Genomic DNA, 72089 nt, shown 5'->3' with positions numbered 1-72089 from the left:
GTAACTCTGATCATGGATCATTAGTTAACTGATTCTTGAAAGGAGGTAGAAAGGTGAATCTTTGGGTCGGTATCTCTACATTTGGGATGGATTGATCTCATGTTTGGTTCACCGTTATATTTGCTAAATTGATGCTATATTGATTAGAACTTCTATCATGGGTCATTAGTTCTTTTTTGGACTGAACTGATTCTTGAAAAGAGATAGAAAGGTGAATCTTTGGGTCGATATCTCTACTTTTGGGATGGACTGATTACATGTTTGATTCACCGTATTTGCTTGCTATTCCGATTAGAGCTCCAATCATGGGTCATTAGTTCTTTTTTGGACTGGACTGATTCATGAAAGGAGGTAGAAAGGTGAATCTTTGGGTCGATATCTCTACTTTTGGAATGGACTGATCACATGCTTGATTCACCGCTGTATTTGCTTGCTATTCCGATTAGAGCTCCAATCATGGGTCATTAGTTCTTTTTTGGACTGGACTGATTCATGAAAGGAGGTAGGAAGGTGAATCTTTGGGTCGATATCTCTACTTTTGGGATGGACTGATCACATGTTTGATTCACCGTTGTATTTGCTTGCTATTTCGATTAGAGCTCCAATCATGGGTCATTAGTTCTTTTTTGGACTGGACTGATTCATGAAAGGAGGTAGGAAGGTGAATCTTTGGGTCGATATCTCTACTTTTGGGATGGACTGATCACATATTTGATTCACCGTTGTATTTGCTTGATCATGTTTGAGTAGATTGAGGTTTATTCCCTTCAGGCTTCACTACTACGCTTGTGTGTGATATTGATTATAACACTAATGTTTGGTTTGAATAATACCTGAGAGAAGAGATAGCATACTGAGCTACAGCGGGCCCGGTGGGCAAATAGCTTTACCCGACGTGACCGTCGGGAAGACTCACTAGCCCGGCGGGCTACGAGCCGGTCTCCAGGTCTCCCTGGAGGTCAAAAAAGATGAATGTCAATTAACAAAATATTTGTTATTTTGGATTTCTATTGTTATTAACCTAAAATTATAGTGTGATCACGTCATTTTGAAATCCCTGAAAAGAAGAGGGGCCAATGGACATCCTTGTCTGATAGAACATATAAGATTAGTTGCCTCTGAAATCTTGCCATTAACACAAATCTAAGAGTTGGCATTTCTTAGCAAAGTTAGAATAGCCTTGATAAGGCCCTGCCCCAGGTCTATGTCTCATAAGAATTGAAGAATAATATCCCATTCTATCCAATCATAGGTCTTGTCAAAGTTTAATTTTCCAAAAATGAATTCTTAATTAGTATCTTTGGCATATTCTATGCCCTCCCAGAGATCACTGACGACATCCAAGATTAATCTACCTACAATGAAGCCTTTTTGAACTGGACTTATCCACTTCTGAAGATGATATTGAAGACTTAGAGCTATGACTTTAGCCAAGATATTGTAAGCACAAGAGAATAGAGTGATGGGTCTCCACTTGCTGATGACATCTCATTGGTTTTATTATGTTTGCATTGACTTAGCCTCGAAGTGCTTTTTTGTGAATAGGTTTTATTATGTCTGTGTTGTCTTAGCCTGGAAGTGCTTTATATTTAAGAGATTCCTCCCAATGGAGGAGGATCTTAGGTTCCAGGAGGTCGCTAAAAGTCTAGAAGAACTCGGCTAGGAGTTGATCATAACGAGGGTTATTGCTTTTTATTAGAGCCTTCATGGTTGTCTGCATCTTCGACCTAGAAATAGGAGAGTCTAACTATTGTGTTAGAGAAGTAGGGACAACCTTAGGTCTACACTTTGTGATTTCCTTCTGAGCTTCTGCCCTGACTTCAAAGTGTGAAACAAGGGCTGCAAAAATATTACTGAATTCCTGGTGAATAAAGGAAACATTCTCTTGAGCATATGTATAGGTTCCATTCTCTTTGAAAAGCAAGGGGATGATGTTTTTGGATTTCTTCCTTCTTCGGAGCTTAAATTTTTTTGGGGTAAGCCTATCAATCTTGGGTAGCGCCATCGAAGATGAATCTACTTTTGATGAAGCCAATATGAACCAGACTAATCCAATTCTAAAGGTTATATTGAAGACTCAGAGCTACAATTTCAGCCAAGATCTTGTAAGCATAAGAGAGTAGCGTGATGGGTTTCCAATTTCCAATGACATCTTGTTTCCCTTTTTTGTAAGCCTGGAAGTTCTTCATATCTAAGAGACTCCTCCCAAAGGAAGAGGATCTTAGGTGTCAGGAGGTTGCTAAAAGTTTGGAAGAAATCAAATGGGATGCCATCATAAAAGAGGGCTTTTGCCTTTTTTTAGAGCCTTGATGGTTGTCTGTATCTCCAACACAGAAATAGAAGAGTCCAACTATTGTAGTAGAGAACTAGGGACAACCTTCGATCTACACTTTGTGATTTCCTTCTTAGCTTTTGACCTCGCTCTGGAGCATGAAACGGGGTCTATAAAAATATTGCTAAAGTGCTGATGAATAAAGGAAACATTCTCTTGAGTAGATGTGCATGTTCCATTCTCTTTGAGAAGCAAGGGGATGATGTCTTTGGCCTTTTTCCTTTTTTGGAGCTTAGACATTTTTGGGGTAGGCCTATCAATCTTGGGTAGACACCATCTTTTAAAGAAGATTTATTTTTGGCTGAGTTTCACCTTCTTGTTGTATGTGGAAAAACATCATTGGGTATCCTTAGTTGCTTGTGTCCACACTTTTGTTGGAGAGTGGAATTTAACAAAGGCATCCTTCCAAATAGAATGGATTTAACAAAGGCATCTTCCCAAATAGAATGTATTTCTCCTTTAGTAAGAGGAATTTGGAGAAGAGACCTATTAGTGTGAAACCACCCTCAAGAAGTATTTGGAGAATCCCCTAGAGAAGGGATAATTATCAAAGACACAACTCGTTCTGGAGATGCGTGCTTTGGCTGAAGTAGAAAAGATATAGCATATTTCAAGCTTCGCTTTGTGACATAAGTGGCCTTTGCTATAGTTTTGCCACAAACAATTACCAATATCCCCGACGTCAATCAAATCAAATGAGTCTCAAATATTACTAAAAGCCTCAAGTTTTGATCCTTTGATCACCATACCTATAAAACCAAGGGTCAGCTTTGTATGAAACCAAGCTTGAGAGTTGTTGGAATTGGGGTTGCAGGAAAACACACACATCTTGGTGAAGATGAAGGAAGCTCAAGGCACACAAGAGAGAGTGTATTACTTAGTGTGCAATGGAAAGATAAGATAGCCCTAGGGTGATGGGCGTATATATAATGCTCGAGGGAAAAAACCTCCTAGCGAGGGAAAAATGCCCCGGCGGTCCTAAGTGTGTTTGCACACATCACTACCACATGTATATGGTAACAAATCCCCCTTGGGAGTAATGCAGTGAATGAGAGCTAGCACATAGAGTATAGGGAAGTGCCATGCCTTGAGGACATGATCAGTCCACACAGGGGAGTAAGCCCAAAGCTTTGCGCTTCAAACTTCTCACGAGACAATGCCTTTGTGAAAAGATCTGCAAGGTTGTCCTATGTTGGCACATAAGCCAAGTTGATCTCTTTTACTGAGAGCCTCTCCCTAACATAGTGGTAATGCACCTCAATGTTCTTTGTGCGAGCATGAAAAATTGGGTTCCTTGCAACTGCCAATGCGCTCTGACTGTCAATGTAGATAGTGTTGGCAGTGTCCTGTTATCCAAATCAGCCATAAGGCATCTGAGCCATACACACACAATCGTAGCAGGTGAAGAATGCCTTGTACTCAGCCTCACAACTGGAAGTGGATGCTTCTTGATCAACCATGATATGCATGAGCTGCCAAGCATGAAATAAAATAAACTTGTGGACACTCATGTGTCAAAACAACCAGTCCAATTTGAGTTCAAAAAGGATGTAAATCTGGCAGCAATGACCCCCCCTTGGGATAAAACAAGTCAAGATATAAAGTGCCACTCAAGTAGCAAAAAATCCTCTTGACAACCTGCCAATGCTTAGACCCTGGGCTACGCATGAATTTGCTAACCTGCGAGATTGCAAACTGAATATCCGGCCTTGTGTTGCATACATAAAGAGGCATCCAACAATAGTTTGGTAAATAGTGACATTAGTAGGATCATTAGCATCATGAAGAATCAATTTCAAACCTGTTTTCATGGGAGTGGCAATAGGTTTGCAATCCTCAAGTCCAAACTTACATAGCAATGTCTCTATGTAACTTTTTTGACACAAGGCAATACCACCATCACACTGCATAAACTGTATACCCAAGTAATGATGCAACAGTCCCAAATATTTCATCTTGAAAGTAGCATTCAAATCAGCCTTAAATTCAGCAATATGTCTCTCATTTGGTCCAATGATCAGCAATTCATCTACATAGAGAACCACAATGAGAAGTACATCACCCTCACACTTTACATACAATGTTCTTTCTGCTGGACTATTATGAAAGCCTCATTTTACCAAATGAGTGTCATTCTTCTCATACCAAGCACGAGGAGATTGCTTCAACCCATACAAAGATTTCTTACATTTGCACACTTTATCCTTTTGTCCTTTCTTGACAAAACTGCGAGGCTGCTTTACATAAACTTCCTCAAATATGTCACCATTCAAGAAAGCAGTAACAATGTTTGATTGATGTACATCCCGACCAAAATGAGTTGCCAATGCACATAGAAAGCACATAGTAGCCATACAACAAGTGGGAGCAAAATTCTCTTCATAATCTATGCCTTTCTGTTGTGTGTAACCTTTGGCAACAAAATGAGCCTTATAGCGATCAATCTCACCATCTGACTTGCGTTTCAACTTGTAAACCCACTTCGTACCAATGGCTTTTTTGCCAGTAGGAAATCACATAAAGTCCATGTGTCATTTTCTATAAGTGAATCATATTCTGATTGCATGGCAGCCACCCAATTTTCTGAATTTTGTGCTTCATCAAAAGACAAAGGTTAATCAAAATCATGTAAGCTAGACACAGCCAAAGCATAACAATATGATGCATAAGATGCATGGCGAGAACCTAAACGAGTACGACTAGACAAAGGTGCATACAATTTAATGTCACTCAAAGTATGCACCAACCATTTAGGCATACCTCTAGCCTACACATTCTCAGTCCTTTCCTCATCAAGTACATGATGATGTCCATCTACATCAGCAATAGGTTGATCTGTAACATTTTCAAAAACCCCCATAGGCTGTACATTTGCCTCATTGGAATTTACATTCAAACTTCCACTACTGAAAAAAGGCAACAAAGTGTCATAAATGTCATGTAGGCTTACATTATTGTCTCTTGTACATGACAACAAGGGCTGAACACAATCTTCCACAAACACAACATCCTGTGAGACCAAGATACGCTTTGTTTGTAGATGATACAAGTTGTAACCTTTGCTTTTAGCACTACCAACAAAAATACATTTGATAGCCTTATCATCCAACTTTCTGTGCGTCGTTTGTGGCACCAAAGCATATGCCAAACAACCAAAAACACGCATGTGCTCAATAGAAGGCTTTCTATCACTTCATATGGAGTCATAGACTGCAAAGCTTTTGTAGGACACCTATTTAGTACAAAAGTGGAACACATGATGGCCTCAAGCCAAAACAAATGTGGAAAAGCTTGACTCTTGAAATTGTTTGAAGCACATAAATACTTTGACCTTTGCTTTAAGCGGATATACCCATGCACGCTTGGAGTAATCATCAATGAAAGTCACAAAGTAAAGGTAATTGCCCACGGATAGAGTTTGCATGGGCCCACAAACATCACTATGCAAAAGCTGCAACCTACATGTGACCCTAACTGAACCATCCTTTGGAAACTTTGAACATTGCATCTTACCCAAAATACAACCTTCACAAACATCTTTGATAGGTGCTTCAAGAGGTGGAAAAGAAGCAACCATATCAGATTTTTGCAAACGTAGCAAATTGGCAAAATTCAGATGCCCAAAACATGCATGCCAAAGTTTTACATCTGAAATAACCTTAGAATCCACCACAACTACATTTGCAAAATTTTTCCCACACTTGTCATACAAAGTGAGCTTATACAGCCAACGACATAAAATGCCAGATGTAACAATTTTATCAAAGAAGCTGAGATCATGTATTGTACATCTTTCATCCACAAATTTTACTACAAGACCAAGTCTAAAAAGTGCAGATACAAACAAAATATTCTTCTTGATCCCAGGTACATACAATGCATCAACAAGTGTGAAAGAACTACCATTTGCAGCAGTAAGCACAATCTTTTCAACTCCCTTGATCGGATAAGAGGCATTGTTGGCACAGGTGACTGAATTCCCATGAGGGACATCCTCGAGAGAGGTAAACAAGTCATGATGAGAGGTAATGTGCTTTGTAGCACCACTATCAAAGTACCACACTTGAGCATTTGCAGCAACTAACAAACATACTCATGGACAGAAGGATCATAAGTGCTCTCTGCACTAAAAGCCCATTCTGCATCAAGATCAGCATCACAGTCTCCTTTCACAAAAGACTCAACAATAGCTGCATTTATAGTGGAACTAGCATTTGCAGTGGAACTAGCCTCTTTCTTGTTAGCCTCTTTGGCAACTTAGGACACTGCTTGATCAAGTGATCATTAGCATTACAATAATGGCAATGCATCTTCTTTTTACCCTTATCACCAAAATTCCCAAGCAAATTGCTGCCAGTAGAAGCATTAGAAACAAGTGATTTACCACTCGTAGAAGAACCATGAGAAGTGGCTACATTGTTATTGCCACCTTTTCTTTGAGCAACAATAAAGGCATGTTCCACTGCAGGCTATCTAGTCTTGTTTCTTTTGGAAAGTGACTCTTGCAATAGCAATGTGCATAATGCATCAAACTTGACAACTTCAGGATTTCCTTGGGTCATAAGTCTCCGAGTACTAGCAAAAGTCTGGTAAGAATCTAGCAAAGCATCAAAAATAGGTTGCACAAGGGAACTGTCATAAATAATTTCACCTACAAAAATAAGTTGCTCGTTGATATCCTTGACACCAGCAAGGAAAGTGTCCATGTCATCTTCCTCATGCATAATCTTCGACACACAGCAATGCAATTTTTGCCTCATTGCGACTTGCATAAAGACTAGCCTGAATATCCCAAGCCTGTTTTGCAGATTTTGTTGAACGAATATGGGGAGTAATAGTGTGCTTCACAATCAAAGAAATCAATGCATGACCTTGCGCATCTTTTACATCCCAACAAGCTTGCTCAGCCGTAGACAAAACAACTCTAACAGCAGCAATCCTTGCAGCAAGACCTGCAACGTCCTCAACATCTCCTATATCCTCAGAACTAGGACGTACATCAATGCCCTGCACAATATTCCAAACACCCTTTGACACAAGAACATGTTGTATATAAGCCCACATATGGTAATTGTCCCCATCCAATTTGTCCTCAGCAGCAGCAAACATCTTGAATTGTTGCACTTGATGTGAAAACTGTCCACAAAGAGGAGAAAGAAAGCAGGAACAACATATGCTATGTACCACAAACCGTAGAAGACTGTAAGGGGCCTATTATGCAAAAAACAACATTGACTGATTTTTTGCACAAAATGACAAAAATAGCCTGCGTAGTACTCCTTGTAGTGGAAACAGAGGCCAAAATGAGCCCGAATTAGAAATCTAAGCAAGCTGAGCTCTACGAGTTCACCTAGAATATTTGTTGACCTACGAACGCTTGCCAAAACTCACAAAAATCGGAGAAAGTGAGTAGGCGTGTGCTGGAGCTGTTGGCGACTAAGCCCAACAGGACGCAACCTGCTCTGATATCAATTGGTGGAATTAGGGTTGCAGAAAAACACACACAACTTGGAGAAGACGAAGGAAGCTCGGCACACAACAGAGAGTGTATTATTTAATGTGCAATGGAAAGATAAGATAGCCATAGAGTGATGGGCGTATATGCAATGCACGAGGGAAAAAACCTCCTAGCGAGGGAAAAAATGCCCCGGCGGTCCTAAGTGTGTTCATACACATCATTACCACATGTATATGGTAACAAGGGTTGCCTATAAAGTGGCATGATGCTGGGAGGAGAGTATGATTCCATGGCCGAAGGCCTCACAGTGATATCAAAGCTATTATTGGAAAAGCTGGGGCGTGATCCTTTTTCAACCTCCTATTGCCCCGCAGCCAGCTACTGTCACGCAGGGTGCTCGTGTAGCAATTGTCCAGGAAGATAGCATAGAATTGCTTGATATGCAATAATTGAGGGCCATGCAAACACGCATGTCTGTTTTAGAGTCAAAATTTGCATAATTGAATGCAAATGCGAGCAAATGTTTGATATACTTGTGTAATTCATAAAACTGTTGGCCAAGGGCCCAGTTAATGAGCAGACTAGGGTTTCTTCGGCCCTTATTTTTGGAATAAGCACCCCTGGTCTACAAGAGAAACGCTCCAATCTAGAGGGGTTGCCCCTTTTCTCTCAAAAAGAGGTAGATTGATGATGTAAAGGTCACATTAGCTATAGCTCCTATTTTAGCTATTGTAGACCCTATGAAACCGTTTGTGCTAGTAATTGTGCTATTGTAGCAGTCCTTTTATAGGAGGTGAGGCCAATTGCATTTGAAAGAAAGAAACTTGATTATGCACAATAGAATTACTCTGCTTATGAAAGAGAACTCTATGCAACAGTGTTTGCTTTGAAAACATGGAGATATTATTCGTATGGGGCTCAATTAGAGATTGTGTTTGACCATAAGAGTATAAAATGGTTTACACAACAAACCGATTGGACGGTTCGAAAGGTCAAATGGGTTGAGATCCTTCATGAGTATGGCGCAAAGCTCTGGTATCATAAAGGACGATACAATGTGGTAGTTGATGCTCTTAGCCATATGCCTGAGTTCGACTCTCTTCTTTTTTGGAATCTTTTAAGGGCAAATATAAACATACTCCAAAGTGTGAAGCCATGTGAAAATGAGGGATCCTTCTCACTCCAATGCTAGCAGTGTGTCTTTTTCCTCCACCCCCATTTCTCCTCTTTCGAGTGATGAGCTGCAGAGAGAGAAGACTTTTTCCATAGATGATGGGTACCTACTCCACAAAGGGAGAGTTTTTGACCGACCAACGAAGACATTCGACGCCAAATTCTTTATGGATGTCATGATAGTCCTAGTGCAAGGCACCTAGGCATAAAGAAAAATTATACACTCATACAATGACAGTTTTACTGACTAGATTTATATGGGTATATTCAAGACTATGTCTTGCATTGCCAAAAATGTCAAGTTAATAAAGCAGAGTGCTTGACCATAGGAGGACTCTTATATCCTTTAGAGATTCTTAATGGTAAATGGGAAAGTATCTCTATGGATTTTATTGTGAGTTTACCAACCAATGTATGAGGTCATGACTCGGTATGGGTGGTAGTAGATCGATTGACTATATTGTGCAAATTTATTCCAACCAATCTACGATTGAAACTCCAAAGTCAGAAAAGTTATTTTTTGACAATTTGTATAGACTATACCGATTGCCCAACAATATTGTATGTGATCATGATCCTAAGCTTAATAGCCATTTGTGGAGGGCTGTGTTTAAATGGTCGGGCACATAACTCAACATCAATACTACATATCATCTAGAAATAAATAATCAGATTGAACCCATTAATTAGGTGGTAAAGGATATGCTTAGAGCATACATTAGCAAAAAGCAATCGGATTGGAAAGATTATCTCCCTATTCTAAAGTTTTCTTATAATAGTGTAAGCATGTGACGATTGAATTTAGTCCATTCATGCTTATGTACGGTTTTCAACCTAGATCACCAGTTACGGTGGGGTTGGCAACTGAGAAACTTAAGTAGGTCAAGGATTTTCTCCAAGATCATATGGATATGTTGAAACTTTCTCACCAAATGTTTGACAAGCATATGCTAGATACAAAAAGTACGTAGTGATGAGAAACATCGACAAGTAACCTTCATGGAAGGGAAAGAGGTATTTTTACGTGTGCCAAAACACTTAGAAAGTGAGCCAACACCTAAATTATCTCTGAGATATTGTGGGCCTTTTAAGATGCTCAAGCGAGTTAGAGATATGGCTTACAAACTCCCTTTACCTGCACATTCTTGTATTCATACGGTTTTCATGTAAGTCGTTTACATAAATGCTTGCATAAGGACGATATTGTCATCAACCAATAAATTTTGGTTGATTTCATTGAACCTCTAACCCATCCGCATGAACCCGAGCACATTTTAGACTATCATGATTTACGTACTCGCCATCATGTGCGTCGTCAATCATTTCGTCAAGTGGAACGACCGACTTGAAGAAGGTGCCACTAAGGAAAACATTAGTGTTCTTGAGAAGAAATTTTCCACCTTTTTTTCGAGGACAAAAATACTTCTCCAAGGAGGGGACTAATGTAAGGATAAGGGTTAGCTGCATATGAAACCAAGCTTGAGGGTTGCTTGTAAAAGATGCATGAGGCTGGGGGGAGAGCACGATTTCGAAGCCCCAGGCCTCACAATACCTAAACCCTTGTATATGTCTTGTAATGGAAATTAGAGATAGCACTTTTGTAGTTTAACTTTGTGAGCATAGAGGGTGAACATAATTGATGGTAGCAACATAAACATAGCATTTAGTTAACTTGGCATGAACAATACTTTTGCAAGAGTGAGATTTTAGGGAACATGACAACAGTTGAGGATCAGATCCATGTGGAGCTGGTCCCCCCTTGAATATGCATTTGTATTATAGTATCTCCCATCAAGAGAGACTTGGTACAATACAATATTTGTATTCCTTGTGACCTAGGTGATGCAATGAAGATGGAAAGCTTCATGCATCACAAGCATAACATAAACTTTTTGGAAAGCACTAACTATCCCAAGCCTCAATCCCAAGGCCTCAAACACCTTCGAAGGTGGAGAGAGCTAGCGTGGAATGAGGGTAGGGAAGAGGAAGAAGAAACATTTCATAGGAGAAAGAATTAGTTCCTCACTTATTATCACTCTTCTTGATAGCATACATAATAGCATAGTAATGAAGATGGAGAAGATGGCAAGCTTAAGCATTGAAGCATGGCTCTTGGTTGGATTTGCATTCCATAGCCAAGAGTGTTGGTGTAGGCCCTCAACTTCTCTACTTGCTTAGAGAAGGAGATAGAGCTCTTGCATTTTGCACTTCACACAATGAGAGTGTGCGTGAGTGTGTGGGAGAGTATACCCCCCAAGCAACCCCCTAGATTGCTTTGGTCGACCCCCCCTTGTAGCTCATGCTTGAAGCTCACTGGACCCTGTTGAAATTAGGGTTGCAGAGAAACGCACACAGCTTGGAGAAGAGAAAGGAAGCTCAAGGCACTAAGAGTATATTACTTAGTGTGCAATGGAAAGATAGATCTTCTATCCCTAGAGTGATAGAAGTATATTCAATGCACGGGGGAAAAAACCTCCTAAAGAGGGAAAAAATGCCCTGGCGGTCCTAGTGTGTTCACACACATCACTACCACATGTATATGGTAACAAATCCCCCCTGGAATGATGCAGTGAACAAGAGTTGGCACATGAGTAAAGGGAAGTGACATGCCCTAAGGACATGATCAGTCCACAAAGGGGAGCAAGCCAAAAGCTTTGTGAAAAGCTTCGAGCTTCTCACGAGACAATGCCTTTGTGAAAAGATTTGCAAGGTTGTCCTGTGTTGGCACATAAGCCAAGCTGATCTCTCTTGCTGAGAGCCTCTCCCTGACATAGTGTTAATGCACCTCAATGTGCTTTGTGCGAGCATGAAAAATTGGGTTCCTTGCAACCGCCTTATGCACTCTGACTGTCAGTGTAGATAGTGTTGGCAGTGTCATGTCCAACACCCAAATCAGCCATAAGGCGTCTGAGCCATAGACACTCAACCGTAGCTGTGAAGACTGCTCTGTACTCAGCCTCGCAACTAGAAGTGGCCATAGTAGGTTGCTTCTTGCTCAACCATGATATACATGAACTGCCAAGCATGAAATAAAAACCACTAGTGGACACTCTCGTGTCAAAACAACCAGCCCAATTTGAGTCCGAAAAAGCATGTAAGTCTGGCAGTAATGATCCCCCCTTGGGATAAAACAAGCCAAGATGTAAAGTGTTGGGGTATAGGCGTCTGTGCCTTGCCCGACCGCCCAGAGTCTGGGCACCCACTTACTTGTATACCTTATACATAGCATAAGTGTATAGGGGGCTGCTCACTCTTTGAGTCTCCCCACCCATATCTGTGTGTCGTGTGTCTCCTTCTCTCTCTCACTCTCCGTCTGTGGTGCTCCCCGATCCCCTTCAATTGGTATCAAAGCGACAGGTGTGAGAGCGTAGATGGACACCTTCGCGATGAACTCGTCGGCTATGGCGGAGAGGTCACAGATCTGAGCAAAGAAATAGAGGAGGCTTGTGGACAGCCATACAAAGGCTTGCAGGAGAGCTCTCGAGAGCTTCCTAGTGCTCACAGATCAGTCCATAGTTCCTCTACAGATTATCCCACTGTGTACATCATCTTCCCTCTTCTCGGCAAGCTTTGCAACGGCTACATCGACGACAGATTGGAGCTTGGAGCTTCCATAGACATGGAAGCATTGCAAGATTGATGCATTCAGCTCACGCATCGAGGTGGGAAGTGAGTTTGAGCCTTTCTATAAGCTCAAAGAAGCACAGAAGAAAGTCGTTCAGTTTTTGGCAGTTTGACAAGAGTCTACTGTTTTGCTCATAACTTGAGCTACAAAGCTTCGATTCCAAAACTTTTTGTTTCAAAACGGAGCTGGCTTTAAGCTCTACGACTTTGTAGAAGGAATTGTCTTCTGATTCGGAGTGCAGGTGGGTCTGAAATTAAAAACACAGAGACTGTTTTTTAGGACAGTTTTGGGCTCTGTTGTTTTCTTTGCTGTAGCCAGCTTACCCGTGCACACTGCAGGTAGCAGGCACATATGAGGTGTTACAAGATCGGGTTTGACTCCCAGGTATAGGTTAAGTCTAGTACTCCCACAACTGTTGCCAGTTGCAGTTGAGTGGTTCTTCTGTAGTGTTGTGGCTTGCATACATGGTCTTTGAGCGGGTAATGCTCTATGTATGCTTATGTGGTGAGCAGTAGATCTTGTGAGCAAGTACAGAGGTTGGTTGTGGATGACATGTATGGTCACCTGTGGTACTCTTTGTGAGCATTTGTTGGACACAGGTTTGTAGAGCTTATGCATGTATGTTGAGTGTAGTTTGATGCGCATTGATTGCTCGTTGTATTGAGCTTGCAGGACAATGATTATTTTGTGTTGATAGCCATTGTGCGTCGAAACTCTGGTGAAATTTTCCCAGGAGTTTTATGCGCATCATTTATGCGATCTAGGTAGAGATTGCGGGTTGCACTCAACATTTGCATGCAGTGTTCTCTGCAGGTGGGAGATTTGTGCGTGTGTATGCATCGATACCGCACAGTGTGGGCTTGGTGATTAGCTCACGGTTTGACAGGCGTACAATTATCTTGGCACACTCACATGAGTGAATATTGTGATGTATGCTTGTGTGGCTACGAGCTAGGTAGCCGGATTCGAGTCATATTGACTTGTGATTTTGTGCAAGGTTTTGCACGGTTATTGGTGCAATTTTGCATCAGGTTTTGAGCCATATTTGCAGACTTTTGCTGATGCGATTCAAGCCAGTTTAGAGCTGATTTGGTTGACATTTGCTACTCATTGTTGGTTTCTCTTTTGCGAGCATTATGACTGATTTTTCATTTGACTTCCAGCGTTATGGTCTGACACAATTTGATGGTGCAGATTTTGTTGCTTGGAAGGAGCATATGCTTGTTGCATTGGCGGATTTGGGGCAGGATAAACCCTTGCGTGGTTTATCGGCGAAGCCCAAGTCTATGTGTGATGATGATTGGCAGGATCTTGATGAGTTAGCCATGTCTACAATTCGTTTGCATCTGGTTGAGTCTGTTTACTGGCAAGTCTCGAGGGAGACTACAACTCATGATTTATGGCAAAGTTTACATGCTATGTACGCGACGTCCATGTCTACAGGGGAGTCTAGTCCCACTTCTATGTCCATGGGAGAGATTGGTCCCACACGCAAGTCTCAACGGCATAGGCATTGTGGACATAGAGGGCACATTAGGTGTCGATGTTTCAGGCGTTTGAGACAACGAAGGCGACAGATGCGTGATGCAGATTTGGGCATGACAGATGCTAGTGAGATCAGGACGGTGGTTAATGAGTATGTTTGTGACGGCGATGTCACATTTACTTCTAGCTTGTCTTCAGACGATCTTATGTCTATGGATTGCATATCGGATTGCACATTGTCTTCACATTGGTTACTAGATTCAGATGCTACTTTCCATGTCACGTCGCATCGTGAGTGGTTTAGCACGTTTTCTAGTGGGAGACTTGGTTGTGTGCACATGACTGATGGTGTTGTGTATGACATTGAGGGTGCAGGAGACGTATGTTTGTCCTTGCCCAGTGGTATGAGATTTACCCTGCGTCATGTGCGTTATGTGCCAGATTTGAGACGGGATTTGATCTCAGTCAGACGGTTATGGGATAGTGGATGTCGAGTATCTCTGCTTGAGCGATCTTTTGCATTGCATTTGGGTTCGTTGGTGATTGCGAGAGGTGCTAGAGTTGGCACATGGTACTCATTGCACGTAGTACTGGTGCGAGATGGTCGAGTCTCAATCTTGTTACAACCATGCACAGAGCGAGAGACTCGGACAGTCTCTTTTGCTCGTGGGTTGCAAGGTGCTTTGCATGGAGTGCAGAGTAGTGAGCTCGTTGTGCACACAGTTGGGGCACGACTTGAGCAGTCACACAGAGAGGTGACAGAGTCAGACATGCATGCTTTGCTAGTGACTGAGCAAAGCAGAGAGTCAGTTGTGTGAGATACTTCTATGCAGGATAGACAGTAGAGCGGTCTTACTCTAGTGAGTCACGACAGGAGGACGTTGTGCAAGAGTTTATGCATACGGAGTTAGAGCATGAGAGCTCTAGTGAGTCACAATAGATTGAGTGGTCATGTTTGCAGTGGATGATTGCAGAGGATACTGAGATGTCAGCGATTATGCAATCATTCCTTTCTATGCTCGACAGTGAGCGTGGGGATATAGTTGTGCAGGATATGTCTTCCAGCAGAGCAGCTGGTTTGCTGTGAGGTTGCACGACAGGTTGATGCGTCTTTTGCTGACAATCAGGAGATGCATGTGGCTGACACGCCTTGTCAGTCAGAGATGCCTATTTCCAGGGATATATATGTTGATGCATGCTCTGTAGAGCTAGCAGGGCCCGCTAGCATTGCATCGGCATTCGGTGGTCTCATGTATGAGATGCTGATCTTGAGATCGGATATCGCAGCTGCAGTGGGAGCATTTGCAGTTGGGGTTGTCAGTTGTTTGTTGACTGATGATGGCATAGTGCACGAGGGAGATATGCAGGTATTACGTACATACTTGCAGTACGTGTGCGGTACGTCTGGTGGTGTATGGACTTACACGGGAGCAGGACAGCCGGATGCACACGATCACAGCCAGCCAGTGGGCATCGGTTGAGAGCTGTTTTCTCTCTCCTTTTGTAGTCTTCAGACTAAGTTCTCTTGCTTAAAGGCACAGTCGCCTTTAAGTGGGAGGTTGTTGGGGTATAGGCGTCTGTGCCTTGCCCGGCCGCCCAGAGTCTGGGCACCCACTGACTTGTATACCTTATACATAGTATAAGTGTATAGAGGGCTGCTCACTCTTTGAGTCTCCCCACCCATATCTGTGTGTCGTGTGTCTCCTTCTCTCTCTCACTCTCCGTCTGTGGTGCTCCCCGATCCCCTTCATAAAGTGCCACTAAGGTAGCAAAAAATCCTCTTGACAGCTTGCCAACAATTAGACCTTGGGCTATGCATAAATCTGATGACCTATGAGACTGCAAACTAAATATCCAGCCTCGTGTTGCATACCTAAATGAGGCATACAACATTAGTTTGATAAAAAGTGACATCTGCAGGATCACCAGCATCATGAAGACTCAATTTCAATCCTGTTTCCATGGGAGTGGCAATAGGTTTGCAATCTTCAAGTCCAAACTTACATAGCAATGTCTCTATGTAACTTTTCTAACACAAGGCAATACCACCATCACACTGCTTAAACTGTATACCCAAGTAATGATGCAACAGCCCCAAATCTTTTATCTTGAAAGTAGCATTTAAATCAGCCTTAAATTCAGCAATATGTCTCTCATTTGGTCCAGTGATCAGCAAATCATCGACATAAAGAACCACAATGAGAAGTACATCACCTTCACGCTTTACATACAATGTGCTTTCTGTTGGACTGTTACGAAAGCCTTGTTTGACCAAATGAGTGTCAGCTTTCTCATACGAAGCACGAGGAGATTGCTTCAACCCATACAAAGCCTTCTTAGATCTGCACACTTTGTCCTCTTGTCCTTTCTTGACAAAACCGCGAGGCTGTGTTACATATACTTCCTCAAATATGTCACCATTCAAGAAAGCAGTAACAATGTCTGATATGTACATCCCAACCAAAATGAGATGCCAATGCACATAGAAAACGCACAGTAGTCATACGACAAGTGGGAGCAAAAGTCTCTTCATAATCTATGCCTTTTTGTTGTGCATAACCTTTTGCAACAAGTCAAGCTTTATGGCAACCGATCTCAACATCCGGCTTGCGTTTCAATTTGTAAACCCACTTCGTACCAATGGCCTTTTTGCCAGGAGGCAAATCACACATAAAGTCCATGTGTGATTTTCTATAAGTGCATCATATTCTGATTGCATGGCAGCCATCCAATGTTTTGAATTCTGTGCTTCATCAAAAGACAGAGGTTCCTCAACATCATGTAAGCTAGACACAACCAAAGCATAACAATTTGATGCATAAGATGCATGGCGAGAGCCTGAACGAGTACGACTCGACAAAGGTGCATCTAATGTACTGTCATGCAATGTATGCACCAGCCATTTTGGCATACCTCTAGCCTGCTCATACTGTACATTGGTGTTTTATCCCACAACTAGCCAGAAATGCATTAAATTCATGAGACATATACTCCCCCCCTCGATTGGAACGGAGGGTGGCCATAGTACATTTCGATCCATTTTCAACCATAGCCAGAAATTGTTTGAAGCACATAAAAACTTTGGACTTCGCTTTAATCGGAAATATCCATGCATGCCTGGAGTGAACATCAATGAAAGTCACAAAGTAAAGGTAATTGCCCAAGGACGGAGTTTGCATGGGCCCACAAACATCACTATGCACAAGCTGCAACCTGCATGTGGCCCTGACTGAACCATCCTTTGGAAACTTCGAACGGTGCATCTTACCCAAAATACAGCCTTCACAAACATGTTTGACAAGTGCTTCAAGAGGCGGAAAAGAAGCAACCATATCAGATTTCTGCAAACGCAACAAACTGGCAAAATTCAGATGACCAAAACGTGCATGCCAAAGTTTTGCATATGAAATAGCCCTTGATCTGCAACTGTATTTGTAAAATTTTGTCCACACTTGTCATACAAAGTGAGCTTATACAACCCACGGCACAAAAGCCCAGATGCAACAATTTCGTTACCGAAACTGAGATCATGAATTGTACATCTATCATCCACAAATTTGACTACAAGTCCAAGTCTAGCAAGTGCAGATACAGACAAAAGATTCTTCTTAATCCCAGGTACATAAAGTGCATCAACAAGTGTGAAAGAACTGCCATTTGCAGCAGTAAGCACGATCTTTCCAACTCCCTGAACCGGATAAGCGGCATTGCTGGCACAAGTGACTGAATTCCCATGAGGGATAGACTCGAGAGAGGTGAGCAATTCACGATGTGAGGTAATGTGCTTTGTAGCACCACTGTCGAAATACCACACATATGAATCTACAGCAACTGACATGCATGCATCATGGACAATAGGATTGTAAGTGCACTCTGCACTAAAAGCCCATTGTGCATCAACATCAGCATCATAGTCTCCTTTCACAGAAGACTCGACAATGGCTGCATTGGTAGTGGAACCACCCTCCTTCTTCTTAGCCTCTTTGGCCTTCAACTTAGGATACTGCTTGATCAAGTGATCATTAGCTTTACAATAATGGCAACGTATCTTATTTTTGCCCTTATCACCATAATTGCCAGAAGAAGCATTGGGAACAAAAGTTTTGCCACTTGCAGCAAAACCATAAGAAGTGGCTGCATTGCTATTACCACCCTTTCTTTGAGAAGCAATAAAAGCCTGTTCAACTGCACGTTGTCTAGTCTTGTTTATTCTGGAAAGTGACTCTTGCAACAGCAATGTGCATACTACATCAAACTTGACAACTTCAGGATTTCCTTGGGTCATAAGTCTCCAAGTACTAGTAAAAGTCTGGTAAGAATCTGGTAAGGCATCAAGAACAGTCTGCACAAGGGAACTGTCTGAAATGACTTCACCTGCAAAAATAAGTTGCTCATTGATATCCTTGACATCATCAAGGAAAATGTCCATATCCTCTTCCTCATGCATAATCTTCAATTCCAGCTCTTTACGCAGCAAAGCAATTTTAGCCTCATTGCGACTTGCATAAAGACGAGCCAAAATATCCCAAGCCTACTTTGCAGATTTTGCTGAACGAATGTGAGGAACAATGGTGTGCTTCACAGACAACGCAATCAATGCATGAGCCTGTGCATCCTTTACATCCCAACGAGATCGTTCTACCGTAGGCAAAACAACTCTAATGGCAGCAATTCTTGCAGCAAGACCTACAACATCCTCAACATTGCCTGCATCCTCAGAACCAGGACGTACATCAATGCCCTGCACAATATTCAAGACGACCTTTGACACAAGAACATGTTGCATCATGTAAGCCCACATAGGGTAATTGTCCCCATCCAATCTGTCCTCAGCAACAAACATCTTGAACACATCTGTGTTGTTGTCGGCCATGGTAAATGCTGCACCTGATGTGAAAATTGCCCGAAAAGAGGAGAAACAAAGCGGGAACAACACGTGCTATATAGAACAAACAGTAGAAGACTGTAAGGCACCTGCTATGCAGAAAACGGCACTGACAAAAATTTTGCACAAAATGACGAAATAGCCTGTGCAGTACTGCCTGTAGCAAAAATGGAGGCCAAAATGAGTTCGAATTAGAAATCGGAGAAAGTGAGCAGGCGTGTGCTGGAGCTGCTGGCGACTGAGCCCAAGAGGATGCAACTTGCTCTGATACCAATTGTTGAAATTAGGGTTGCAGAGAAACGCACAGAGCTTGGAGAAGACGAAGGAAGCTCAAGGCACACAACTGAGAGTATATTACTTAGTGTGCAATGGAAAGATAGATAGCCCTAGAGTGATGGGCGTATATTCAATGCACGAGGAAAAAAAACTCCTAAAGAGGGAAAAAATGCCCCGGCAGTCCTAGTGTGTTCACACACATCACTACCACATGTATATGGTAACATAGCCCTCCAGGCCTAGCCAATCACAAGCAAGAGGCATATCAAGCAAGCATGCTAGTCTTGGGACAAGTGTCCCCCTTTCCCCTTTGAGAGAAAGGACTTGATAAATGCAAAAATAATTAATTAAATTAACTAATTTATCATTGGACCCCTTGGGAGGCTAACCAATTGTTGGGTGCTTTTGCTATGGAGCCATGGTGGTGCAAGCGTGCTACACCAGAGAGCGAGAAAGAAAGAGAGAGATCAACTCTGCTTGCAAAAAGAGAACATGCTATTATTGATTATAGAAGCCTTTACAATATAAATAACTTTGGACCTTGCAAACTGCATGCAGACTTGACTTGCAACTGGACTAACCTGCATGCTATAAGGGTTTGTACCCACTAGCTTGTACCCACGAGCTAAGACATTATGGGCTTGAATACCCAACAACCCCCCCCCCCCCCCCCTCCTCAAGCCCAAACCACTGGCAATGGACTCGAGACAGACAGACCATGGCAGAGTTCATTCACCTGAAACCATGAGTAGAAGCCCCTTGACAATCTTGACAATAACATAGGTGTGTGTGTGTTCTTCTCTCAAACAACCATCAGTGTGAGACATACCAGAACTCGACCAAACAACAAAGGGTGGTCTTACCATTTTATTTTATGGCAGTGTCTATAACCCATACAATTATTGAAAAATAACTGACATAACAGAAACATAGATAGACTCAAAACAAACTACAGGACATCACTTTCTACGAAAAGCATTGGTGCTGCATCGTCTTCATCACCTTCAACCATATTGATCTTTCGCTTGTTCTTCTTAAAGCATTTGTCCGACAGATGATTAGTCTTTCCACAATGGGTGCAAGGATTTTTGTTGAAACAATCCTTGGTTTGATGATTGTTGCGTCCACATATAGCACAAGGTCTAGTGCTGGTAGTAGCCTTGGTGGAATTGGCAATTGAAGTGCAACCACGGGCTACATATGCAGTTGGTATGAAAGAGCTGATTTGTGGTACTCGCTTCTCTTCTTCCTGCAATGAGTTAACAATACCATCCAAAGAAGTCAGAGGATCCTTCTCCTTCAAAATAGTGACAATTTGACGAAATTCAGCAGGGAGACTATTCAAAAAAACGGCTATATGGTCTTCATCTGGCAAAGGGGCTTCAACATAAACTAGCTGTGTTTTGATGCTCTTCAGTCTAATAGCTAAAGCTGCAATATTTTCATCTTCATGCATGCGAATATAATATAATTCCATTTTTAAACTCATTTTGGAATACTTAGCTTTGGCACCGAAAAGCTTCTCTAATTCTATCCAGGCAGCACTTGAAGAATCAACATCGTCCAAATAATGAATAAAGTCGTCTTCTAAGGAAGTTAGAATGATACCAAAAGCTTGTTCGTCTTTCCTCTGTTTCTCAGCAGATAATGCCCTTGTAACTGCAGCGGATGTGCCAGATTCGTCGACTGCGAGAGGCTTGACCATGTTCCATAGGTTTTTCCGCATCAAATAGCCTTTAACTTTGATCTGCCAAGTGTGGAAACCGGTCCCGTTGTATTTGTCGACTTTCGACGCCATGTTGAGGTCTTTGAAGTAAAAGGTGAAGAGTTCGGTCAGATTTGACTTGTAGCAGAAAGACTTTGCGAGGGTGGGAATGCTCGTTTGCTTGAAAAATCAAAATAGGGTTAGGTTTTCCATCAACCGACGTCTTACTTGACTTGGCTAATTTTCCTTCAGCAATGGCACAATTTCCTTCAACAATAGCTTTGTGCCTCCTGCCCCCAAGATGGTCGTCCAATGCCTTAATGTTCCACAAAGTTGGCTTTGAAGGTGAGAAGCACCTCTTCCATAGTGGGTGGCCAAGAAATAATGGGCGGACAGGCTCAAAAAATAAGCCTTGTGTGTGAAATTTAATGCAAAGAAATACAAACAACGAGTTTCTTCTGTTGCAGACGATGCCGAGATGATGGATTTGCTTTGCAGCAGGCTAAGACCACCAAACCAGGGCTTGCTCATGTGTCGAAAATTCACCACAGGGCCATGGCAAAACTGTTGCCGCCTTTGTGTGTTTTGCAACAGGTCGACAATGCCTTTGTTCTCTGTGTAAGCGGTTCCTCCCGCCGTTTCTACTCAAGCCGAGGCCGGGTTGCCAAAGCTCTGATACCATGTGTTGGGTGCTTTTGCTATGGAGGCATGGTGGTGCAAGCGTGCTACAGCAGAGAGCGAGAAAGAAAGAGAGAGATCGACTCTGCTTGCAAAAGAGAACACGCTACTATTGATTATAGAAGCCTTTACAATATAAATAACTTTGGACCTTGCAAACTGCATGCAGACTTGACTTGCAGCTGGACTAACCTGCATGCTATAAGGGTTTGTACCCACTAGCTTGTACCCACGAGCTAAGACATTATGGGCTTGAATACCCAACACCAATAGGCTTTAGGCACACCATGAGGGCAACATGAAGAGGAGCTTGGAAAGTGTCCCTTTTGCTTTCTTTGTACTAAGCTTGCCTCGTGTGAGGGTGTGTGCGTTCTCCCTCATCCCCCTAGCTTTAGGGCTCGCCCCCTCTCTTGTAGGGATGGGATTTGAATTTTTGAACACCTTACCCCCAAGCACCTTAGTCAGGAAGCATGACAAAGCACCTCAAGCATGGGTAGTGTTCCCACAAGCACCTCAGGTTCCCTAGTCGGCAAGCACAACAAGCACCTCAAGCACCTTAGTCATCAAGCACGACAAGCACCTTAAGCTTGGGCCGGGTTCCCACCTCAAGCTCAGCCCTAGCTTACCTTAGGTCAAAGGACTTTTAAACACTAACCTTCGAAAGTCTTTAATGAAGCTAACCCTAGGGTCTTTAAGCTCCATTAGCATTGCTCTTTGATAGACCATCTCCCGTTTGGACCCATTACCTTTGGTCCCATGCTGAGACGCATCTAAAGCACATGTCTATATCCTAACCCTTGTTCCCGTTTATTCTCCCACATTAAATGATCAGTTTAATACGAGAAAATCATTTGGGTTGGTTAGATATTAGATTTTATGACATGTCTTGCTTGGTTTCCACCATGTTGAAGCCTCCCAAAAGAATGAGAGTCTTGTCTGGACTAGCAATCATTGAATTCTAGAGTGGGGGAGTCGAAGTCAAAACTACACCAACCAGCTTGAGGTAGGGATAAAGTTGGGATTGATGCCAAGCGTTGTACCACCCGAACCTCTAAAATGTGGGGTGAAGATCCAAATGAAGTTGGGAGCGCCACTTCTCCTCTGCGGTAGGTAGAGGGGGTTGCTAAGAGTTAGGTGAGCGAGAGAGGGATGATTATCAAGAGGAGGGGTTAACGTCTCAAGGTTTGGGTTGTTGAGGAAGATTCAAGAATGGTGCATGTGAAGCGAGACGATCGCTTGGCAGCTAGGGAGCAGCCACCATCACTCCATAGCTTGAAGCTTGCTCAAAGTGCTTCTTCAAGCTCCTTACCTACCTTTGTGTGAGGTTGTTCTAGATATTAAATACTGCTTAAAAGATTTCTAAGTCTGCCTCAAAGGCTTAAAGATTTCTTCCAAAAACTCTTGCATACGAAAGGTTTTTTTTTTTTTGGGTGTGGAAGTGAAGCCATGCATATGAAGGTTTTTTTTTGGCATGGAAGTGAAGCCAGGCCTTTGTGAGTCAGCAAAACCACTTGGGATTTCTGCACGGAGTGTGAATCGACTGTTGCAGGAACGCATGTCCTACAATTTCTTATTAGGGGAAATTATCAAAATACCCCTGTAATTTGTGTAGAAATTCCCAAGATACCCCTCAAATTAAAAAAATTCCCAAAATATCTATAGTTGTGAGATTAAATTCCTCCAAAGATAATTTTTTTTGTAGCTTTTCATAAGAAGACTGATTGTCTATCAACACAAGATGCTAAAACTAGAATTTGAGTTGGTTATGTAGGCTTTGGAGATGAATTGCTTCATTATTTTTAGACATAATTGCCTTTTTTTTCCTAGGTAATTTGTGACAAACTACATGCTAAGCACTCAAAAACGGATCTAAGGGTATTTTGGGAATTTTTAAAATATGAGGGGTATTTTGGGAATTTCCACAAATTAGAGGGGGTATTTTGGTAATTTTCCCTTCTTATTAACCCACTCTGCCCCTCCCTCCTCCTGGAGCTCGCGAAGCAGTTGCAGCCATGGGGCGCTCACGAAGGGTAAGTTCAACTCTGTTAGAAAGCTCGGATTTCGTTAGTGGGTACTTAAAGGGAGGGGTACATGCAGAAAAAGAAGCGCACGCAGAATCCGCTGCAGTCGGAAGGTGAGACGGAGAAGTTTCCTCGCAGCTTTGTCATTGCCAGAGGAAAGCTGCCTCCTCTTCTGCGAAAGTTACACCAAGACCTTCGCAAGCTCATGCTACCTCATACTGCTCTCCATCTAAAAGTAAGTTCTTTCCACAGTACTCTACAGCAAGAGCATGCACATGCTCTCTCTCTCTCTCTCTCTCTCTCTCTCTCTCTTCCCGTCCTCACAGTGCACCTCAGGATGTGACCAATATGAAGTATGAACCGAGAAGATTATCACCTTTAGGCAGCTAGACACCACTTATAGAATTATCGCTCTTGACAGTTGGCTGCCCAGTCGCTGCCATAATTTGTTTTGGTTACCATTCCTTCTTCGTAAATCTCTGGAATCGCAGCACGGTTATACATTATGTTTTAAACTTGGGTTGACCATCCTTATAATTTGTACAGGTGATATAAAAAGGTATGTCTTAAGATTTAGTTACAAAGAAGTTCAGTAGAGTGTCAGAGTTTGAGAGATGTGGAGAGGGCGGTATTGGGGATGGGCTTTGTCTCATGCCCCTAGTACGAACCTTCTCATACATGTAGAGACAATGTAGACAGCCATGTGTATAAGTCTAGCCCATGAATTCACCTAAGAGAAGCCACATATCAGCCTATGTATAACCTTGCGTGTCAAGAAGATGCCTCTTTCACAATGCTTATGTATGAGGTTCTATTGTACATATTGTTTTAAACTAAGTTTTAGAGTATTCAACACTCTTCTTGCTTTACCGTGGTCTAGGTCATACTTGTATGGCTACTGTGTATCTTGGATGGCCACCCATTGCATAGCATTTAGATTGCATCTTTGTCCGGCCGCCCAATTGTTCGTTGGCTGCCAATTTTATGTTCGGTGCCCATTGTGGCTCATTTATTTTCTAGGCGCCTTTATTTATTTTTGTACGGTGGCTGGGTGATTTGTCCTACCTCAAGGCTCCACATGGTATTAGAGCACTAGGCTTTTCGATGCGAGAAGGAGCTAGATTGGATTGTAGGACTTGAGCTTGCACTCAGCTGTGCATGGAATGTGGTGGGATTCATGATGCAAAACGTTTTGCGAGTCTTGAAGTGGAAGGGCTACACGGCTTACTGATGTGGTATGTACAAACGGGGCTGCCTTTCCAAGTCAGTTATTGAAAGCATTGACTTTTTGGACATTAACTTTTGGGCGTCAATTTTTCATAGTAGTTGCTTTTTGGTCGATGCAAGATGATGATCATAGATACAAGTTGCAATTGCTGAGTAGTCGCTCTCCAATCCGCAACTCTGCAATGACCTATAGAGAAGATCCCAAGGCCTCACTTGTAAATGAACACACGTGAAGTTTCGAAACAATTCGTATTGAACGAGTTTCAAAAGTTTCAAAACACCACTTCGGAAATTTTGTCAAACATTATGGGTGACAAGCCATTAGTGTAAGGTGCAGCGGAAGTGAATGTTGAACTTTGCTCAAGATGAGTGCTTCGAACTGTGCTCAAGGTTCCTTTTACTTAGGGAAGGGAGAGCCTTCTGTCCATTAATGAGAGAGTGCAAGAGATCACAAACAAAGTGGATTAACACTGTGAATGAAGGTGCTGAGACTGAGAGATAGAGAGAGAAGAATACGACACCAGGAAGTTGTCAAACCCTCCTCCAAGGGCCCCTCTCTCGATGGCGAGAGAGGTCTATGCTATTGATTGCACAATCTGATACAAGGGGCTGATGCAATGAGTCTAAGTGTTGCTATGCCGAGGTCGACGGTGCGGACGACGATGACGAAGCTAAGGCTGAAAACTGAATGCTGTGAGTTGGTTCTTGTCGCACCAAGTTGGGGCTGATCTGTGTGCTGAAAACGGTGCCTTAGGCTGAGGAAAAACGCGGAAGTAGGTTGCTGAATATGCTGCAAATCCGGCTGAAAAACGCTGGTCTAATGCTTGTCCAAAACGCTGGTCTGCTGGTCATGAAAAACGCTGATCTGTTGGGTCTTGGAATCGCTTGAAAGCTGCCTTGAAATGCTGATATGCTGGCTGCAAAAATGCTGCAATGCAGGGCTGGAAAACGCTAGTACAGGGGTTGAAATTGCTGTAACAGTAGGCCTAAAAATGCTAACTTGATGGGCTTCCAAACGCTAATATGAGTGCTAAAAAACGCTAGCTTTACCTTGAGGGGAAAACGCCAGGGTTCTTAGGGATCTTGCTTGAGAGAGAGAGAGAGAGAAGCCTGTTGCAATTGGTGCCTGTGTTCTCCTTGCTCTTCTGCTAGAAATGCTAGCGTTAGGGTTTCCTTATATATTGTCTTAGGCAATTTTCCCTACCCAGTTTCCCAACAAAAGTCACTTAATCCCGTCTTGTCGTCGTCGACATCGTCGGCAAGTCCAAGCATTGTAGAGATTTGTGCAATCAATAGCGAGAGCGGGGCCTTTGGAGGAGGGTTTGACAACGTTCTGGTGTCGTATTCTTCTCTCTCTATCTCTCAGTCTCAGTACCTTCATTCATAGTGTTCACCACTTTGTTTGTGTCCATTGCACTCTCTCACTAAAGGAACGGAAGGCTCTCCCTTCCGTAAGTAAAAGGAACCTTGAGCACAGTTCGGAGCACTCATCTTGAGCAAAGTTCAACATTCACTTTCGTTGTACCTTACAGACAATCCCTTATAATCCGTCTTCTAATGGTGTGGCTGAGAGATAATCGTACTTTATGTGAGAGTGCGTTGCATGTTGTCCACCGCTAATCTTTTGCAAGAGTTTTGGGGGGAGGCATTGAAAACTGCAGTTTATATTTGCAATCGCTCTCCTAATAATACGCTGAAAAATGATATTCCAGAGGAGGTTTGGTCTGGCAAACTTGCCTCTTATGATCATTTGAGAGTATTTGGTTGCGAAGCTTTTGTTTTTGTACGCAGTGACTAGAGAACAAAGCTTGATATGAAGTCCATTAAGGGAGTCTTCCTAGATTATGGGGAAGAAGGTTGCAAAGAATGGAGCACACGTTGATCGTGGGCACCCATAATCTTGGCGCCACGACTTATCACTGGATATACGCACGCCTTAGACACTTTGTTGATACCAAATGGAGATGGCCCATTTAGCTAGTAGCTGATGTCATGCGAATAGGCTCTTCCTACCTTTGTCCGCTTGTTCCTTAACGATAGATTCAATAGAAAAGGTCTGTCCTCCTAGTTAGAGGGTAGATCTGTAACAGACTTGGACTCTCCAAGTCAAGAATCTACCGCGACAACACCAACTAACCACTTCAAAACAATTCACAGTTCACAATTGATTTACACTGGCCCGACGGAGTTCCGTGCCTAGAGATATTGGCCCCAAAGATTGGCGTCCCATTCGGTATTTCTTTTTGTATTAATCTGAGTTCAAAGTACAAGAGTGCGGTTGGGTCTCACTCTCAGACTCTGCGTCCAGATGCTCTGAGAAGTGAGAGCCCAAACCACTTATTTATTGTTTACAAGGGATGCCAAAAGCAGAGCCCCAAAAGCTGAAAATCAAAAGCCTAAAAATAAAGCAAAGGCTCTTTCTCTCACAAGCTCTCTTGAGCCAATTAAAAATAAAGCAAAAGACTCTCTCTCTCTCTCCCTCATCGTTTGCGTAGGAAAAAGCATCGTTGCTGCCCTGTCGTAATCAGCGGGTTTCTGTACAGGTGGTAGATTTTTCGTGTTCTCCAAGGGCTGTCGTACAGCCATGCCACGTCAGCATTTTCAACTTGTAGATTTAGGGTTTTTGAAAATTAGGGTTAGGGTTTCAGTAGTCGCCACGTCATCACTTTGTGACATACCCCCCTCTTGAAAGCATTGTAATCGCCCTCGATTACGCCTACAAAACAGACAGAGGCCATAAACCGTCTTAGTAGACACTGACTGTTAGCACTTACGTACTAGGAACACACATCTAGCACACGTACCAATCGACAGTCACATCACATAACATCACAGGACATCACATGACATTCAACATTCATTTGGATCTTAGACCATGATTTATCGGCAATGTAGCTAGCAATCGCATCTAGATCCAATCGGGACCTCATCGATGTCCGATTGACTATCCCCTATGGCAACCATGTCTATTTGAGATCAAGTAGACCAAAATGCTGCAGTCATTTCGTCTATCAGTTCCTGTACGTAAAAACAAGTCAAGAACAAATCAGTTTCATATTCAGGAATTCCATTTCATAAAGTCATACGGCAGAATACTGTTAGCTCTCAGTATCCGTGAAGCTCAAAGAGATATCAGTGACTCTAGTATCAAAATCGAGGCATTTGTTGACAAAGGAGCGGAGTAACTCCCCTCTTGTGCATCCCATTGCATCAGATCTCCGGCCAAGTTGAATTCTGGGTTCCATTGGAGTAGACTATGCTAAACCAAAAGCTTCGAGGTAAAGTTTCACAATCTGAGAAGTATCTGCTAGGTCCTCCTCCTCCATCCACTTCGCATCCAATGCAGGATAGTTCTTCAACTTAACCAAGAACCGCCTTCGGACTTTACCTTTATTCTTCGTATCCTTACGTGCCAAAATCTGTTCAGGAACAAGGATCTCCTCGTTTTCTTCCACTTCGGGTTGCTCATCAAGCTCCCCATCATCAGACACATCTCCTTTAAAAGGTTTCAAGAGACTCACATGGAATGCATTGTGAATCCTCGAAGTGTCAGGCAGTTTCAGTCAGAAAGAGACATCATTAATCTTTGTAGAGATCTGGAAAGGTCTGTAGTAACGCATACTAAGCTTTGGAAAAAGTCTCTCCTTTCCCTTCTTGTTTCTCAGGGGTGCCTTCTCAAAACGTAAGAGCTCAAATTTTTGGGATTTTTTCAAAACCAAATAAAAAAGGAGGGAAGTTGGAGGTTCCATATGCCCCCCCCCCTTCTCACTAGGTAAGAGCCCATTTAAGAAGTGTAAGGCTACTTTGTCCCCCTACATTTTTGAGGGCATAGAGTGTGTCCACCACCCTCTTCTCATTGGCTGGCCTCTAATTATGTTAGGTGCAGCGGAATGAATGTTGTATTTTCTCAAGATTAGTGATCTTTATTGCTCAAGGTTCCTTTTAGTTCTTTGGGAAAGAGAGCTTTCCGTCTTGTAGAGTGTTGTGGTCACGAACAAAGTGAGTGGATATTGTGCGTGCAAATGAATGAGACTGAGAGAAGGAGAGAGAAGAGATACGACACCGAGGGGTTGTAAAACCCTCCTCCGAAGGCCCCACTCTCGTCGGCGAGAGTGGTCTATTCTTTGATTGCACAAAGGTGTACAATGCGTATGCAATGGACTGATGCAATGGGACTATGCCGATGACGACGGCGACTTGATGGCTGAAATCTGAGTTCTTCTATTCGCTGAATTTCGGGACTGTTTTGGTGGCTGAAAATGACTGTTTTGGCTGCGTTTTTATGGCTGAAAAATAAGGTTTCTTAGGGTTGGAAACTGATGGTCTTTACGGGCTGAATCTGCTATACTTTAGGTGAATGATGTCGGTCTTAATTGGCTGCTGAAATCCAAAAACGCCAGGGGCTGAAATTGGTCCTTCTGTCGTTGGGGTTCTGCAAATGCAAAAACGCTAGGCTGATCTGCTGTGTCGTGATGACGCCATGAAACCGGCCTGTTTGATCCAAAAAGGGCGGTAGACTTTACTTTAAACCTTGATTTAGCTTTCACCCATTATTAATCGTCTATTTTACCTGTACTTTCAAGACACCACAAAGGGGAGAGGGATACAGGCTGCTAGATTGCACCTGTATGAGTAGACAGACACCAGATTGGCCCCTAACTTAGGCGCCCCTTTCGGTATTTCTTTATTATTCAAAAGAGGGAATAAACGCTGTGGTTCCTACAAGCTGCCCCGCACAAACTCGGCTGAATTTCCACTGTTCCAGCCCGATTTCGGCAGCATAACTGTACTAGCACCCTTCACGGTCAGTATTCCCACGCATTGACTGACTTTCCCGACGCATACGGGCACTTTGCAAAACCTGGCGAGAATCTGCAGCACGCTGAATTCTCTGTTTTCAGCCCTGAAAATGCGCCAGATCGCCTGTACAGCGGTCCCCTTGCATCCCCGAACCTCCTGGGGGTATTAGGGTCCGTTTAGGGCCAAAACCCTAAACCTGCAAAAATACACAGCAGGCTGTAATTCACTGTTTCGGGCTCCGTTTCGCGTGCCGGTCGCATCCCTAGCAAGTCCTCGAGCTCCCGCACTTGTAGGGCTACTTGCCCTTTGAATCGGACGAGATTTCTGGCGTGAAACCTCTCCGAATTCACCTGTACCTGCGGGGAGATTAGCCGCTAGCTAATCCAGTACCTGTGCAAGAGGCTCTTGCCTCGGCAATCGCGCATGAACCCACACAACTGTACATTGGTCAAATGAAAAGCCCACTAGAGGGGCATAACATACTGCCAAAGGGGAGAGAGAGGGCAGTGCGTAGCGTGCAGGGCATCACTCCTGGCACCGCACTGTGCATAAGAGGGAAAGCAAGCACTCCATAGCTCTTAACCTGTGACAAAAGCTGCAAATGAGCCTCTCCCAGCTTAAAATTCAGCGCCAACTCTCTCTTGCGTCTGGTGCCACTTGGCACATTTACAAGCATTTTCCCGTTTCGGGGTTGCCGCCTAAAAATATCCCAACCGGTTGCCCAGTTGACTTCACGGCAGAGTAAGAAAATGTTCCCTTTGTCATTCCGGAGGTAATGACGTCAACACATTTTCAGGTCCCAAAATAGCAGTTCCCTAAATTTTAGGAGATGCTGCCATTGTATCTTTCTAGGTCATCCGACCCTCTTTGTACACTGCGGCCACATCCAGAACTGAAATGTAGCCTCTGTAGCAAAGGATTCCACTTTGGCTAGTCAATGACCCCACTTGGCTAACCATAGTCCTTGTCCAACCTTAGTGCTCTCTTGCCCTCAGGCCTGGACTCCCTCTGGACAGTTCCACACTAGCTATGCAATGCAGGGCAGTTAGATTTCCCGAGGGGTGTTTCCAAAAAGTGAAAGTAAATAGATAATAAGAAAGAAATCAACAAAAAGGATAGATAGTAGTCACACGCTGGTGACATACCCCCCTCTTGAAATCTCAAACGTCCTCGTTTGCATCTATGTCGTACATGCTTACTGTCAACACTGATGTATTCAACACCTGTCGACACATATACGACACATACATGCTCATTGTCAACCCTGGTGTATTCAACACCTCGTCGACTCATGTATTGCCTGCGTGTGAACCCTGTCCCAATGACATAGTGGTAGCTTCGCACTCTGCCATTGCTTTGAGTCACTAAGTTTCCAATGACAAAATGGTAGCTGCACATTTTGCCACTGTCTTATAGTACACGTTGGATCCCGTAACACTTTCAAGCATACCCAAACCGACAGTTTAAGAATGCAGTTACACATGTACTCTTGAATAGAAGCAATCATTGTATCCTTGACAAACTGACAAGAAATACTCACTTCTATAGCACTAACCAAACTTTTGGACATTCCATAAGAGCAATTGCCAAACTGACAATCTGTACAGCTCTAACATTCATGTAACAGGTATTTGATTTGAGCTCATTTTAAATACCATGTACATCATTTGTTTCAAAAGCCATTGTCACACTGACAATCCATGTAGCTTTGAAACTCAAGGGGTCAAGGTAGGTTGCAAATCGAAGGCTTCCAGGTAAAGTGATAACACAGTTGGTGACTCTGCAAGTTCACCTTCTTCCATCCACTTAGCATCCATTGGTGGATAGTTTCTGAACTTTACCAAGTAACGCCTAGCAACCTTGCCTTTCACTTTCCTTTCTTTGTGTGCCAAAATCTGTTCAGGGACCAAGATTTCGTCAAGTTCCTCGACTTCCGGCTGATCTTCAGCTGGCATATCTTCTGGCACATCACCCACATAGGGTCTGAGAAGACTCACATGAAACGCATTGTGAATCTTCCAACTGTCAGGCAATTTCAGCCTATATGCAACATCACTGATTATGTCGCATACTTGAAAAGGCCCATAGTAACGCATGCTGAGCTTTGGAAAGAGTCTTTCCTTGCCCTTCATCTTCTTTAACCTTGCCTTTTCAAACCGTAGAAGCACCCAATCACCAAGTGAATATACCACTTCACGACGGTGACGATCAGCTGCTTTCTTTTGCTTTGCCTGAGTCCTTTCTAAGGCCACTTTGACCTTCTTGTACATTTCATCCATGTCTTGAACATACTTATCTGCTTCAAATATCTTGTCCTTTGTATGCAGTATGGGAGGAACTTTCTTGCCACCTTCAACTATCTCAAAAGGTGCCTTGCCAGTTGATGAATGCACTGTATTATTGTATGCATACTCCACCAATGGCAAATACTGCTCCCACTTTCCTTTATGCTCTGACACATAGCACTTCAGCAGATCTAGGACAGTAGAATTTGCCTCTTCTGACTGCCCATCTGTTTGAGGATGAAATGACGAAGAGAATTTGAGCGTGGTGCCCATATTCTCAAACAAGCCTTTCCAGAACAAACTAGTCATGCGTGGATCACGATCGCTAATAATCGACTGTGGCATGCCATGATACTTGAAAATATTGCTCATAAACAAGCGTGCCATCTGATCTGGCTTTATCTTCTTCCTGACAGGAATAAAATGAGCCTGTTTGCTGAATCTGCAAATAATGGTCCAAATACCATCATTTCCTGTCTGCGTTCTCGGAAGATCAAAGATAAAATCCATAGCAATACTTTCCCATGGTTTATCTGGAATAGGTAGTGGTTGCAATAACCCTGGTGCCTTTTGCCTGTCAAACTTGACCTTTTGGCATATTAGGCATTCTCGCACAAAGGCATCCACATCCCTTCTCAATGTAGGCCAATAGAAGAATGTCTCTACCGCTTTAACTGTAGCATCGATACCACGATGCCCTGCATACGGTGGGACATGACTCTCTTCCATAACTTTGCGTCGCAATGGCTTTGTGACACACAATCTGCCATGCATCATCATGAACCCGTCTTTAAGAAGATAGTGTTCATGACGTTGTCCATCCATTAGTTGCTCGAAGACCCTTGCAAAATCTTCATCATTTGCATACTGTTCTCTCATATCATCAAGTTCATGATGATAAGGAATCGACACAGCTGAAATTTGTGGCTTCCTTGACAAGGCATCAGCCACAACGTTCTTCTTGCCTTCCACATGCACAATCTGAAAATGGAACATGGACAAGATATTTGCCCATCGCATATGCTTCTCAGATAACTTTGTCTGTGTCAAGAAGTATCGCAAGGTCTGATGATCCGTTTGGACAACGAAATCTGCACCTAGCAGGTAGTGTTTCCAACTTAAGAGCGCATGAATCACAGCCAGTAACTCTTTCTCATAGACCTGCATGGTCATCTCTGGCCCTTGCAAAATTCTGCTCTCATAGGCTACTACCCTGCCATCTTGCATTAGCACAGCACCAATGCTACTACCGCAGGCGTCACACTGGACCACAAATGACTTCCTAAGATCTGGCAACACAATGACTGGATCTGAAGTCATCTTTTCCTTTAAGAGATTAAAAGCTGAAATCTCTTTCTGTGTCCATCTAAAGGTGACTGCCTTCTTTTGAAGAGCATGTAAAGGTGAAGCAATCTCAGCGAAATTTCGGATAAACCTTCTGTAATAGGAGCATAGTCCCAAAAAGCTTCGGACATCATGCACCGTCTTCAAATTTGGCCATGACTTGATCGCTTCAACTTTTGCAGGATCCATTCTGACACCATCCTTTGAGACAATATGTCCCAGAAAGTGAATCTCTTCCAGAAAAAACTCACTTTTCTTTGCATTGATGAGCAACCTATGACTGCGTAGCTCTTTGAACACAATGGCCAAGTGATGCCTATGCTCCTCTTCATTCTTTGAATAGACTATCATGTCATCAAAGAACGTACCAACAAACTGCTGGTGTGGACGGAAAATTCTGTCCATCATCCTATTGAACGTAGCAGGAGCATTTGTGAGACCAAAGGGCATCACTAAAAATTCGTAAAGGCCAAACGTCGTTCTAAAAGCAGTCTTGTGCACATCCTCTGATCTAATGCGGATCTGATGGTACCCACTCTTTAGATCTATCCTGCTAAACATAGCTGCTCCTTCTAATTTGTCCATAATATCATCAATTCTAGGTATAGGGAACCTATTCTTGATGGTATTCTTGTTCAGTGCACGGTAGTCGATGCACATACGCCATGAGCCATCCTTTTTCTGCACCAACAACACTGGAGAACAGAATGGAGATGAACTGGGCTGAATCAGCCCTTTTTCTAACAACTCCTGTACTTGGCCCATTATCTCTTTCTGCTGAGCCGCACTAACCCTGTAGGGAGGCTTATTTGGTGGGCTACAGCCTGGCACCAAATCTATCGCATGGTCCTCGGGTCTCTCTGGCGGTAATTGAGACGGTAATGAATCGGAAAAACAGTCACTATGCTGTTGTAAAAACATTGACCTTTCTTTATCTAGTACAGATAAATTTGATTCATCACAATCTGACACTTCACGTGCAAAAACCAAGTACGCAGAAAGATGCTTTTTCATTACAGAAGTAATAGCAGAAGCTGATACAGTAGGAATAGACTCCCCTTTAAGCTTTACATCCAGAATGTGAGTCTTTCCCCTGCTCTGTACAGTGATCTTTTTGTTGTAGGCATCCATGATTCCCTGTACACGAAACAACCAAGGAATACCTAACAACACATCACATCCGTCCAGTGGCATGATGTAAAATTCTTCAGCATCTACATAGGACTGGATATGTAGACGCAACTTTCCAATGATGGGTGTCACAGCCTCTGTATGGCCAGGACATGCCAAACCTGCCTCTGCTGTATACCCCATCTCTTCAGGTCTGATTCCCAACTTTGAAGCCAATTCTGGGGAAATAAAGTTGGCTTTGGCACCTGGATCAAACAAGATAAGCACTGTTTGATCCCTAACCTTTCCCCATGCTCTGCAAAGCTCACTTGCATCTGAATTTGGCTTGTCGCCCACCATATCTGGCACTAGACCAGCCATGGGCTTCTTTCCCTTCCTGTCCTCCTTGTCTTCAGAATCAGCTGGCCTTTTCTTTGTAGGACAGTTGTAAGCAATGTGGCCAGGCTGCTCACATATAAAGCATTTGTTCTCTGTCCTCAGGACCTTCTTTTGCTCTTCTGACTTGCGAGGAAAACGTCTTTTCCATTTCTTTGCGGGTCCTTTTTCTGATTCAGCCGTAGCTTTGTCTTTCCCTGCGTTGGCCGACTCCTGAGTCCCTTTAGGAGCCTCATTGGGAACGTGCTTCTTGGCTGAATTTTTCTTGCCTGATCCTGCCTTGACGCCAGTGTTAAATTCACAATCTTCTCCCTTGAGCAAACCATTGCCAGTGTTTGCTACCTCGATGAGCTGCGTCAAAGTAGTGACTTTGGTCTTCGTGCAGTATTTTCTCAATCCTTTGGGTAGGCCACAACAGTATTTTTCAATCTGTTCTGTCAATGGCACAAACCTATAGGAAGTTACTGGAAGTAGAGCTTTCTAAAACTTCCGATTGTAATCATCCAGATTTCTGCAAGTGGCAGCATTAAGCTGGTGCCATTCTGTCATGACATCGGCTTCGAAATCATCAGATAACCATGCTGCTGCAAAAATCTGCTTGAAGTAAATCCATGTGGACGGAGCTTGCCCTTGAAGCAATAAAGTTGTCCACCATTGTCCCGCATTCCCTGTCAAGAAAGTGGCTGCCTTGCGGACCTTTGAAGCCTCTGTAAAGTTTCCCCCTGCATAGGCCTTATCAAACTGCTGGAGGAATGAAAGAGCCTTCTTCCTGTCATCAAACCCTGTAAAGGTCGTGAATGACACTCCTTTGCCACCTTCTTTGTACGGAGTTGGCCTCTCCAACGGCGTTAAATTGTCATATGGAAGTGACTGAAACATGGGAACACTATTAAGGTTCATCTGTGTTCCTTGGCCGCTATTAACTTGACCTGGAAATGCCATATTTGGCTGCTGATTTGTAATTCCAGCCATACCAAAACTTGCTTGTGGCATCCCAAATTGTCCCTGAGTGCTTTGAAACCCTGGTTGCATACCCATGACACTGTACATGGGGTTAGGCATCATCGTTTGAGCACCCCCGAACACTGTTCCTGGCGTATAAAACTGATTTCCAGGTGCATGACCAGCCATGCTCTGAAATACCGATCCACCTCCAAAATAGCCAGGGTGTACTGAAGGTGGTGGGAAGACCTGTTGCATAGCCTGTAGGTTGCTTCCCTGCCCATTAGAACCAGCTATAGGCTGCTGAAAGGTGGCGGGCTGAATTGGTACAGCTTGAAAAACTGGCATCTCAGCCACCTGTTCTTGCACCTTAGGCATACGTTGTGGAGACTGCATGTTCTCCGTCAAGTGTACAGGTGTTTCCATTGACTGTGCGGTATGAATCACCTGTGCTCGAGCCTTAACAGGCTTTTGAATATGATCCAGTGACCCAACTTGCTGAGACGGAACAGGAGGTTGCAGAAAGGCTAAAAACCTTGGGTTCTGCATTACTTGTGTGAACATAGCCACAGCAGTAGCCAACTGGGTCCTGAATATATCATCATCAGTCTGTGGTGGTCTTGAGGACTCACCCACTTCATGTGTCTGTTGACCCTGTGAAGAGGAAACCTCTTCAGTCACATCATCTGGTCTGTCAGCCATAATTACAATTCCCTGTGTCTGGTCTATGATCCCCTGTGTCTTCAAGCCGAAAAACTGACCAAGGCTCACTTCTATGGGAAAAAGTGATTTAATCCCGTCGATGGAACCATGAAACCGGCCTGTTTGATCCAAAAAGGGCGGTAGACTTTACTTTAAACCTTGATTTAGCTTTCACCCATTATTAATCGTCTATTTTACCTGTACTTTCAAGACACCACAAAGGGGAGAGGGATACAGGCTGCTAGATTGCACCTGTATGAGTAGACAGACACCAGATTGGCCCCTAACTTAGGCGCCCCTTTCGGTATTTCTTTATTATTCAAAAGAGGGAATAAACGCTGTGGTTCCTACAAGCTGCCCCGCACAAACTCGGCTGAATTTCCACTGTTCCAGCCCGATTTCGGCAGCATAACTGTACTAGCACCCTTCACGGTCAGTATTCCCACGCATTGACTGACTTTCCCGACGCATACGGGCACTTTGCAAAACCTGGCGAGAATCTGCAGCACGCTGAATTCTCTGTTTTCAGCCCTGAAAATGCGCCAGATCGCCTGTACAGCGGTCCCCTTGCATCCCCGAACCTCCTGGGGGTATTAGGGTCCGTTTAGGGCCAAAACCCTAAACCTGCAAAAATACACAGCAGGCTGTAATTCACTGTTTCGGGCTCCGTTTCGCGTGCCGGTCGCATCCCTAGCAAGTCCTCGAGCTCCCGCACCTGTAGGGCTACTTGCCCTTTGAATCGGACGAGATTTCTGGCGTGAAACCTCTCCGAATTCACCTGTACCTGCGGGGGGATTAGCCGCTAGCTAATCCAGTACCTGTGCAAGAGGCTCTTGCCTCGGCAATCGCGCATGAACCCACACAACTGTACATTGGTCAAATGAAAAGCCCACTAGAGGGGCATAACATACTGCCAAAGGGGAGAGAGAGGGCAGTGCGTAGCGTGCAGGGCATCACTCCTGGCACCGCACTGTGCATAAGAGGGAAAGCAAGCACTCCATAGCTCTTAACCTGTGACAAAAGCTGCAAATGAGCCTCTCCCAGCTTAAAATTCAGCGCCAACTCTCTCTTGCATTAGAAACTGCACCAGAATGTGCCACTTGGCACATTTACAAGCATTTTCCCGTTTCGGGGTTGCCGCCTAAAAATATCCCAACCGGTTGCCCAGTTGACTTCACGGCAGAGTAAGAAAATGTTCCCTTTGTCATTCCGGAGGTAATGACGTCAACACATTTTCAGGTCCCAAAATAGCAGTTCCCTAAATTTTAGGAGATGCTGCCATTGTATCTTTCTAGGTCATCCGACCCTCTTTGTACACTGCGGCCACATCCAGAACTGAAATGTAGCCTCTGTAGCAAAGGATTCCACTTTGGCTAGTCAATGACCCCACTTGGCTAACCATAGTCCTTGTCCAACCTTAGTGCTCTCTTGCCCTCAGGCCTGGACTCCCTCTGGACAGTTCCACACTAGCTATGCAATGCAGGGCAGTTAGATTTCCCGAGGGGTGTTTCCAAAAAGTGAAAGTAAATAGATAATAAGAAAGAAATCAACAAAAAGGATAGATAGTAGTCACACGCTGGTGACAGCTGGACAAGCCCTTCTTTCTTGGGATTCCTGTCACTCTTCAACAAAACACGATTAGGAATCGCCACGCCCAAGTAAACTTGGGTTCGTGTGACCTCAACAAGCAAAAAAATTCTTGTGGTTCTTTCCTTGAGTAATGTAGAACACTTCCAAAGCTCTGATACCAATGTTAGGTGCAGCGGAATGAATGTTGTATTTTCTCAAGATTAGTGATCTTTATTGCTCAAGGTTCTTTTTAGTTCTTTGGGAAAGAGAGCTTTCCGTCTTGTAGAGTGTTGTGGTCACGAACAAAGTGAGTGGATATTGTGCGTGCAAATGAATGAGACTGAGAGAAAGGGAGAGAAGAGATACGACACCGAGGGGTTGTAAAACCCTCCTCCGAAGGCCCCACTCTTGTCGGCGAGAGTGGTCTATTCTTTGATTGCACAAAGGTGTACAATGCGTATGCAATGGACTGATGCAATGGGACTATGCCGATGACGACGGCGACTTGATGGCTGAAATCTGAGTTCTTCTATTCGCTGAATTTCGGGACTGTTTTGGTGGCTGAAAATGACTGTTTTGGCTGCGTTTTTATGGTTGAAAAATGAGGTTTCTTAGGGCTGAAAACTGATGGTCTTTACGGGCTGAATCTGCTACACTTTAGGTGAATGATGTCGGTCTTAATTTGTTGCTGAAATCCAAAAACGCCAGGGGCTGAAATTGGTCCTTCTGTCGCCGGGGTTCTGCAAATGCAAAAACGCTAGGCTGATCTGCTGTGTCGTGATGATGCCGGGGCTGATCTGCTGTGCACAAATCGCAAAGGCTGATCTGATGCAAAAACGTGGAGAAAACGCCAGAGTAGTCGCGGGGGTTGGTCTTGCTGAGAAGTTGCCTGTTGAGCAAGATGCTCCTGTTGCCTCTTTTGCCAGAAAGTGCTAACTTGGGTTTGCTTATATATTAACTTAGCAAAATTGCCCTACCTACTTTTGTAGGAAAGTCACTTAAAAATAATAAGTGAAAATACCAATAAATAGGAAAATAGGCTAAATGCACTGGAAAATTCCCCTAACTGATGCTAATGGATTTTGATGGGAATTCCGATGACCATGCTGTGTGCAACCGAAGGATATGCATCTAAACTTGACTGAACTGACTGAACCCTGTTGTGGTGTAGCTTGTCCACGAACACATAGGGTTAGGATGTGTCACGTGACAAATTAACCTTGATCCCAGAGGGCCCCTAGAGGGTTCATATTTTTCCTAATGAAAACTTTTCCAATCCAATACCGTTTGTGAAAGTTATGGCCAAAATAGTGAAATGTGATTTTGTTGAGAGCTCTATAATCGATGCACATTCTCCAAGATCCGTCTTTCTTCAAAACCAACAACACTGGAGAGCAATACGGTGAAGTACTAGGCTGGACATGACTCTTTTCCAAGAGCTCTTTCACTTGGTTCATAATCTCTTCATTCTGTGCTCGGCTCACACGGTAACGTGGCCGGTTCGATGGGGTGCTTCCAGGTATCAGATCAATGGTATGATCTTCAAGACGAGCTGGTGGTAACTCGCCTGGTAGGCCCTCTGAGAAGCAATCGGCGTGACAGTGGAGAAAATCTTGGCGTTCTTTATCAAGTTTAGACATATTTGTCCTATCCTCATCACTCGATTCTTTCATAAAGATCAAGTAAACAAACATACTGGATTTCATTAATTTAGAAATGGCCGAAGCCGATACAATAGGGACAGAGTCGCCCTTCAGTTTAATGTCAAGTACAATGGTTCTGCCCTTCTCTGTAGTCAATGTCGCTTTCCTCGCCCGATAATCGACCACGGCGTTGTTCTTGTGGTACCAAGGAACTCCCAAGAGAACACCACAACCTTCCAAAGGCATTATGTAAAAGTTGTCATGCCCCAAATACCCCTGACAATGCAACCGAAGTTTGCCAATGACAGGTGTAATGGCTACGTCCCTACCGAGTGCCGCTAGAACTGCCTCCGCAAGTGGTCCCATCCGATCGGGAGTGATCTCGAGCCGCACTGTCAATTCCGGTGAAATGAAGTTGGCCTTGGCTCCTCCATCAAAGAAGATCAGGGCCTCTTGGTCTCTCACTTTGCCCCAAGCTCTGCAAAGTTCTGTACTCTCGTCCATGATGTTGGGATCGGTACCCACACAATCTGGAACCAGTCCTATTTTCATCTTGCCTTTTCTTCCACGTTCCTTATCTGCTCTCGAACTCTAGGGCCTTTCGTCGTCCTTGTCATTCTGTTCTTTCTGTGTCTTTTTAGGGCACTTCGCAGAGATATGTCCCTGCATCCAAAGCACTTCCCCTCCCTGATGAAGCGAGCTCTCTCCTGAGGAGCGAGCTTGGGTCGTGCATCTTTCTTCTTTTCTGGATTGCCCTTTCTCTTTCTACTTTCATTTCCTGAAGTCTGTTTGGCTCGTTGTGTCATTACCTCATCAGTGGGGTAGGTCAGACTGCCAGAGTGAATGGCAAAACCCCGTTTCGCATGACTCATCAACTCCTGAATAGAAGCTGACTTTTGTTCCAAGCAGTGATCTCGGATCTCTGTAGGTAGACCCAAGGTAAACCGTTCAATCTGTTCTCTGAACGAGATCTTCTTGAATGAAGAGGCGGGTAGAAAAGAGCTCCAGAATCTCTTGCAATAAGCGCCATTGTATCTTTCTTGGTCATCCGAAGATGGTTCCAAGCAGCTCGTATATCGCGTTCATACTCTTGAGTTAGCCAAGAAGAAATAAAAAGCTTCTTAAATTTCAGCCATTTAACTGGTGCAGTCTTGTTTAAAAGAAGCGTGGACCACCAAGTTCGAGCATTCCCCTTAGAGTAAGAGGCAGCTCTCCGAATCTTAGAGTGCTCTGAGTAGCGTCCTCCCGCGAAAGCGTTGTCAAACTGCTATAAAAGACAAAGCCTTCGAAGCATCTCTATATCCCGAAAATGTGTCAAATTTCATTGACTGTCCATCTTCCTTAAACACTCAAGCTTTCTTGCTTTTGTCTTCCAGAAAGTCATACTGGTTGGCTTTATAAAAATTCTTCTCTTTGCAAAGAAGTTGCCGTCGTCAGAGTCTGAACTATTTGTAGACGAGTCCTCTGTAGAACTGTCACTCATTGGGCGAGATTTAGACTTCTTTGCCTTTTTCTTGCCCTTTCCGAAGCGTTGTTTCTTGCTTCGCTTTTTGCCTTCGCGGTCTTCTTCGCTCGAGTCAGAAGAGCTAGAAGAACTGTCAGAAGAAGAAGAAGAAGAAGAACTGGGTACTTCTTCAAATCGAACACGCGTCTTTTGTTTCTTTGCCTTATCAAATGTCGACTGACGACCCAAATATCCCGGGAAGTCAGTGCCTTTCTTCTGCTTTTTGCCGTGCTTTTTAGCTTTGTTTTGCGCGTCAAAAAGCTGAGCAATCCGTGCATCAACCACCTCTTCTAATTCCTTCTCTGAATATTTCTTGTGAGCAGAAGGTTTCTTGAGAGCGGGTTTCGGGGGTGGTGTTGTGGTTTTCTGCCACTGCTCGTGCACTTCGTGAAAAGAAGTCTCCCTCATATATTTTGCAAATTTTGGGTCCTTCGCAAAATTGAGCATCATCTTTGTTGCATCGTTGATCAATTGACGACGCTCCATCTCTCGTCGCTTCGCCTGAGTAGGCCGAGGCAGGCCATACTCCTTGCTGGAATCTTCGTTGTGATCCCTTCCCGCATCTCCGGATGCAGAGGGAGTTGACTGATCCTTGCGTGAAGCCATAGGTGCCGCGGAATTTTTTTTTTGGGATCGGATTTCCCGTAGGAGAGAAATCGGCCGTGCTCTGATACCACTGTAACAGACTTGGACTCTCCAAGTCAAGAATCTACCGCGACAGCACCAAATAACCACTTCAAAACAGCTCACAATTCACAATTGATTAAAGATTTACACTGGCCCGGCGGAGTTCTGTGCCTAGAGATATTGGCCCCAAAGACTAGCGCCCCTTTTGGTATTTCTTTTTGTATTAATCTGAGTTCAAAGTACAAGAGTGCGGTTGGGTCTCACTCTCAGACTCTGCGTCTAGATGCTCTGAGAAGTGAGAGCCCAAACCACTTATTTTTTGTTTACAAGGGATGCCAAAAGCAGAGCCCCAAAAGCTGAAAATCAAAAGCCTAAAAATAAAGAATTTCTCTCACAAGCTCTCTTGAGCCAATTAAAAATAAAGCAAAAGCCTCTCTCTCTCTCTCTCTCTCTCTCTCTCTCTCTCTCTCTCTCTCTCTCTCCCATCCTTTGTGTAGGAAAAAGCATCGCTGCTGCCCTGCCGTAATCAGCACCGCAAAAAGCGGGTTTTTGTACAGTTGGCAGATTTTCCGCGTTTTCCGGGGGCTGCCGTACAGCCATGCCACGTCAGCATTTTCAGCCTGCAGGGTTAGGGTTTTTGAAAATTAGGGCTTGGGTTTCAGCAGTCACCACGTCATCACTTTGTGACAAGATCGCTTTTTCATGTGATAGCGAGCTACTCGGCGCTTTATGGTCCTAGGGGGCGATGGCTAAACCTCAATGATATCGACCCGTTGTTAAATCAAAATGAGACGGCTGTTATCCTGGGTAGAGAGGCTCGCGGGAAGCGGATACCCTCATGGGTACGCCGTGATCCACACTCGAGGAATGGAATTGCAAGGCCCATCCTTGTAGCGAAGTTCCTCAGTGAAGCGGCATCTCAATACTTGAGTGCTATGCATAGGCGGATTGAGGGATAATGCCCTCCTTCCTATGCTTAAACTTCGATCCTTCTCGAGGGAAATTGTGTTATTCTCCCAAAGCGACGACAGATGAGAGCTTAGAGTCATTCAAGTACCTTGCCCCCGTAGGGGGGTCAGTCTCGCCAAAACGGGATTGGGAGGTGGAAGGGAGGCACCACTGTTGGGGTTAAGCCCAACTTGACGAGTATGAGCGTGTGGGAAACCCCTCTAGTCATCTTGAATGGATGAAATGATTAGTTGGACCAATAGGAAAGTGGTGCAATGCTTCTAGCCAATGGCTGCAAGTTCCAAAGCCTACACATGAGGCTCACATGTATGGAATTTTGTATGAGATTGTTAATGGAGTTCAGTTCAATATATGTACATTTCCATTTCCTCACACCATAAAAATCCTACAACCACCAATCCCAAGAGACACTACCTGTGAGTGGACGCCCTTCCAAGCAGTGTCTCAGTACTTGAGTGCTCTGCATGGGCGGATGGAGGGATAATGTCCTCCTTCCTATGCGTAAACTTTGATTGAAGTTGTGTCCCGGTACTTGAGCGCTCTGCATAGGCGGATGCAAGATAATGCGCTCCTTCTTATGCTTAAATTTCGATCCCAGCTCGAGGGAAATGATGTTATTCTCCCAAAGTGACGACAGATGAGCACTCATAGTCATTCAAGTACCTTGCCCCTGCAAGGGGGTCAGCCTTGCCAAAACGGGATTGGGAGGTGGGAGGGAGGCACCACCAACCTCAGCAGACACCGCCTTTGCGTCGACGCCCTTCCAAGCGGGTATGGCATTTCCTTTGGGAAAACTGTCTGGAGCTACACCACTCTGTGTCGTGTGTGAAGTCTCTAACTGTCCGAAACTACACCACTCTGTGTCGTGTGTGAAGTCTCTTTCTTTTCGTTCAGTTGTTTGAAGTGCTAAACGTCTGTCTCAATCCGTTTTTTTCAGTTGGCACGTGGTGCCCGTCCCGTTACACAAATCCTGGTGCCCCTTTTGACATTTCTTTATATTGCTTCAACAAGGTACAAGCTCTGGGAGCTCTGCTCTCCTCTATGCAGTAGAATGCCAGAGAGAGAGAGCCCACATAGCATATTTTAAGGCCCTTGGCTTATCCAAAAGAATCTCACATGAAAAGCATTAGTTTTAAAAGTATCTGGTCCAAAAGAAAGCGTCTTGAAGGCTGGTCCGCGAATTGTGCTGCAATTTGTACAGATTTTCGTGAATTGCGGGCTGGCTGCCACGTCATCATCCTCTACACAATTTTGTGTGCATGTGTACGTGCGTGTGTGTCTGTGTTTAGGCTCCTCGGCCAATCTCCTCCAATTGTAGGATTAGGATTTCTAATACTAACTCCTTTGGCCTTTAATTGAGGTTTTAGGCCCCTTGGATCTCTTTTGGTAAATCACAGCAAAAACCACTCATCTGCTCCAGAAAAGGGATCTTTTGAAAAGAAGCAATTCGTGAAAAGGTATTCCAAAATGGTTGACAATACGTCTCAAGGTTGCATTCCTGTCACGTGACACATCCAACCCTATGTGTCCGTGGACAAGCTACAGCATGATCAGGGTTTAGTTCAAGTCAAGTCAAGTCTAGATTAGAAGTGATCTGGCACTTTTGTGAGTCTATTCGTAGACCGTGCATGCCCAGTCACTTAGTGTAGATGCATATCCTCTGGTTGCACACAGCATGATCATCAGTATTCCCTTCAGAATCCATCAGATTCAGTCAGGGGAATTTTCCAATGCATTTAGCCTATTTTCCCTATTTTTGGTATTTTCACTTATTATTTTTAAGCAACTTTCCAACAAAAGTAGGTAGGGCAATTTTGCTAAGTTAATATATAAGCAAACCCAAGTTAGCACTTTCTGGCAGAAGAGGCAGCAAGAGCTCCCTGCTCAACAGGCACCTTCTTAGCAGGAACCTTCAAGAACTCATCAAGCACCCCTCAGCACTCACCCTAGCCCTAGCGTTTTGGGTTTCCCCCAGATCCTTGGCGTTTTCATCCCTTGCATGATCGCCATCATCACCCAGTCCCCTAGCGTTTGCAGATCCAACCAATCGCCAGCAGAAGGACCAGTTTGGCCTAGCGTTTTACTAACGCTACAGATCATCATCAGCGTTTTTGGTATTCAGCCCTTGGCAGCAGAAGAGCATCAGCGTTTTTGCTTTGCAGCCAATCTGTATAGCAGACCAGCCCAGCGTTTTCATTTTCAGCCTGTTTTGCAGCAGAAGACTCAGTGTTTTCAGCATGCATAGGAGGTAGCAGATTCAACCCCATCGGTTGCAGAAGATCCCCCATTTTCAGCCCTCGAAAACGCAGCCGAAACAGTCATTTTCAGCCATCGAAACAGCCCCGAATTTCAGCAGTTAGAAGACCACAGATTTCAGCCCTAAAGTCGTCGTCGTCATCACCGTCATCATCACCAGCATAGTCCCAGATTGCATCAGTCCATTGCATACGCATTGTACCACTTTGTGCAATCAAAAAGTAGACCACTCTCGTCGACGAGAGTGGGGCCTTCGGAGGAGGGCTTTACAACGTCTCTGGTGTCGTATCTCTCTTCTCTCTCTCTATCTCTCAGTCTCATGCGCTCTCATTCACAGTGTCCATTCACTTTGTTTGTGTCCATTGCACTCTCTCACTAAAGGAATGGAAGGCTCTCCCTTCCGTAAGTAAAAGAAACCTTGAGCACAGTTCGGAGCACTCATCTTGAGCAAAGTTCAAACATTCATTCTGTTGCACCTTACAATTCCAAACTCGTATTTATCATTCTTCCCATACGGTACGATAAATACATGTACTGGTATTAGTACTTGACGCACTGGTTGTTACTTATACTATGATAAGACCGCCCTTTGCATTTTTCCTCAACATTTGCATAACAAGAGGTAATAAACCTAACGACGACTTTGTGCTCTGATATAAGGATTTTCCTTCGGGGGGAAATGATTGGTCTCTTGAGTCGTTTGAAGTTTATGTGTGGCTCAACCTTTGAACCTCGGTACACATGCCCATGCCCTTGAGCCAAGCTGGCTTTTGTTCAGCCTTTGAGCCATGCATGGTTAGTTAACTAAGCTTATGTTGATGCATCATCACCTCTAAACCTTTCTTGGAGTCCATGCTAGCTTCCTTTCCGTTTGAGTCCAAAATCCGTTTTGAGCATTGTGTCATCTCCTAGGTTAGCTCCACCTATGAGCTGAAGGGGGGAATATTAGGCGGGAACCATCCCTATGCTAGCTCCTTAGACCCGATCTAAGCTATGAGGTCAACACCTCCTACTTATGACACAGTCAGTGAGGTCATTTGCATTGCATGCAGGCTATAAAGCCTTCTCTTGTACATTCTCATGTGGTTGAGCTAGTAGAGATTGATTTCGTGTGTTCTTTCATCTTGTGTCAAGTCTCTCTCTCTCTCTCTCTCTCTCTCTCTCTCTCTCTCTCACACACACACACACACACACACACACACACACACACACACACACGTGCCCAAACATCCTTATCATAGATAGATCAAAGCTATTATTGAGCCCCATAAGAGGAAGATGCCAAGGCATCTTCAACACGTAGAGATACATCTTCTTAGGAGAGAGCTCATTGAGAAGCTTTACATTGACATCTTGTAAAATTACTCTCAGGCAGACAGTTTATGGCCTGTACTTACATGAGAGACGTATTTCATTGTCTGTACTGTTTTAGTCTCATAGGCTGCACTCCTTTCTTTCCTTCTTTCTATTTAGCATGTTGTGTGGAAAATGGTTTCAAATTTTACTCTTCAATGATTCAGTCATTCAACTTTGTATATCATGCTTGACAAAGAGCTGAACGGGGTCCCTTTTCTTTCATTTGCTCAACTAGATCTTAACCGACTCTTTGTGGTCGATGAACTCTGCAATCTGCACTTCTATTACGTAATGTGCGGGTTGTGCGTGCAAGTAATTGTTGCCATCTTATATCAGGAGAAAAAGAGTAACTCTATGAAAGACTTTGTACACGTTTCCGGTCCTCTTGGAGTGTCACACTTCCTGCTGTTATCACATACGGAGACAGCAGCTTATTTGAGGGTTGCGCGGTGTCCACGGGGGCCGACCTTAACCTTCAAAATCCATTCTTATGCTTTGGATTCAGACATTGCACGGACTCAGCTCCGTCCTCGAGCTCCTGCAGGGCTTTTCAAAAACTCTCCTCTGGTAAGGAATTTCAGGTTTTTCTGCAAGAAGGAAATCATGAACTGGTTTGCAGCTGACTTTCTCTCTTTTGCTGCCAGATAGTCCTTGCTGGATTTGGCAATGAAGGTGAGCATCTCAAAGTGACCACTACAATGTTTCAGAATATCTTTCCAGCAATCAACGTGAACACTGTAAGCAGCCATTTATAACTTTCTGAACTTTTTCTAGTTACACCACCTAAGAAGAGGAATGCTGTCAAGAATGGGTGACAAGATGATGGGGGGACTTTTCTGGGTTTTACTCTGCTTCAAGCAGTAGCTTTTCTCATCTTTAGCTTTTGCCTACCCTTGCAGGTCAACCTAGCAACTTGTCAGCGGGTTGTGCTATTGAGTTATGACAAAGAAACAAAGCTTATCGAGTTCCGCCACTACTCAATCACACTGCAGCCTGTAGGAGTTTCCCGTTCTTTGAGGAAACTGGTACACAATAGGAAAATTCCTGATTTGAGGGGACTTGGAGACGTTAGCGAGTTTGTTACAAAGTAAAGCTCTTATTTTTCCATCTTTGTGCATTTTTGTGTGTCTTTCAATCTGTTTCTGTAGCCATTTATTGGTGTCCTGCTTATTAGATAGCCACAAATCTTATGATATTGTGTGGCTGCTTTTATTGTTGTAAGGCATCGTACTTAACATTGGAATTAAGTCTAGTTGAAAAATGAATTTCCCTTTGAAACTACATTATTAGTAACAACTGGCTAAAGTCAACATTATAGATAATCTGAAAGCTTCTTCTCTTGAAGCAAGAACCTCTCTCGTAACTTCTGAAGGATTGCTTGCATTTACTGGCCCATCTGTATAGCTACTCAGGTCTCTGCATCAAACGGAGAAGGTGCAACGTTTCCCCTTGGGCTGAAAGCTTTTTCAGCTTGCTTATAACATTAAAAAAATGATCGTGTTTTGTTGGGGTGCTTCTCTTCACCTTGATGTTTTTGGCCCGTTTCATTTTTCTGTGAAGCCCTGCAGTTATTGTGAAGAGGTGTAATCTGGATGGCACCCAAATTGCTTGTGCAGGGCTGGGTACGGATCTGAAAGCGAGGCTGAAGATGATGCATCAACAGTTCAGCTTTCAAGTGACATTGGACATTTAAACTACAAGTCTCAAAAGAGTGCTGTAAAGCTGCAGGAAATTGGTCCTCGAATGACCCTGCAGCTTGTGAAAGTGGAGGAGGGCCTTTGCTCGGGTGCTGTCCTTTTCCATGAATATAGTAAGCTACTCGAACTGTTGGTATGGATCTTGGTGAACGGAATTACTGTCCAAGTGACATGGGTAATAGTTAAACATGCATGCATACATGCTACGTGAGGATTAGGGTCAGTTTAATGTACCGCTATACAGGCTGCCTTGTATTATTCTGTTTTGAAACAATAGCATTCTCCTGGACATTGAGAGCTCACACTACTGGGAGCTGCGTCAGTTCTTGCGACAAAAGAGCTAATAGCTTATCATCTTTGTTAGTTAAAAAGACCCCGGAAGAAATTATTGCGCTGAAAGACAGTAAGGAGCAAAGAGAGGCCTTGCGAAAGCAGCGACGAGCAGAGCAAGAAGCCAATGTCAAACGAAAAGAGTAGGGTTCATCTTCTCCCTTTGAGCAATCTTTTTGAGGTACCTTATAACTTTGTTATGATGTTGAGTGCAGGCTTGCAAAGCAATCATCCCAGCGGATGCGTTCAAAGGGTAATGGTGCGCAGGACAACAATGCCAAAGGTGGGGAGGATGTAACAGTGGATGATGCGGATGATATCGATGATGCAGATTGGTATAGACAGGAAGTGGGGCAGGAACCTGATGCAGGTTCTCTATTAGTGCTAACTCATGACAGAATATTGACTATCTTTTTGAAATGTTTTTGATTGCGGATGTTGGGTTGTTTTTTCTTTGGGGCAGAATTCATTGCTGGCACTAAAAGAAAAGGTCAAAAGAAGCACGCAGGCATTCGACTAAAGAAGCCACAGAAACAAGCAGATAAGAAGAGTTCGTCGAACATGGCTGATAGGAGCTTAGCAAAAAGAGACAAGGGTGTGATTGGGAAGGTGGGCTTCTTCAAGAAGGGAAAAGGGGTTGCACATGAAATTTTGTCACAAAGAAAGCGGAAGGAGGATAGTGCAAGGTTTTCACAGCCACGGAAAAAGAGGAGGACAGCATGAAGACGCTAATATCATACTCAACAGATGCAGAGGGTTTGCTTTTGCGGAGCTTCAATGGAGTGGTTTGAGAGCAGAGATATGCACTACTAGAGGAAATCTGCCGTTTGGGATAATTTCACGACTGTTTAAATTAAAGGGAACCACATGCTGTGTGCTTTTGCGGAGCTTCAATGGAGTGGTTTGAGAGCAGAGATATGCACTACTAGAGGAAATCTGCCGTCTGGGATAATTTCACAACCGTTTAAATTAAAGCGAACCACATGCTGTGTGCTTGCTTACATGTTCTCCTTTTCCCTTGGGTGGGGCGGCAAAAGATATTGGGTCTTGCCCCAATGCAGCACTCAAAGAATAGTTTAACAGGAAGAAGAGAGAGAGAAAGGAGGAGAACAGGGGGCTGATAACGATACATGGATGTAATTCGTCTCCAGAAAAAGAGCAAAGGAATGGACATAAGCTGTTGCTCTGCGCAGAAAGGCAGTTTCTATAAACATACGCAACCTCCTCTCGTCCTTGTGCTAGTTGGTTGGCTTATCATTTCTGAGCCTCTATGGTATTTGATCGCTTTAAGATGATTCTGTCTAGGTCATTTGAGTGGCCTCATTATCAATCACATGAGCTAGATTTGTTCGTCTTTCAGCCTGAACTTCCTGGCTACCTTTTATTGGCATTGTGCTTGCTCAACAGGCTATGTGTGTGTTTTATTTTTGGTTTTTTTGGGGGCTTGCCAATGGCAAAGGCCTGGTGTTTATTTAGCTTTGGAGATAAGGAAATGATGGGTTTTAAGTGACAATCCCCTTCATTGTTTGTTTCTTCAGTGCTAAATGTTGAGCTTGAAAAAATAAAAGCCATTCATTGCCTTGCTCATGAGCATCATCACTCACAGACAGTCATGGATTACCTTTCCGTTCCCTGGGTGACGAAAGAAGGGAGCTTACCTAGCTCGACTGGAGAGATTATTCTTGAGCCAAGACGAAGGGGAGGCTTGGAGATTGTTTCATGAGCACTCCCCAACACCAGCTATCACATCTATAGACATATGGGGTGAGTATGCTACTTTTCTCTACATGGCCATGGACCAGCAGTCATTGCCGGATTTGCCAGAGGCATGCCCACACACTCGCGCTTTTTTTTAATTGTGGAGATGGTACATAAGGCTATTGATAGAATGAAGAGGAGATGTTAAAGAAGGCTATTGATAGGGTGAAGATTGGGAGAGTAAATGATCATGATGGCCCGGTAGCTGAGCATTTGATACATGCGAAGGATCTTTCGACTGATCTTCTTGCATTAATGTTTAACAGAGCTGTGCGTGAGGGTTTCGTTGATTTCTGGAGCATGTCAACGACTGTACATAATTCAAATGTGGGGACCTTTGTTTGCTTGAGAATTATTGCTCTTTTATGATTGGACACACACTGACCATATTATATGCATCCATCATTGAGCATGAGTTGAGCACATGGGCAGAGAGAGAGAAGGCATCCATGCGCCAGGCCAAGTTGGTTCCAAAAGGGGTTTCTCTACCCTAGATCACAGTCTCACACTACGAGCTATCATTGAGGGTAGATTTCATGGGAGCAGGACTTATTATAGCTTTGTGGATTTTTGTGATGCTTTTGATATATTTAGCGCAGTGGGTCAGGCGATCAGTACCTAGTTTAACTTATAGCCAAGAACGAGTGGGGCCTACAGATAACTTACCTTGGAGTTGTGATTTACTTGATGAGGATAGCGGAAGAGACTGAGCTGACTAGAGCATACATAGCTTTAGAAAGGATGTGTTCATAGGTTCATTTCCAAGAGCTTCGCACTAAGCTATGGCCTTTTGATATTCTGGTTGCCGGTGTGCTATATGTAGTACATATATAGGACCCTTAGTAGATCACCATACTCGTCATCAGCACAGGTGTACACATAGGTGGTGAGACATGGAGAGCCAATCATCTCCATGATCTCCAGGACGATCAAGGCTAAGGCCTCGGTTCTCCATGCGATAATCTATGCAGAGCTAGTTGTCCATCCTTTGGTGGTGGTGGGTCTTACAAGATCAGTGGCATTCATACACAGCTTATGGAAGCTCCCACAAAATCATTATGCTCGGCTAGCTCGGGAGTCATCACGACACTTGATCGCATAGGGAGATACATCATGTTGATATGCACAGATGGAAGCATGATTTGAGATACATGGTTTCTCTACGGACAGGCTCTCCCCCTTTTAAGTATTCTCTGTGTGTGTGTGTGTGTGTGTGTGTGTGTGTGTGTCTCTCTCTCTCTCAAGGAGGTCACTCGACTTATATGATGGGATTTGTTTCAGTTGAATATTGTGAGGAGATGGATGTAGCTTATACAGGAGATGGACACGGAGATGACTACATATAGGGAGCATTTTCTCTAGCTCATAGAGGATGGGTTCTTATCTAGGCCTGCCTACATGGACACTTGTTCCATGGCTTGCGATGTGCTATCAGATAGATTTAGTCATCATCAGATGAGTTAGAGAGTGAGACTAGCCAATTTCGAGGCTTCTCAACGGAGGCAAGGTTCTACCAATTTTTTGAGAGAGCCAAAGATAGAGCTCCACTATTAAATGCCACTGTACAACATACTATGAGACATGGCCGCTTTCATTGCTAGTTATGAGATACACGATTAGAGATGTCTTATGAGATACATGGCCGCTTTCATTGCCTCTTTAGAGAGGGTTTTGGGAGTTATGAGATACAGGATAAGAGATGTCTTGGACTCTTATCTATTGGACATTCAACAACATCAACCAGAGAGAGAGAGAGAGAGAGAGAGAGAGAGAGAGAGAGAGAGAGAGAGATACACCCAAAAATAGATCACACTTATTTTCCGCCAGGAGACCCAGGATGAGGGGATGCTCCCATCGGCGGAGGAGGTTGCAACAAAGGATCATATCTATATTGGCGAGACATTGGAGATGCCTTGTCCAGACTCTCACCATGGTGGACATTGACACGATCATGCACCGATCCATTCGAGCCATCTCTAAATTTTGATACACACATATCCACCATTTTGTATCTTTCTATGCGATATACATACCCACCTTTTGTATATATACCCCTCAGGCTTTTGATACCCACCTTTTACAACTCTAGTAGTGTTTTTGTTAGTTAGTTTCTTTCTTTTTATCCTAACCTTGTATCAAATTCACCATGATGTAACTCTTTGACCTCGTATGTCATTTTGGCCTTTAGAAGATGTTAATATAACACTTCATTCATCTCTTCTCTCTCTCTCTCTCTCTCTCTCTCTCTCTCTCACACACACACACACACACACACACACACACACACACACACGTCACTTTCATTTGCGGCTTATTGTTCTAAGAATGGATACTTGCTAATATTTAACACTACATGGATGGTAAATATAAGTTAAAAAGGTTTTAAGTAGGACATGGATAACAAATGATAGACTTGCTAACACCTGTAATACGTATTCGAAGCTAACAAATTTGTTGTTTTGTTTATATGGATGTAGGTGAGGACTCTATCTTTACTTATGATCTTTTTGGCTAAGCTGTTGTTCATTACTGTCGAACTTGGCCTCTTTCACTTCAGAATAAGTTGTTCTTTACAGTCTTATGTACATAACACTAAAATGATACCTCATTCTCACTATGACGTACAAAAATGAATCAAAGACTGAGTCGTTTTTGTGCTAATCATTGTCCTTTGTCTAAAGTCAGCTGTCTTTTGAGCTATTATGTTCTTTTGTGTATAAGTCTAAAAATAGTAAAACACACACTTTTTTCATTATAACGGTGAGTACTCCACCTATCATCCCTACAGTGGGGCCTTATTGCTCGAATTGATTTGCAACTTCTTAAACGCCACATTATGTATAGTACATGGTATTGTGTAGACATTATCTTTGCTACACAAGGTTGATATGGATATTTGCATCTATTATGCATACTAGGGCATGTATAATACATAGTGTTGTGTAGACATTATCTTTGATACACAAGGTTGATATGGATATCTGGATTTAGGGCATGTATTGGTGGTAAAATGGATTTTTTTGAAAGATTGTTGATAGAAATATGTTCTAGCTGCTTCCCCTCTTAGAGGTCATACAACACACATCATATGAAGGTCAAGATTGCGTCCATGGGGGTCAAAGTGATGATTAAGTAGGAAATTAATAGCAGTAGTATTGTTAGTAAAAGTTGCAATAAACCACGGATGATATATCGAAAAAGAGACTACGTCTCCTCTAGAAAAAAATGATGACATTTGAGGAGTTACATTGTGCAATACATGCTAGATTTGACACATGGAGTTTTGAACCACATGACTGACCATGGTGAATTGTTGAAGGCGATGTTTAATTATAAAAGACCTCTTACAAGACATCATGTTCGTGATGTTTCTCATGTTCCTTTGTTTATGTAAGTGAACTGTCAAAAAGTGGATGAATGTTAGATGTAGAAAATTAAACAAGTTTTTGATATCCTTGGTGTGCTTACACTTAGTTGTATAAAGCATGTCAAGATTGGAGTCTCCACATAGGTATATCTTTCCAAATTTTAGTTGGTTAGATGAGAAAGCAAGGCTTGCAAGCTTGCTTTATCCTTGAAAAATATTTTCGCGAGGATGTGAGAGAGAAGGGTAGGCTAGTTGTCAAAGACAAACAAACAGAGAAATTTTGAGAATCCCTTTGATGTAAACATGCACACAGTTACAAAAACATGTCTTTAGCATAGGCATATTTAACATGTAAATTTGCAAAGGCTGAACTAGAAAGAAAGTAAGGAGACTGGAAAGTAAACGGAAGACGAAACTACATTTCTAATGAGCTATTTAACTATTGGCCTAAGACTAGAATTCAATAGGAGCTCACATGTACATATACCCATGGAATATTGAGTTATTGAGAGAAAACAAACATATTGTAGAGGCTTCACATGCTTCGATAACTAAGAAGAAGAATCGCAATCTCTAAAATAAGGCCAACACCTTAGCCGTTGTATAAAAGGAAGCAACATGAGTATTTTTTTTGTTTTGTTTGTTTTGAGGCTTTCTGGGTGAAATATTTATGCATATTGGCATCGGTGCACATTACCTTGATCCCAAGGTAGAAAATTGTCTCTAACCCTACCACATGGCAATCAAGGGTGACCAGGGTTGTCTCGTGACATGAGATGTCTACTACAACGAAATATGTTGTGGCCTAGCTAGATGAGAATATGGTGCAAAGAAATGCACAACAAGAGCCATAGGCCTTGAATGGGTGTCCTTGAGATTCCTAGTTGATCCATGGAAAAGCCTTGGAACACCAAAACGCGCAATCGAAAGTTGCTCAAATGCATCAATGCATGTTACGGCATCACATAAGAAGATATTGATTTATTTAAAAGAAATAGTGTACATGTTAAATCTCCATGTTTATGGATGAGAGACACACATTTGATTACATCAATTCAATGAGGTCTACTTGTGGCATCATGTAAAGAAACCTTGTGCTATTCAATCTGACTAGAGGCATTGAAATTTCTTTGCCTTATATGGATACATAGAGAGAGAGAGAGAGAGAGAGAGAGAGAGAGAGAGAGAGAGAGAGAGTTGATTACACAAGATATAAGTGGAACACAATAACTCAATCTCTACTAACCGGAACAATGAGAATGTACAAGAGGTGGCTTTATAGCCAAAATGCAATGCAAATATGACCTCATAGACCGTGTTAAACAATGTTGTTGACATCATAGCTTAGGTGAGGTTTAGGATGCTAGCACAGGGATGATTCTCACACCTAACATCCCCTCCTTTAGCTCCAAAAAGTAGTTTTAATTCAAGCAGAATGGATGGGAAGCCAACATAGACTCTAACTCAAGTCTGATAGACTCAGAGGTGATGATGTAATAGCATGACTACATATAAACCAACTTTGAATGACTCAAGAGGCCGAACAAGAACCAGTTTGGCTCAAAGGTAGGTGTTCCAATGTTCAAAGGTGACGGAAAGCCAACACGAACTCTAACCTGAGTCTGATAGACTCAGAGGTGATGATGCACCAACATGACTACATATAAACCAACTATGAATGACTCGAGAGGCTGAAAAAAAATAGTTTGACCCAAAGGCATGTGTTTTAATGTTCAAAGGCTGGACCGTGCATATCCTTTGGATGACTTCGAGGCTATTCAAACCTCCTTAAAAAAAAAAGCCTTACGATAGATAAAAAAAGTGGTCTCTTTTAGGTTACCTTATGCATATGTTGAGGAAAAATACATGGGCGGTCTTATCACATGCATTAAGAGCATGCACACTGTTTAGACCCCACTATGTGCATAATTATAGGTCACAAGAAAATTGTGTGAAAAACATCTTTACAATTTTTCACAAATGCATACAAAAATATTTTTTAATGGAAATTTGAAAATTCTAGTGAGCTTTTAAAAAGTTCGAGAAATGATAGAAATCAGATTGCTCGAGATACTTGCTTAAATAGTCCAAGCTTTGAAGAAATATTCCATCCTTGTTGTTTTCTCGCTCCTTGGTCAAAACTTCTACGATGACGAAGCTTTGAATGTGGCTTGTCAAAAGCACAAGCTTGGAAATCTTGTTGCAGCACCATCTCTTGATCTTGCGCTGGTAGCATGCATAAGATCACCATTGTGTGTGTGTGTGTGTGTGCGCGCGCATGCGCTTAAAATAGCTACAACCAAGGGCTGAAAATGTCCTTATGTTTCTATGTTGCTGCATGATGTCAAGGTCGGGAGGCTAAAGAGGTAAAAAATAGCCCTTTGTCAATGACATTTGTGACCTGAAAATTTCAGTCGAGACAAGCTCCTTGGGGCTCTTGAAAATAAGTTGAAAATTACACCCAAGAGAAGCTCCTTGTTGTAGTCGTCGATAGCTAGTTGAAACTTTCAACGAAGGAATGATGATGGCCATGTGCCTTTTGGGAGTGTCGAAGAGCAAAGAATGATGGCACCAATGTTTGAAGAGGGACTTGAGGGAAAGCCTCTATGCATACATGGGTGCATATGACCTCTAGGTCGCAAGAAAGTGAAATAAAGAGCACCAGACCACAAGAGCATGAGAACCATATTAATAATTTTAGTACTATTTTATTGGATAGTACGATCTGCAATGGATAAAGTGATAAAGCCTTTTAAAACGAGATGAATAAATCTCTAGGAATTTAGTGAAGCAAGAAAATAGGCTTACAAGTAATTATTATCTTAATAGAATTCTAATTTTGCTTTGATATAATGTTTGTTTATATATATAAATATATAAATATAAATAAATAAGTATAAATAAATAAATAAATAAATAAATAAATAGGGAGAGAGAGAGAGAGAGAGAGAGAGAAGAAGAAGAGAGTTTTACGTCGTAGGAAACTATCCCAAGAGACCTTAAAGATCTAGCCGACGAGGAGTTGAACTCAAGACCTGTTATTCAAGAGGGAAATGGCATAACCAATCTACCACACTTGGGTGATAGAAAGGTTATACCATTTTCCTCTTTTTATTAGCGCGCGCACACACACCCCCACCCACACACCCGAGAAGAAGAGAGTTTTAATGTCGTAGGAAACTATCCCAAGAGACCTTAAAGATCTAGCCGACAAGGAGTTGAACTCAAGACCTGTTATTCAAGAGGGAAATGGCATAACCAATCTACCACACTTGGGTGAGAGAGAGAGAGAGAGAGAGAGAGAGAGAGAGAGAGAGAGATTTGATTACACAAGATAGAAGTGGAACATAATAACTCAGTCTCTACTAACCGGAACAATGAGAATGTACAAGAGGTGGCTTTATAGCCAAAATGCAACGCAAATATGACCTCATAGACAATGTTAAACAATGTTGACATCATAGCTTAAGTGAGGTTTAGGATGCTAGCATAGGGATGATTCCCACACCTAACATTCCCTCCTTTCACTTCCACAAGATAGAAGTGGAACACAATAACTCAATCTCTACTAACCGGAACAATGAGAATGTACAAGAGGTGGCTTTATAGCCAAAATGCAATGCAAATATGACCTCAAAGAATGTATTATACAATGTTCTTGACATCATAGCTTAGGTGACGTTTAGGATGCTAGCATAGGGATGATTTCCACACCTAACATTCCCTCCTTTAGCTCCAAAAAGTAGTTTTGATTCATGTAGAATGGATGGAAAGCCAACATGGACTCTAACCCAATTCTGATACACTCAGAGGTGATGATGTACTAGCATGACTACATGTAAACCAACTATGAATAACTCGAGAGGCTGAACAAGAACAAGTTTGGCTCAAAGGCATGTGTTACAATGTTCAGAGGTGATGGAAAGCCAACATGGAATCTAACCCAAGTCTGATAGACTCAGAGGTGATGATGCACCATGACTACATATAAACCAACTATGAATGACTTGAGAGGTTGAAACAAAAAATACTTTGACCCAAAGGCACGTGTTCCAATTTTCAAAGGCTAGACATATCCTTTGGATGACTTAGAGGCCATTCAATCCTCCTTAACAAAAAGCCAAAAAGTGGTCTCTTTTAGGTTACCTTATACATATGTTGAGGAAAAATGCATGGGTAGTCTATCACATGCTTGAAGAGCATGGACATTGTTTCAACCCCATTATGTGCATAATTACAGGTCACAAGAAAACCATGTAAGAAAAATCTTTGCAATTATTCACAAATGCATAAAAGTTTAATTTTTAATGAGATTTTGAAACTTCTAGTGAGCTTCTAGAAAGCTCAAGAAATGATAGAAATCAGATTGCTTGAGATACACGCTTAAATAGTCCAAGCTTTGAAGAATATTCCATCCATGTTGTTTTCTCCCTCCTTGGTCAAAACTACGATGATGAAGCCTTGATTGTGGCTTGTCAAAAGCACAAGCTTTGAAATATTTTTGCAACACCATCTCTTGATCCATCTTCTAAAATTATCTTTGTAATGGATAAAGAGATAAAGACTTTAAAATGAGATGAATAAATCTCTCGGATTTTAATGAAGCAAGAAAATAGGCTTACGAGTAATTATGATCTTAATAAAATCCTAATCATATAATTATAATTATGATTATGATTATATATATATATATATATATATAGATATATATATATATATATATAGAGAGAGAGAGAGAGAGAGAGAGAACGCAAGATAGAAGTGGAACAAAATAACTCAATAGCCAAGATGCAATGCAAATATGACCTCATAGACTATGTCATAGGATGTTGACCTCAAGCTTAGGTCTCGTCTAGGATGCTAGCATAGGGATGGTTCCCATGCCTAACAAATACATGGACTAGAGTATGTACCATCTATTAATGCTTTAATGGGGCTTACAATCATTTAGTATATGGTTTATTCTTTTGCTAGACAATTTCTAAGGCTTATATCCAACATTGGGTTGAAATATGTGCACACTTTTAATCCAAGATGCAGCTAGTTCTCACAAACCCATACAAAAAAGCCTACCCATTCATTGGAAATCCATAACTTCATCTTAGATACCATGTAACATCACTAGAGCCATTTCATGTGTGTGTGTGTGTGTGTGTGTGTGAGAGAGAGAGAGAGAGAGAGAGAGAGAATATGGTGGATCTTTTTGCACTCAATATACTTGATGAGATCCCTTGTTTATTCACTTGAGGAAAGTAGTATGAAAAAGTTTCGTGTGTTAAGTGTTAGATTGGGTTTAGAAGGGATGACAAAAAGCAAACGGGTTTTGCATTTTGTCAAAGATCTCTATATATCTCCATTTAAGACTCTTGGCCTCTAAATGAACTTTTGGAGGGCCCTCCAAAAGAAACATTCGTGCCCCATAGTCATCCATCTATTTCCTCTTTTTCTCCTAGGTTTGGAGATAAAGCAATTGTTGATAGGGGAGGATGAACCTCATCTTTCCCTCCTTGCACATCTTCCCATAAATTGGTAGCTAGTTCTTCATTTAATCCCTTAGGCTCATGCAAGGGGGTATCTATAGTAAAGTTGGCTCTTACTACCGCCTTGAATTCCTCATCTTCCATATCATGAACTACTATCTCCTTGCATTTTCTTCTATGCTATATGATATTGTCTCCTACTTTCTATAGCATCATGGAATTTAAAGCACCTTAGTAGGTGAAGGTCCTTCTACCATGGAATTTTAAGAACCTTAATACATGTGAATGTCCTTCTAGCATGGTTGGCTCTAATGGATCGATTGTCTATTGAGATCAATTGTTGCATTCTCTTCTAAAGCACAAAGATATCCCTGAAGCTTACTTGGTAGTTATTTTTTGTTGCTATTCAACTCTCAATAGAAATCCTTGTAGGTTCTAGAAGGTCATCAACTTGTTTATAGTGATTAAGCTATTGAAGGTTTATTTTGAAAATATTTAGCAAATTAACATCCTCTCTTTTGATGAAGACGGATATGAAATTATCTCTATCAACCGTTTTCTTGCCGTTGGATCATTTGATGACTCTGCTAGCTTGTTTGGTAAATCCATTGTAAGGTGTGTCATCCCATGCTCCACACATTGTCTTTTTACTCTTGGCTAGTTTCCCGTTAATGCTAGAGGGATCATCCTTCTTGATAGAGGGGTCATCCTACACGTGAACCTAAAAAGGGTGATTGTGTCTTTAGTATAGGATTAAACCTTTCTCTAGTGTTTCCCCTTGCTAGAGGGGTCATCCTACTTGCTTGGTCATTAACAATTTGAGAAGAAATAGGATCCATTAGAAATGTTGCTTCAAGGTGGTTGTCAATGGTGGTATGGTTGCCCCATTTTCTACATATTTCACACCAAAGACTTGAGTTTGTAGTCGCTTGATAGGTACCAATGAGATGGTTCTGTCCACATATACCACACACACACAAGTGTGAATATGGGTTTGGTGCCTTAATCAATCAATTTAGTAATTTCCTTCCACTTCTTGTTATGATACAGTGGTTCAACATTACAAGAAGAAATAAGATTGAGTGTAGATAAATAAGCCATCTAAAGAAGATGAGAGAGTACCAATGAAGATTGATAGAAGTGATGAGCAATGAAATAGCCAAAAGTGTAAATTTAAAACCATTGCTTTCATGGAGCTTCTGAGAACTTTGCTAGCTTTAAAAGGGAGATAAAACTATAGGTTGCCTAGTCAAGATGTGCTAACTTCATGTTAATTTTAAGCGCCATTCTTATTATTTATTTGTATCGAGATTATGGGGTGATCACCGATGATAGGCACATATCAGATTCAATAGAGTGAGATAACATGTTTTGACTATCAGTAGAATGTGGGCACCCATATGTGAATGGGACGACCCACATAAGTGGCTTGTAACCTAGTTTTTGTTTATTCTCAAATGTACTCACATTGCTCTTGCTTTCCTCCTCTCTCACATTATCTTCTTGCTTGCTGTGTGTGTGTGTGTGTGTGTGTGTGTGTGAACACACCCTTGGAGAGGATTATGTTTTTTTTCAAATTTTTTGTGCTCTATCTATCGATGGCAGAGTCTATGTATGTGTGTGACACCACCACACATTTCCAAACTCCACCTCCGTTGCTGCTCGAGCTTCAATTTGCCAGCGCTGCGACAATGCAATTTGCTATCAATTGCCTTGTGATTCCCTGTAGGGCTATCGATTGATTCTCTACTACTCACGATCGGCTGCACAATTTGCTAGATTTCAAGCTCTCTAGGCTCGCAAGGTTTGCAAGCCCTTTTGCCTTGCTTGATACTGGTGGCCTTTTTGCAAGCCCTTTTTGCCTTGCTTGATACTGGCTGCCTGACAATTTCTTGCTGGCATTTGATGTGCTGCTGCCCGACATCAAGCTCTATTTTGCCAAGCTCACTACGGTGCTGCTTGTCCAAGGCTTCCTCAATTCTCCAAGCCTTGATTGCTTAGAATACCTTCAAGCTATGCAAATTTGCCCCTCGGCTTTTGAATCTCGATTCTGTAGTTGCTGCCCGATTTGTCGTGCAGATTCCCCCAATCTCACAAGCTTGCATTCCCTTCAAGCTTTCAAAAAACTTTGCTTTGCATAGCTCACAATCTCTGCACTCGTTGCCCGATTGCTTCAAAAAACATACAAGCTTTGCACAGAGATCTCTTTTCTGCTCGATTATCTAAGAATCCTCAAGATCCCCAAAATTTCAAGAGGGGTTGCGTGCGTCGATATGCGGAGATCCGCAATTCACTCCGATGCGGCTCCGTAGATCTACCACCGCCAAGTTCACATTTGAGCTCTGAGCTCTACCATAGCTGGAAAGCTCCATCACTTTTGAATCGATTGCCAAGAAGCCGTCGCGTGCTCGTTGATTGCCATCACCAAAGCTTTGATACCAATCGAAGAGTGCATGTGTGAGGATGTCGATGCAGTGTGTGGGTGCACGTAGGGGAGAAGGAGAGGGAGAGAGTGTGTGGGTGGAGTCAACCTCACCTAATGAGCTATCCCTTATTCTTTGTATATATGTACACAAGAATAAGGAGTCAGTGGACGGGCGCCCATAGCCTGGGCGTTTGGACAAGGCACATGCACCTATACCCCAACACGACTAGTGACTCTTCCTCTGACTACAACGTCATGGAGGGGTATCCTACCAAAACCTTGAGAGTTCAAGTCAATACATGCATGCCTTGGCCCCCATCTTGGATCTAGCATGTTCAATCACTTAAAAGAGACCTTTAGTAGAGCCACTTTCTTTGAACATGCGGCTATCAAAGTAAATGGAGGGGGTGGGAAAGTAAATTCACCTTTCACATCTCATGTTAACCCCACACTGTCCATGTGAATATTCCACCCCCACGACACTTACTGGCCCTTTAGAGCTATACCCTTTTGAAGTTCTATTACTTGATGATAGGAGTCTTGCCAAAGTGCAAGAGGTCAAACACTATATCCTTGCAGCTAGGGAAAAGGAAATTGAAAGCTTACACAAGGTAGAACAATGCCAAGCCCTAAAGACAAAGGTCCCTATGGTATCACATGTACTACTTGAGCCACTGTGATTTCTAGACCATAGGGAGCACATTGCATCGGCTTTGAAGGACACCCCAACACATCAATCCTAGATGGGGTATTTCTCAATGAAAATTGAGAGTATGATATACAAACGGAGACTTTAACCAACCTATAGATGAGCCGCACATACCATGTGGGTTGGTTACATGTTGTACAATCCACATCGGGCGCTACCAGCTTGGAGGAGCAGCAATAGAGAGTTTGTGATGTCATCCATAGGTTATCGAGTTGGAAAGTCAAAACAAGGGGATTAACATGTCTTTCAACGGGTCTTATGAGATTTTTGGATACAAGCAAGGCTAAACAACCGACCCTATCACAAATGGAGACTCCTTTGATGAGTCCCATGGATCCTTCATATATTGTGTCTCCTGGAGTCTCAACACAATTTGAGCCCACAAGCAGTACCTTTAGTTTCCTAGATTTAACTCAACTTTCTCTTGGAGTCCCACCTACTCTGATAATGAGCATGACAGAAGGTGTATCCTTGACCTTGGTGGTTAGTACTACATCATTACATAGTATCATAGTGCCTACCTCAATACCTACAAGTGTGCATTAGTTGTATGTACCATTTGCTGCTCATGCTCATGTAACTCCTGCACCCACAATTGTTCGACAGCTTATGCTTCACAACCACACTATCCAAACCCTTCTTCTAGTGCAGCCATGCCAATTAACATTAACATGTCACATCCTGCATATGCTATGCCTAGGGCCACACCTATGAGCTTTGGGCCACCACATGGCACAATGGTGTGCCAAGCATGGGACTCAAGGATTGTACGTATGCCAAGACTAATGCCACCCTCCATTCCCCATGTAGTCCCGGGAGCAGCTCTTCCCACTACACCTGCTCAATTGGGTGACTTGGCAACATTTGTTAAAGCTATTGTAGAAAATATAGGTAGCACACCTAATAGAGAGCCTAGAAGCAAGTTAGTAAAAATGGCCAAGCCCACAAAAAAATTCAGTGTGGAGATGGAGATGTTAGAAAGCATATTGAGGTATTTGAAAATATATGCGATTTCTTGGAGGAGCACAATTAACTACATAAGTGCAAGGCTTCAAGCTTGACTCTGAATGGGAAGGTTGGGGATTGCTTTAGGAACTTAAGGGCTAAAGAGCACACACAGTACCCTACTCTTAAGAATTTTTTCTTGAAAGAGTACATACGAGAGGGAGTGATTTGGCGTGTAGCATCTTAGCTCTAAAAAGCCCAACGGGAGGAAGGAAAAAGAGTGAGAATTTATTAGTCGCTTAAAGAATCTAAATTCTCATTTTACTCCAAATGAGCATTTCAACAATAAGCAATTGCTCAATAGATTCATTAAATGACTACAACATGAGGATATCTATAATGGCCTATTCATTAGAGATATCACTACTTGGGAAGCAGTCACCACCACCAATGCAATCCAATTGGAAGACAATTTAATGATTGCAAGAGGAAGAGCATCTGTTGAACCAAATTCTGCTAGCTTGCAAGCATTTGGGAATGAACTGATGACCATAAGACCTATTGTTGACACTAGTTTGGTAATGTAATTGGACATAAAAGTGTCCTTTTATGGTTTTGGAAATAAATTCTATACTCCTTGTATATGTGTGAGGTTTCAAGTGTCCTTACATTAGCTTGATGCTAAGAACCCGATCTACATGGGAAAATTAAGTATCATGCATATTTCTTGATTCCTAGGTCATGACGTATTTGACTATAAACAATAATTTTTCACAATTAACCCCATGCTACACCACATAGAGAATTTTTCATGCAACTGATCTGTTTTTCTCGTTGACTTCAATGGGTTCCTGATGTAAATATAAGGTTGCTATTTTTGATTGTCCATACGATTAAGTATAAAAAAGTTGCATTTTTTGTATTCTACATACCTATCATTGGTGTTTGCATGACTCCACCCATATATACTTGTATATATGATTTATATTGATACAACTTGGTAATTCACCTTCATACTAACACCCCACAAAGCATAAAAAACATCCAAACATGTTTTCTTATGGCAATTCTAGACATAACTACAAAGTCTAAAAATTATTAAAAAAAAGGCTTCCACATTGTGGCCATCTCAATCTCTTTGGAATGCATGTTTCTATAGCCAATTGGTATTGGATGCTTGGGTTTAGACCTAAGCTACAAATTGACTATTTTTATTAAAGGAATAGAGCAATATTGGACATAATACATTTATAATAAAAATGAGTCCTATTTTTGTAAAATGATTTTTTTTCTTGACTTTGTGTTGTTAGTTATTAGGGATACTATGTAACATTTAATGGTCTAGTAACTTGTGTGTAGCGAAAAATAACATAGACATAGTGAGCATTTCATTAGAATAGATTCCTAAATGAGCATAGCAAGAGTGCTTGGATGGAGAGAGCAACAAAAGCATAACACCTAGTTAGATAGGCATGAACAATACTTCGAAAAGAGAGAAATTAAGATATCGACAATAGTTGAGGATTGGATTTACATGGAGCCAGTCCCCCCTCCAAAAGGCTTTGTATTATAGGTTTCCCCCATCAAGGGAGACATTTTACAATACAATACTTTGTGTTCCTTCAATAGCTTGCTGTTGCAATGAAGATGGAAGCTTCAAGCACCAAGCTCACACTTATAAAACACAACATCAATTCCCTCACGGACTTAGACCCAAGACCTCACACACCTTCAAAGATGGTGAGAGCTAGCGGGGTATGAGAGTAGATTGAGAGGAAGAAGGAGTATTCTTACGAGAAAGAAGTATATCTCCTCACATAATCACTCATAATACATTAGCATAGCTTAGTAATTAGCATGGTAGAGGAGATGAGCATGCATTGGAGCTTGGCTCTTAGTTGAATTTTCATGACAAAGCCAAGAGTTGTTGGTGTAGGCCTCCCTTCTCACAAGCTTGGAGTAGATGATGAGCTTTCCATTAAAGCTTGAGAAGGAGAGATAGAGTCTTCTTTACTTCACACATGAGCTTGTGTGAGTGTGTGTGTGATAATGCCTTGCCAAAATCAACCCCCTCTCTCTCTAGGTCGACCCCTCTTGATTTCTACTCATGCTGGCATCCCATTGGATCCTGCAAAGCTTAGTGAATGATAATTAAGAAGCATAAGTGATAGCCTTGTGACATGTGTCCCCCTTTCCCCTTTTGTGAGAGCTTTAGGTAATTGAATAATGCAATTAAACTCTCATTGGACCCCGTAGTCTTCTGGCCAATAGGAACCAGGCAAGCCATTGGGCTGCTAAATGCTCATTGGACCCCTTGGGAGACTGTCCAATAATCTTCTAGAGAGCTTAATTTCTATTGGTTCTTTTATCAAGTGTTTTTTAAATGAACTAAACTAGGTTTATTCTAGCCTAATTCTCATTGTCCACCTCTATGGCCATCCAATAGGATTTAAATGCACCTTGGGGGAAACTGAGCTAGCGAGCTGACATGTGTCTCCTATTCCCTTTGTATAAGGAAGCTTGCTAGAGTGTATGTGTGTTTCTCTCTCATCCCCTACAAGAAAGGATCGCCCCCTCCTATCTAGGGATATGTGAAGACTTTATGGTCTTCACATAAGCATCCAAATTTACCTAGAGTTTGACCATTGAACATTACCTTTGAATTTGGAGCCTTAGCATTTTGGAAGTCTTAATGGGCTGAACCTTAGGATCTTTGAAGCCCATTGATGCACATTGATCCTTTGCATATGGCCCCCTCTTTGCATCCCTATTTTCCCTGCTTTGGATCCCTACTGTGATCGGTCTGCCAGCTTAACCAATATTCTATCCTTTTCTCCCCTGGTACTTCCCCATATTAAATGATCAGTTTAACATGAGAAAATCATTTAGGAGAATTAGATATTAGTTATTATGACATTACCTCTCTCTTGAAATCATAGTCGTCCTTGACTATGGGGTAGAGAAGATAAATCCTAGTCATTAGTCCTTTTTCTAGCGGGTAGAGGATCCCTATTTTACCCTGCGACATCATTCTAGACTGGATGACTAATCTATTTGGCACTTGAGAGCCTAAGCTGCCGCAAGCATGTCTATGCATTAGTTCTATCAATCTTGCATAATAGAGTGACAAGCTCTACTTGGTGTTTGGAAGATGTCGTCTCCGCAAACTTGATCTTAAGCATGCATACTTCTTAACATTTGTGCACATTAAAGAAAAAGAGAGTCTTATAAGAAAAAAAACTTGTTCATTTAATTTTTTTTTTACATTTGCTTACTCTAGGGAAGCATTGTAAGGATTGACAAGGTTTAGGTTATCCTTTAGTTGTATGCCTTGCATCCATCTAGCATCTTCAAAAGGATAGTTCTTAAACTTAATAAGATACCGTCGGATAATCTTACCGCCTCTCAATACCTTGTCTCTCCTTTGTAAGGCTTTAGTAGTCTCACATGGAAAGCATTGTGTATGAGCCAATGATTGGGCAACTTGAGTTGATAGGCCATCTCATTGATTGGTTTAAGAATATAGAAGGGACCATAGTACCTTTTTGCTAATTTAGCATAGTATTTTTGGTGTTCCGTAGGATTCTTGCCCGTCGTGTGCCTTAATCTAGCCTTGGGAAATTTAAGCAAGACCCAATTATTTTCTTTAAAGGCTTGGGCTCTTCTGTGCTTATCACAACAGTAGCCTTTTGCCTTTGCTGTGTGATAGAGATAGCATCCTTAATCTTTTGGAAAGATTCTTGTAGGTCTCGGCTATACTCATATGCAACAAATATTTTTTCGTGTACCTTAAGTAGCAGGGGACTTTTGGATCTTCCCTCAATTACCTCAAAAGGTGCTTTTCCTGTGGAGGTATGTACAATATTATTGTAGGCATACTCCACTAAGGGTAAGTACTTCTCCTATTGGGACCTTTGATCTACTTCCCTTACGTAGGCTTTTAGTAGATTCATAATTGTTAGGCTAGATATTTCACTTTGGCCATCCGTTTGCGGGTGGTAGGCCAACGAGAAGTTTAGCCTTGTCCCTAAATTCTCAAAGAGACCCTTCCCAAAATTACTGGTCATTCTAGGATCTCTATCAGACACTATGGACATCAGCAAGCCATGGTACTCAAAGATTTGTGAGATGAAGAGGGTTGCCATTTGATGGGATTTGATAGTCTTTTTGATAGGTATAAAATGAGCCTATTTGCTAAACCTGTCTACTATCGTCCATATTCCTGTATTCCCATGGATAGACTTAGGAAATCCAAAGATAAAATCCATGGATATGCTCTTCCATTGTGAATTAGGGATTGGCAAAGGTTGAAGCAATCTAGGTTGCTTCCCTCTATCAAACTTCATGTTTTGGCATACCACACATTTAGAAACATATTCTTGTATGTTTGCTTTCATGGCAGGCCAATAGAAATATGTTTCTATCCCTTTTAGGGTAGACTAAATCCCTCTATGCCCTGCATAAGGAGGAGCATGGGATTTATACATTACTTTCACATGTAGTGAGCTAGTAACGCATAGTCTATTGCCATAGAGAAGATAATCATCTTGTAAGGTAAATGGTTCCTCTTTCTTCCCTAGCACAAGGGCTAAAATCACATCTCTAAAATCGAGATCAATAGAATACTCATCTATCATAGAAGATAGATCATTGTGAGTTTCTATGGAAACCGCATTCACTCTCGGCTATCTTGAGAGTGCATCGGCTACTTGATTATGTTTGCCAACAATGTTAGCAATATGAAAATGAAATTGCAAAAGGAAATTTTCCCACCTCATTTGTTTGTCGGAGAGCTTGGTCTACATCATGAAGTACTTAAGGCTTTGGTGATCTGTCCACAAAATGAAAGAAGTCCCCAATAAATAGTGCTTCCACGAGTCTAAGGCATGTAGAACTGCGAGGAGTTCCTTTTTATATATGCCTAGAGCTTGCTCAATAGGGTTGAGCCTTCAACTTTTGTAGGCTATGGCATGCCCTTCTTGGAGCAAAACAGCTCCAAGGCAATTACCACAAGCGTCACATTGGACCTCAAATGGCTTTGAGAGATCCGGTAGTGTAAGCACAAGTTGAGAGATAAGCTTTTCTTTAAGCTTTTGGAAAGCATTGTTCTCCTTGGCAAACCATGTATACCTAATGTTTTTCTTTGTTAGGTCATGTAATGGTCCCGCGATTTGTGAGAACTTTTCTATGAAGCATCTATAGTATGCACACATACCTATTCTTAGTTCATGTAGATTCCTTTGATTAGGCCATCCTTTTATTACCTCTAGCTTCAATGGATCCATTTGGATGCCATCTTGAGAGATAATGTGACCTAAATATTGAATCTCTTGTAAGAAAAACTCACATTTCTTTCGATTAATATAAAGTTTATTCTCTCGTAAGACTTGAAATATTACCTGGCGGTGTTGCTTGTGTTCGTCTAGTGAATTAGAGTCGATGATTATATCATCAAAGAACACTCCAGTAAAGGTTCAATGAGACCTGAATAGCTTCTCCATCAAGCAATCAAATGTGGCTGGTGCATTGGTCAAGCCAAAAGGCATGACAATGTATTCGTGAAGACCAAACATAGTCTTATTTGATGGTAGCCACTTTTTAGGTCAATCCTACTGAAGTAGGTCGACCCTTGTAGCTTATCAAATAGGTCTTCTACCCGTGGAACGGGAAACCAATTCTTGATAGTGATCCTATTTAGTGCTCTATAGTCAACACAGATACGATATGTGTTGTCTTTCTTTTGCACTAATAACACGGGGGAACAAAATGGAGATGAGCTAGGCCTAACCATGCCCTTCTCAACTAACTCATACACTTGCTGCATAATCTCCTCTTTTGAGCTTGAGAAACTCTATAAGGAGGTTTATTAGGTGGTGAAATTCCTGGAAGAGGTTCAATTGCATGGTCATCATTGCGTCGTTTAGGAGGTTATTCACAAGGGATGTCGTCAACAAAAACATCTTGAAATCCCTTGAGAGAAAGTTGGATAACTCTAATTCCTTGTGATTGTCTATATTTTCTTTTGCTAAAGCATTAGGTTTATTTTGAGAATGTTTAACAAAAATCATGTACACAAAAAAGGCTCTTAATTGACTTATTGAAAGCTTGCATACGTACAATGGGTATGGTGTTACCCAACTCCTTAGCATCTATGTCATATCTTTTTCCCTAAACTTAAAGTAGATTTGCCTTTCAGGGAATTAAACATTGGCAGCCATGCGATCAAACCATGGTGTCCCTAGGATTACATCCTCATGTTTGAGAGGAGAGATAAAGAAGTCCTCTTTGTCCACATAGCTTTGGACATGGAGCCTCAAGCATGAGGATTACATCCTCATGCTTGAGAGGAAGGATAAATAAGTCCTCTTTGTCCACATAGCTTTGGACATGGAGCCTCAATTTCCCAATTAAGGGAGTGACTAAAGCTTCTTGCCCCTTGAAAGCACCATCGGCGGGTATGACATCTCCCCATCTCATAGTCTTCGATGAGTAGCTTGGTGGCCAACTATGTGGATATGAAATTGTGAGTAGAACCAGGGTCAAAGAGAATAAAAGCATCATGTTCTCTTACCTTTCCCCAAGCATGGCATAGAGGAGATCCTTTGTGGTGAGCTTCCTCTTCTTGGATTTTGACCAAGGTAGATCTAGGAGGCTCATTTTGTGTATTCTTGTGGGGACAAGCACGATAAGCATGCCCTTGCTCCTTGCACTTGAAATAGTGGTTATCTTTACGATAACGCTCAAGCCTTAAGGAGAGAGTTTATTTTTACCTTTATAAACTCCCTTCTCCTTAGCTTTGTTGTTGTTGGCGTTGCCCTTAGGAGACTTTTGGACATTGTCCTTCCCCTTGGGTGCATTATTACGGTCCTTGTCCACCGTGGGCTTAAGATTTCTCTTAGCCCCTCGTTGGGAATTGATTTGTGAAGCCACCATGGTATGGTGTATGACCGCAGATATGGTGCTTGACCTTTGGGAGTTGATATACTCCGCCATATCTTCAGTTAGATGTGCACAAAATTGTTGTTTTTTCTCTCCAAAATCCATCTTTTTGAAGACAGTGGCTTTGAGATGTAAGTCCCAAAACTTGTCTACATATTTGTGAATAGATTTGTAGGGAGAGAGCTTCAAGATTCACTGTTCGGTGAGTACTTTGTCTTTGGTATCGGTGGCAAAAAATTGCTTCATGATGGAGGCTCTTAAAGCTTTCAATGTTCATGGAGGTTCACCATTTGTTGGTAGGCTAGACCACCATTGCTTGGCGGACTTTTAAAAATCCATAGCTACATGGCGTAGCTTAGAGGACTCCATGAAGCCCTCATCTCCAAACGCCGCTTCGAATTGTTGAATAAAAGCCAAGACTTTGTCCATAGCAAAGGTGCCATTGTAGGTTAGGAAAGAGATGTTCTTTTCTCCCTTTTTGAACTTCTTGAGCTTGGATGACCTCTTCCAGGCGGCATAGGATTTCCTATGGCCTGTTCTTTTTGGTGGTTCGACAGTTGCACCATCACTTTCTTTAGAGGAGGAAGAATTTGAGGAGGATGGAGAAGAGGGTGACCTCTTTCTCGCCTTTTTCTTCCCTTGTTCCTCCTTGTCCCCACCATTACTTTCTTCATAAGAGAAAGAGGATGAAGAATATGGAGAAGGGGGTAACCTCTTTCTCACCTTTTTCTTCTCTTGTTTTCTGTCATCCCTCTTTGAATTATGGTGTGGAGAAGTGTGAGACGGTCTTCTCTGTTTAGAGGGTGTTGGAGAGCGTTTTGCCTGCCGTCTTCGTGGAGCCATCTCCGCCGAGGTGGCAGGAGATTCACTTCTTTCTCCTTTCTTTGGTGGGGGACTCTACCATTGTAACTTGAGCTCTCCTTTGGGAAGGAGATGCATCGTCAAGTACTAGATTTTTGAGCCCTTCGTATGGATCCTCTTCTTCATCCCTTATCAGGAGGCCTTTTTTGGAAGTCTCACAAGGAGGCTTCCTACGTACTCTCTCTTCTTCGTGGGGAGTTTGGAGAATTCCATGAGCACGTAGCTGCCATTGCACTTCACTTTGGAGGGATGGATTGCCCATGGCTTGTTGAAGACTAGAAACAAGGTAGTTAACAAGCAAAGGGGCATCATTAGTAGCCTACTCATTAGCAAAATCAAAGCTATCAACATTAATTTCACTCTCTTTACTATTGTCAGCCATTCTAACAACTTTTAGGTGTAAGTCCTTTTGAAATTGTGAGTGACAATTGTACCCATTTTATAAATGAATAATAGAACTCACAACAAGCTTCATGGTATCCCACCATAAGTCTACACCTCCACAAGAAAATGGCCAGACCGAAGCACCATCAAGTCTCTAATCTCTATTTTAACCAATACACTAGAGGCTCATTGCACAGATTGAGATTTGAAGCTGACATCATCTCTATGGGATTATCGTACTGCTATAATGTGTCTATTGATTTCACACTATTCAAGATGGTGTATGGCCAAGAAGTAGTTATGCCATGGGAGTTTGTCATTCCTAGTCTTTGATTAGCTTTGCAACAAGAAGGTTGGGATGGTAACCCTTTGGTTAATTATTTATATATCCTAGAGAGGTTACATGAAGAGAGACAATTGGCTTTGCGAACTTGTGGAGAAGGATAAAAGAAAGAAGTGGTTTGACTGCCATTTAAAGAATAACGATATCAAAGTGGGTGACAAAGTCCTTATCTATGGAGTGCGTAATGAAAAAAAAGTTGAAATATGCGAGAAAAGGACCATATAGAGTATGTGAAATTACCTCACAAGGTATCATTTGTGTGGAAACTCTAGATGAAGTTGAAACCATTGGATTCCTCAATGGGAATAAATTTAAAAGATATTTAAGCCAAGAGGAGGTGCGTGCCGTCCATCAAAAGAAGGCAGACAAGGAACAAGCAAAATTGAAAAAGATACAAGCCCAAGCTGAGGCTCGAGAGTGACAACAATGTATTAGACACCAACAAGAGGGTAAACTTGGAGTTACACATGCATTTTAAGTTGA

The 72089-nt window shown here is 42.5% G+C and overlaps 1 protein-coding gene across 2 annotated transcripts; it reads left to right on the top strand.

Moving 5' to 3' along the window:
* The first annotated feature begins 23528 nt into the window (after window positions 1–23528).
* On the top strand, window positions 23529–49908 carry PPAN (PETER PAN-like protein). 2 transcript variants are annotated; one of them, XM_086491718.1, is made up of 9 exons: window positions 23529–23647; window positions 23715–23873; window positions 46705–46935; window positions 47013–47105; window positions 47268–47455; window positions 47985–48178; window positions 48430–48538; window positions 48611–48765; window positions 48859–49908. In XM_086491718.1, the coding sequence occupies exons 1-9, from the start codon at window positions 23630–23632 to the stop codon at window positions 49116–49118; spliced, it is 1407 nt and encodes a 468-aa protein (XP_086347844.1). In that variant the 5' UTR covers window positions 23529–23629; the 3' UTR covers window positions 49119–49908. The 2 variants fall into 2 exon arrangements, with proteins under 2 accessions (XP_086347844.1, XP_086347846.1); XM_086491720.1 differs by lacking the exon at window positions 23529–23647 and having other exon boundaries at window positions 23743–23873; window positions 46604–46935.
* The last annotated feature ends 22181 nt before the right edge of the window (window positions 49909–72089 follow it).

The sequence above is a fragment of the Adiantum capillus-veneris genome, chromosome 2 (assembly GCF_014529385.1).
Source record: "Adiantum capillus-veneris isolate H3 chromosome 2, ASM1452938v2, whole genome shotgun sequence".
Taxonomy (NCBI): domain Eukaryota; kingdom Viridiplantae; phylum Streptophyta; class Polypodiopsida; order Polypodiales; family Pteridaceae; genus Adiantum; species Adiantum capillus-veneris.
Note: the sequence above shows the minus strand (reverse complement) of the source record. Positions and strands in the feature narration are given on the sequence as shown.

Coding starts and splice junctions, on each gene's coding strand:
- PPAN (XM_086491718.1), top strand. Junction 47,106..47,267: donor CAGCAATCAACGTGAACACT/GTAAGCAGCCAT, acceptor CTACCCTTGCAG/GTCAACCTAGCAACTTGTCA. Junction 48,539..48,610: donor GCCAATGTCAAACGAAAAGA/GTAGGGTTCATC, acceptor TGTTGAGTGCAG/GCTTGCAAAGCAATCATCCC.